This window comes from Lissotriton vulgaris, chromosome 10 (assembly GCF_964263255.1).
Source record: "Lissotriton vulgaris chromosome 10, aLisVul1.2, whole genome shotgun sequence".
Classification (NCBI taxonomy): Eukaryota; Metazoa; Chordata; class Amphibia; order Caudata; family Salamandridae; genus Lissotriton; species Lissotriton vulgaris.
The window spans coordinates 915,242,089-915,314,177 of record NC_141698.1 but is presented as its reverse complement, the minus strand read 5'-3'; the positions used below and the strand labels follow the sequence as shown (position 1 = coordinate 915,314,177).

General features: G+C 46.4%; 1 protein-coding gene across 1 annotated transcript; it reads right to left on the bottom strand.

The window, feature by feature from the left end:
* Nucleotides 1-32,256: 32,256 nt before the first annotated feature.
* LOC147689009 (uncharacterized) lies at nt 32,257-64,720 on the bottom strand. Its single transcript, XM_086939854.1, has 2 exons — nt 64,582-64,720; nt 32,257-32,870 (listed from the first exon to the last, which is right to left on the bottom strand). The coding sequence occupies exons 1-2, from the start codon at nt 64,718-64,720 to the stop codon at nt 32,257-32,259; spliced, it is 753 nt and encodes a 250-aa protein (XP_086795980.1).
* Nucleotides 64,721-72,089: the final 7,369 nt, after the last annotated feature.

Sequence of the window (72,089 nt, the reverse complement as noted above, 5' to 3'; positions counted from 1 at the left end):
AATGGTGGACCTCATGGCCCAGCAAGTGGCGTTGCTGAGGGACAGGCCTGCGTCACAACCAACCCCTCTGCCCCCTTCTGTTGTGCTGCAGTATGACAGTGAACCATCCTCCCCTGAGCCAACAGAGAGGGGTGAGTCCTCAGACGCCGCTGGCCATTCAGCAGGCCTCCCACAACCAAAAAGATTAAGGGGGCGTCCAAAGAAGAGCCTGGGAGTCTCCGGAGGCAAAGCACCATCCACACACCAGTCACGGAGCCAGCCCTGATGGCAACCCTCTTCCCCACTGCATTGACTGTTTGGACTGTCCTTCCCCACACTGCCTTGGCAATGGCACTCGTCTGTTGGACTGGGTCACCAAATCCATGTGGTGTCTACTCTTGCATCTCATCTACCATGACTGTCAACTCACTGCTCCTTCACCCACCTTCATGTAAATATTCCCGCACCCCTCACATGTCCACTTTGCAAATAAAATACCTGCTACACCAGATTTTGTGCTATATCGTTTTTAGTGCAATATTTACAGTTTAGAAAATATCCATGATGTGTCCAAATGATGTACAGTATGTAGGGATGGATTATCCTGAAGCACCTAGGGAGACAGAACAGTCACTGGTGTCATTGTGGCATCACAGACATAACACTACACAAAACATACACATGCGTCTACAGGCATACAAGACTATGTGCAGCAGGTGTCAACAAATAGAGTCCAGCATACATCCACATATGGAACGTCAATGCCACCTTTCCTACACACAGGTGACTCAACATGTGCCTGTCTGTACCATCCGCCCATAGCCCTTCACAACAACAACAATCAAACCAGACAATTTACAAGTCGTACCTCTTCACCCACCTTCAGGTGAAGTAGCTGGTGATGAGCTGTTGACGCATGTCAACTCCTTCCTACTCTCCACTGACCTCATCACTGGACTCAGGTCCTTGGGCAGGAACGGGCCTTGATTCCTCTCCGTCATCCAGGAGCAGGGGAATACCCTTGTGAATGGCCATATTGTGCAGCATACAGCATGCCACACTGATCTTGCAGACCTTCCCAGGCGAGTATGCCAGTGCACCTCCAGTCCTGTCAAGGCAGCGGAATCTTGACTTGAGAAGGCCAAAAGTCCGCTCAATGACACGTCGGGTTCTGCCATGGGCCTCATTGTACATGACGTCAGCCGGGGTCCTGGGATTTCTCAGTGGACTCAGCAGCCATGGACGACTGGGATATGCAGAGTCTCCTAGGAATGACAAATACACATTGCAATGTTGCACAGGCCGAGGGTAGCAGGTCACAAACACCCAGCATGCCATATCACTGGGCATACTCACCCACAATCCATGCATTATCGGGATGCAGGTTAGCCAACATCCGGGGCACCATGCTGTTCCTCATGACGTATGAATCATGGGCAGAGCCGGGGAATCTTGCACACACATGTGAAATTGTCATGTCCGCAAAGCACACCATCTGCACATTTATTGAATGGTAATGTTTGCGATTCCTAAAAATATGCTCAGTGGCCTGTGGTGCCACCAGACCGACATGGATGCAATCGATGGCACCAGCAACATGGGGGATGTGCCCAGGTGCATAGAAGTCACCCTTCACTCCTGGCAATTCTGCTCCCCTGGAGAAATGTATGTAACGATCCTTATATCTCATCATGGCTGCAAGAACATCCCTCAGCACCATGCTGAACATAGGTTGCACAAGCTCTGCAGCGCCGGCCACGGTCTCCTGGAAGGGACCAGTTGCAAAAAAGTGGAGGGCTGCCATCGCTTTGTATGTGGGTGTGAAGGCTGTTAGGTAGTGGCAACGAGGCTGAAGGTGGGGCTCCAACAGATCACAAAGGGTCTTCATGGTCGTCTGTCGAGGCGGAAATTTCTTATGATCGCCATATCCTCCATGTCCCCCAGCACTGTCAGGTGACGTATGAGATTTGGCCTCCTCCTAGTTGAGATGTACATGGACACATGTCAATGACAACCATCATGAGGTGGACTCAGCACATACCGTTAAGCATTTCACGGAAAAACCTTAAAATGCCATGAAAGACGTGTGGCACACTAGGTTACATGTGTTTAAATTTGAGACACACAGAGGACACGCCAATCCATTTTCAATACACATGTGCCGCAAACATAACCGAATGTCAATGCAAAAGCACTAACATCTGAACACAACATTCCACATATGCACGCCTCATACCCTACCATCCACAAAAGTGTGTAAGATGACCATTAATGACTCACACACATCTGCTGTACCTGTCACACCTCAATGCATCATGTGAAGCTGGCGCACATCAAGAGCACAATGATCACAGTAGATGGTCAACTTGTGTGCATGAGCTGATATGGTAGCACACGTATGAAACAACACCATACAGTGAGACAAGCCTTGCCAAGGTCAGCACTGACCCACAACACATTGATTAATTACACATTATTGACACCAGCTTAACACTGTCAGGCATCATCAGCCATCAAATGCAACAGTGATATTGCAGGGACCACAGACCAATGTGTGTCACACATATTGTGCGACCACCTGTGCTTGAAACCAATAAATGGCATTGTGTGCACAATGATGTGCCATTAAACATGTTGCTGCTGTGTACTGATGCAGAGTTCACAATGGAATTTGCCATTGCATGTGACCAAATTCACGGTAGCTACCGCCTGTCTACGGCGGTGTGACATCAGCACCACCCCTATACAAGTGCGGTAGACATTGGCATGGAGACATGGGTTGCTGGCGGTGGGCATGCTGCACCACACATATGGCAGTTGCTACCGCCTGGCCACGGCGGTGCATCACCGCCATTGGGCATTGCCTACAGCCAATGGGAGCGATGATTGCAGTATCATGATGCAGGTTTGAAAATCGCGGAAGGCGTGCTCCGCCAAAGCGGAGCCGGTCATTGGATGCTTTTCAATGATGCACCATTGCGGTAGCGCACCCCGGGCCCCTAAAGTGCATCACCACCATGGAGCATTGCCTAAAGCCAATGGGAGCGATGATTGCGGTGGCATGATGCAGGTTTGAAAATCGCGGAAGGAGTGCTCCGCCACCGCGAAACAGGTCATTGGATGCTTTTGAATGAGGCAGTCCTGCACAACCAATAATTGCAGCTTTGCACCTCAAAAATGAGCCCAGTGGGCTATAAATCTGTGGGAGTGATCACCACATTTCCACTGCTCACAGAGCCTGCTGCCTGGGACCCTGTCCTGCTGCTGCCACAAGTGCCTGCTGCCTGGGACCCTCTCCTGCTGCTGCCAGAAGTGCCTGCTGCCTGGGACCCTCTCCTGCTGCTGCCTGGGACTCTCTCCTGCTGTTGCCAGAAGTGCCTCCTGCCTGGGACCCTAGTGCCTGCTGCCTGGGACCCTCTCCTGCTGCTGCCAGAAGTGCCTGCTGCCTGGGACCCTCCCCTGCTGCTACCTGTGACCCTCTCCTGCTGCTGCCACAAGGGCCTGCTGTCTGGGACTCCTCACCAGTCACTTCAACCACAGGGATGGCAAGAACTGAGAAGATCCATGCCAGTCCATTCACAACCAATTAGCTGGAGGTGCTAGTGGACAAGGTGCCGGCACAGTACCCGAGGCTGTATGGTGGCCCCAATGTAGTGGTAAGTTATCATTGAGGGTGCTGTTGGGCAGGGGGGGGCAGACATGCATGGGGCTGGAGATGTGTGCGACCCACTGAGGGGTTTCAGCTCAGTCATCCTGCATGTGTGTGTGATTGTCATGTAGCCTCTACGCCCTCATGTATGCATGCTATGATGGGGAACATCCTTGACCACGAATCTTTTACAACGTGGTACCATTACCACGCAGGTTATACAACGAAAGTCGTAACAACAACTTGCGCTAGAGGGCGCTGTAGGATAGGGAATAGTTTAATTTACTATCCAACACCTTCCCGACTATCCACGGGGACTGGAGTTGGAATAGTAATTTAAAACATTCCACTATCCAGCGCCCCAACGCAAGTCGTTGTAACTACTTGCGTTGTAAAACCTGCGTTGTAGCGGTACGCGTGGTAATACCACGCATTGTAACAACATACATCCGCTATGATATCTGTTTTGGCCATGCAGAGTGCCCTTGTGAGGTTTCCCCCAGTTTGGGAATTAGGGGGATTACAATTGCTCCTGAGTCTGCGTATTGCTACTGTTGTGATAGATGTTGGTACATGACACTGTGTAACTAGTCATTTATCCTACTTTTCTCCCATACCTGCAGCTCAAGGTACACCAGCGTAAGGCCGTGTGGAGGGCCATTGCTGCAAATGTACAAGGCCTGGGGGTATCCAACAGATGACGCTCCCACTGCCACAAGGGATGGGACGACATCAGCCGGCTAGCAAAACACATGGCCAAGATGACCTTGGGGCTGTAACCACACACTGGGCGTCTCGCATGGCGCAACTTAACACCACTGACGTTCCGCATATTAGCAGTGACTAATCCGGAGTTGGATGCACGTCTGAAGGAGCATCGCCACCAAGGCAGAGGTGAGTATTTGGGGAGGGTGACTTTGCCTGGGAGCGGATGCATGTGTACAGAGCCAGTGGCAGCGGTGAGCCATGTTATGTTTGTGGGGTGGTGCTGTGGTGTGTCATGTGAGTGGCTGCAGGGATGTGTGCTAGTGTCAGGCATTGTGCCAAACAGCCCTTACAAGGCTGATCATCCCTGCTGTGCTTTATCATAGCCAGGTGTGTTCGATCCACATGGTCATTCTGCATTGTGATGATGTGGGAAATGTATTAGGGGGTTAACATAAGGGTCCACTATCTGAGTGTGAGTTCATGTATTCCGACTTTGCATGCACCATGATTGTTGAGGGTCACAGGTATGACAACACGGTGCCCCAGAGTGCCACATGGTGCTTGGGATGGCCTACTTGGCATTGTGGACGGTCATGTCCTAATAGGTGTGTGTGTTCTCCCTTCAGGTTCCCTGAAGGCCTGTCAGTGGCAATGAGTGTTGGGTCAGGATAGGTGTGGGCATGGCAAGTTGTGTGTGGTACACTTCATCCACGGGCAAGGTGTTGTGCTGTGTGGCCTAAACATGGCTCAGTCATGGCAGGTAGTCAGTGTTGCAGGCACTGTTGTGGTGTATGTAGTGTGTTGCTGCAATGTTTATGCAGGGTGTGGTGGTCCGCATGTTGATGTGGGCATCCCCTGTATAAATTGTTTAATGTGCTTGGTCCTGATGATAGGTTGAGTGCGCTACTGGGGTGTAGGCGCATCCCTGTGATTGGGCACACTTGTGTGGTTCTCTGTGTTAAACATCACAATAGATTCCATTGAAGTTCAAATAAAGTTCCAAATAAGTATAGTTGTAGGATTTATTGAAAGTTGTAGTTGTCACTTTTTTTTACAAATCATCAAAGTTCTTGATGAACATCATCAAACGACATTAGATTAATACTCCAATGCATTTCGGACTAAAAAGTCCTTTCTCAAGGAGCGCTGCAACAAAGAACAAAAAATAACCCAAATCAGTTTTTAGTACTATGAAATGTATAAACAAAGCAATGTTACATAACTTGTGTGGGTGGATCAACCACATGCATCCAAAATGAGATAAAACACCTAACTAAGTGAAACTGCATGGGTGGTTTGGACGGTGTCAGGACTGAGGGTGAACGTGCTGGGAGGTGGAACGGATCATGCAAGGAAGGCAGAGGGTAGCGGGCCTTTTAAAAAAAGCGAGGTGAGGTCAAGGGGTGTGGGGGATATGAACAAAGTGAAGAAAAAGGAAACAAACTGCTCGGAGTTGTCGAGTCTTACGTAATCATCTTCAAGATTGTGGGAGAATGCTCTGAAAGACATGAGGAGTGGAAACATAGTTGAGAACAGATGTCAGAAGGAAAGCGGGTAACACGCGTGAAAAGGTCGCGCTGTGACTTACTGAGGTGGCGTCGGAGACGTGTCTGGGATGATCGGGTTCAAAGTGCGGTAACTTCGCGAAGTGGACGCGGAGTTCCGGGAAAAAAATAGGCAGGGTGGTAGAAACGGGTGAGGGACTACTCAAATGATGGGATTAAAGGGGAAGACATGTTGGAGTGGGGAAGAATAACGTGGGAAGGGATTGTGGATGCAAGTAACATTGTAAAAGAACAATCAACAGAATGCGGATACAATGTATCAAAAAGTGCCAATAGGCTTTACAGGTAGCAACTTAAGTTCAGTCCGGTCATTAAGACCAAAAGGCTTTTGAGATTGGAGCCTGTATATCCAAGCTGTCTCTCTTTGCAAGAGAGTTTTGTTATTGTCTCTTCCTTCGATCTTTGGGACGACTTCAAGAACCATGTATTTCAATTGGGCCACGTTGTGGTTAGATTCATTAAAGTGAATGGCCACGTTGGATTTAATGTTTTTTGTCCGTATGTTTGACTTGTGTTCGTTGACGCGAACCTTAATTTTCCTGCTGGTTTTACCCACGTAAATTTTCCCGCAGGGGCATTTGAGGAGGTAAATCAAGTTGGAAGAGTCGCATGTTGCATCGACACATAGTTTGATGTTAAAACCTCTCATCGGATGACTGATTTGATTGCCTTTTATGATGTTATTGCAATTGTTGCAGTGGTGACATGGACGTGTGCCAGTGTGTTCCACTTGGGTGATGCTGGGTTTTGTGAGAATTTCTTTAATGTTCATGGAACGGGTGTATGCAAAGATTGGAGAATCCTTAAAGAGATCCCCAAAGTCTGGTTCAGATGAGAGAATGCGCCAATGTTTCAGAATAATATTCTTGTAGGATTTGCTGACAGTGGAATATCTTGAGACTAGAACCATCCTTTGGTTGTCTGGTTTCATGCTGCTCCGGAGAGCTTCAGAACGGGAGATTGCAGAAGTTCTGTTGATGGCCTCATTCAATATTTCATCAGGATATCCTCTGTTTTGGAATCGTGTAGCCATAGATTTGATTTGTGCATTTCTGTTGGTCGGGTCTGAAACGAGGCGGGTTACTCTTAACATCTGGCTGTATGGTAGGTGTCTTTTCAGGGAGTTTTGGTGAAAACTGCTGAATAGTAAGGCATTATTACGGTCCGTGGGTTTACGGTAGAGGTCTGTCTGAATGCCCTGAGAGGTAATTTTGATGAGAACATCTAGGAAAGCTATCTCCTGGTGGTTGATGTTCCACGTAAATTTGATTCGGTCGTCTTTGGTATTCAAATCTGTTAGTGCGAGTTCAAGGTTCTCTTGAGAGTCCTTCCACATGAAGAACAAGTCGTCAATGTACTGTACATAGAGTTTTATGTTCTCCGTCCAGTTCTTGTTGGAATAAATGTGATTGTATTCAAAGTTGCCCATGTACAGGTTAGCGTAGGTAGGAGCCGCACAATTGCCCATAGCCATTCCGGACATTTGTAAGTACCATTTCTGGTCGAGTGTGAAATAACTATGATACAAGGTAAATATCATGAGTTCAGGATGAATGATTTTAAGTGATCGCTAATGTTGGATTGGAGTAGAGCTTGTTCTGCAGCATAAATCCCTCCTTCGTGGGGGATGGAGGTATACAAGCTTTTCACGTCAGCTGTGCATAAAATCAATTTTTCATTTTCATTAATTTGTAAACATGCAAGTTTGTTCAAAAACTCGGTGGTATCTTTGATGTAGCTATCTAGTTTAGAAACCATGGGTTGTAAATATCTGTCAATGAGTTTGCCAGTTCTTTCATGTATAGAGCCTCTACTGGAGACGATCGGGCGGAAAGGAGGGTCCTTGAGATTCTTGTGGATTTTCGGCAGCATGGTGATAGAAGGGCTCATGGGATGTTCTGTTAACAAATATTTTTTGGTTCTTTCGTCAATGGTGCCATCCACTGTTGCTTTCTCAACAATTAGAGATAGTTCTGTTTTGTATTCACTGGTGGGGTTCCCATCTAGTGGCAGGTACGGCTTTCACACATTTGATTGAATTGTTGTTGGCAATGTTCTTTAACGTATCTAGGTCCTTGTTGGTTAGATTTTTTCGAACCTTTTTTCTATAATTGATTTTAGAGATATCCTGTCTAACCAGGGTCTCGAAGGTGTCGATGCTTTTGTGTGTGCTAGGTGGCATGAAGGTACTGGGAGGTCGTAAACCCATGAGTAAATCTGGTTTGGTGTCCTTGGGGGTTTCTAAAACTTTCTCAAAGAAATGTTTCAAACGTAATTTCCTTGTGAGTTTAAAGGTGCTGACTTCAAGCTTGAGAAGGTTGGTGTTGCTAGTGGGGACGAATGACATGCCCTTTTGTAGAATCTTGGTTTCATGGTTTGTAAGGTTGGTGTCCGAGATGTTGATTACTAGCGATGTTTCCTGGTTTTTTGTTTGTTCTTCAGTGGTTGTTGAGTTTTTTCGTTTGCTTTTTCCTGCCCTTTTGACCCGTCTGGGTCGTCGGTTCTGTCTGGGCCTACCTCTAAAAAAGGCTCGCTGGTAGATGGATCTGTATTATGTGTTGGAGGTGTTCCACTGGATGAGGTAGTGGGGGTAGGTACTCCTGTTTGAGGTTTTCTTGGTGGGCGATTAGAGGTGTCGCAACCGGAGGACGATGTGTCAGTGTTGGGATTGAACGGTTTGTTCCTTCGACGTTGGGCGTACACGTCCGCCCAAGTGTAAACTTCCCCTAATTTGTAGTCCAGGGTGTCCCGGCGAAATTTGCGTATTTTGCGCTCATTAATTTCTTTCGTATGTCTGTCTAGTTGTTTGTTGATGTCATTAAGGGTTTCAGTGAGTTCTTCCGGGGTGATTGATTTTTTTAGTTCAGTTTCGATGGTGTTTATCTCATGTGTTAGTTCAATTAGAATACCAGATAATTCCTCAATAATTAGTAGTATTAGGTCCAGACTGCACTTGTTTAGGATCGCGTTCCATCTTTCTACGAACGCTTTGGAATTTTTGCATAACGACGGTTTCAGGGCAATCCATAGGCCTCGGGGATGGCGGAGTACCTTGTGGTATTTAACTAGTGTGTTGGCGTGGAGTTTTTGGTTGATGCGCCGTTTTGATAAATATAAGAGTTGTTTGATACATTGTTCTTTGGTTCTGTTGGTTGTGGTTTGGGTCAAATCCTCATGGATGAGTCCATAAATTCTCTCTGTTGCTTCTGTGTGGAATGCTAGAGTTTCCGCTCGAGCTTCTGTCGACTTTGAAATTTCTTCATATTCCATTTTGAATTGAAGGGTAGCGGCGTGCTGCCTACCTGGAGAACAGTGAAGGTAATGCAAACAAAGTGGTGTAGGTATGGCGCACAGCAATGTTGTTTGAAAAATTCGTAATAACGAAGTTGAGGTGGGGGTAGTTAAGTTTAAGGTGCTCCTACAGGTGACGTAACTGTTCAGGTGCGTCCTGAAGTTGATAGGTTGAGTGCGCTACTGGGGTGTAGGCGCATCCCTGTGATTGGGCACACTTGTGTTTCCACTCCTCATGTCTTTCAGAGCATTCTCCCGCAATCTTGAAGATGATTACGTAAGACTCGACAACTCCGAGCAGTTTGTTTCCTTTTTCTTCACTTTGTTCATATCCCCCACACCCCTTGACCTCACCTCGCTTTTTTTAAAAGGCCCGCTACCCTCTGCCTTCCTTGCATGATCCGTTCCACCTCCCAGCACGTTCACCCTCAGTCCTGACACCGTCCAAACCACCCATGCAGTTTCACTTAGTTAGGTGTTTTATCTCATTTTGGATGCATGTAGTTGATCCACCCACACAAGTTATGTAACATTGCTTTGTTTATACATTTCATAGTACTAAAAACTGATTTGGGTTATTTTTTGTTCTTTGTTGCAGCGCTCCTTGAGAAAGGACTTTTTAGTCCGAAATGCATTGGAGTATTAATCTAATGTCGTTTGATGATGTTCATCAAGAACTTTGATGATTTGTAAAAAAATGTGACAACTACAACTTTCAATAAATCCTACAACTATACTTATTTGGAGCTTTATTTGAACTTCAATGGAATCTATTGTGTTGTTTAACACAGAGAACCACACAAGTGTGCCCAATCACAGGGATGCGCCTACACCCCAGTAGCGCACTCAACCTATCAACTTCAGGACGCACCTGAACAGTTACGTCACCTGTATGAGCACCTTAAACTTAACTACCCCCACCTCAACTTCGTTATTACGAATTTTTCAACCAACATTGCTGTGCGCCATACCTACACCACTTTGTTTGTCTTGGTCCTGATGATGTCATTTATACAACCCTGCATCTCTCTCTCATGCAGAATCACCAGTGGGCACGGAGGAACAGGAGCCATAAACCAGTGGTGGCGAGAGTAGCACTACAGCTGCACTGGAGGCCAGTGACACAGAGCTCACCAGCGCGTCTGAAGGGGACAGGAGTATGCAGGAGGAATCTGTGGCTGAGACACAGAGTACTATATCATCTGATGCGAGTGGTGATGCATCCATGTTGTCAGGCACACGGGATGGGGAGTCTGCTAATTCAACTACCACTCAACGGCCAGTGACAAGCCTCCCATCCACTTCCTCTGGTGCAGCCCATGTCCGTAAGAGGGGACGAGTTTCAATCATACCAGGCACCGCTGAGCCGGCACCTGTCCCCCCTGCTGCCCTCAGTGCTGAGTCTGTAGAGCTCCTGTGCCAGGTTTATGTGGGCCAGAACGCCCTGCTCAATGCCTTCAGCGACCATGACAAGAGATTAGGGCAGGTGGTTGCCTACATGGAGGACATACACTCTGATATGGGTAGGCTCCACCCTACTGTCCAGGCTTTGTCATCTGCAGTAATGTCTGCCCTTCAACAAGCACATGCTCCCATTCCTGCTCAGATGCCTTTGTCCACCCACAAGTCAGTGGCCACATCAGAGGACAGCGACAACTGTTCGCATGCATCACAAACACAATACAGCACAAAGAGCACAAAGCAGACACAACCCAAGCGGTCCCGCCCACAGACACCATCCCCCCTGCAGAGCAGAGCCAGCCCCGAATGCAAAGACAAGAGCCTGTCAGGGAATAGCAAGGCCGAAAAAGCAATGAGGCTGACATCAGCATCACAAACCTCTGAGGCATCACCAGCAAAGGACTCCCCTGTCCCTAAAACTTAACACAGAGCTAGGCATGCAGTGTCTGTGCCCACTGAGGAGGTGTTGTATAGCAAGGGTACACCTAGGAAGGGCACAGGCCCATATCCTACCACCACATCAACTTCAATTGCAAGCCCAGTGAAACAGGTGAAGTAGGACACTGTAGGGGCCACCCCAGGCAAAGCGGCAAAGGAGGGCACTGTAAGTGGGACACCTGGCAAAGAGGCAAAGGAGGGCACTGTGAGTGGGACACCTGGCGAAGAGGCAAAGGAGGGCACTGTAAGTGAGACACCTGACAAGCAGGGTAAGGTGGTCCAGAGGCGTAGGCAGACAAAGTGTTCCGCAGGATCCAGCACATCACCAGAGGGAGTGCCAGTGTCTGAACCAGATGCGGGATAGTTGGTGTGTGTACCTGTTGTGTCATCACCAGTTCCCATTAACCCCAAGACAGGGAAGCCATTTTGTATTCCCAAAAACTGGAAAGGCACCCCTCTAACCTCTCCCCCCCACACTTTGTCCTAGGTCTGCATGACTCCACCTCCACGTGCCACTATACCACCTGGTCCAAACAGCCCTCCAGCTTGCCAAACGACTGATAGCCCTACATCATCTGCTTCTCTGTCTCCCCAGTCAAGTCTTCCTGCTGACCCCGACAGACAGCCAGCTCCAAGTCCACCTGACAGCCAGATGTGAGTGGCAGTCCCCCTCATACACCTCTCTCTCATAGAGGTGTGCTAGTCCTGACCATTGTTTGCCACCTGGCTGTGTTGCTGGCCATGGAAGGGTACAGTCAAACACACTCACTGTGCAGCTTCTCATGTCCCGACTCTGCACTTCTCCCTGGCCACTGGCCTTGTCATTCACTGCTGTTCTGGCCTTGCCTGTGCAGCTTCTCATGTCCTGACTCTGCACTTCTCCCTGGCCACTGGCCTTGCCATTCACTGCTGCTCTCCCCTTGCCTGTGCAGCCTCTCATGTACTTGCTGTGCCACCTGCCCTAGACACTGGCCCTGTTTCTCTGCTGTATTGTACTCTCACCTGTGCAGCCTCTTATGTACTTGCTGTGCCACCTGCCCTGGACACTGGCCCTGTTGCTCCGCTGTGTTGTACTCTCACCTGTTCAGCCTCTCATGTACTTGCTGTGCCACCTGCCCTGGACACTGGCCCTGCTGCTCTGCTGTGTGGAGTCTCCCCTGTGCCCTGGACACTGGCCCTGTGCTCTTCTGTGTTTAAGTCTCCCCTGTGCCATGGACACTGGCCCTGTTGCTCTGCTGTGTTGTACTCCCACCTATGCAGCCTCTCATGTACTTGCTGTGTCACCTGCCCTGAACACTGGCCCTGTTTCTCTGCTGTGTTGTACTCTCACCTGTGCCCCGGACACTGGCCCTGTTGCTCTGCTTTGTTGGAGTCTCCCCTGTGCAACGGACACTGGCCTTGTTGCTCTGCTGTGTTGAACTCTCACCTGTGCAGCCGCTCATGTACTTGCTGTGCCACCTGCCCTGGACACTGGCCCTGTTGCTCTGCTTTGTTGGAGTCTCCCCTGTGCCATGCCCACTGGCCTTCCTGTTTACAGTTTGCTTGTGCAGGATATCTTGCATTTGATCTGCATTTTGTACCTTGATCTTGTGTACAGTTGTTCTACTATCACATCTGTCCAATATGTGAATAAAGACAGTTACTCCTGTTGTCTGTTTTGTCAGCGTACTTGCTTTTTAAAGATCTTTTTGTGTGTTCATTTGATTGGCTGTGCCCCATGCTCTACGTGTCACTTCAACATTGCCAAACTCTATGGCTGCATCACATTTTTAAACAGGGGTAACAGGGTCTTCAGTCCATTCAGACACTGATACTTGTGTTATCTGTGTTGGCTCTTTTAGCTGTCATGCAGTTCTCTTTTGAGTGGTTTTGTGTTGTTGGCTACGTTGTTGCCATGTCAGGTTGGGGTACACTGCCAGCACAGGGTGTGATGCTGTGCACAGGTTTGCATGCAGGCTGGGCACTGTCATAATGTATGTGTGTTATTCCTGTATATGTGCCCAGCTGTGTATGTGCACGGTCATCCTGTGTTGGCCCTTAGTCCTGGTCCCCTGGCATACATGAGATGTGTGCTCCTGGGTGGTGAGGAGGAGTGCAGTGTGAAGGGTGTGACTTTGTAGTGAGTGTGGATGTGTGTGTGTGCCCCTGGATTGTAATAGCCACACATGTGTTAGCCAGGAGTTGTGTGCCTGTTGTTTGGATGTCCTGACCTGTGTAAATGATTGTATGCACTTGTGTGAGTTGTCTGTTGTGCACTGTGCAGTATGTTGATGTGTCCATGCAGTTCTGTGTGACTCCTCCTTGTTGTTTTGGTCACTTATGAGTGTGCAAAGTGTGTGACTTGCACATCAGTGTTGTGTTTGTTTGATCATCAATGTGTGTTGTGTGTGTTTGTGTGGACTGTGTGGCCCTGCTGCTCCTCACTGGCATTGTGTGTGACTTTCTCTTGCACTGCAGGCACATGGTGCCTTTTCTCCTCCTGTATGGCATGGTGTGTAGTGTGATGTCATCCCCTATGTGTGACACTTGTGCCAATCCATTGTTGGTCTGCATTTCCTCTATTTGTGTATGGTACACACCTCACATGTCTAATGCTGACATGCAAGTCAGTTGATTTGGATGTCAGCTGTCCCCTTTGTTTACATGTGTATGTGCCTCCCCATCCCTTCATTTGTGAGACTGCGCAGTTTTTGGGCCAAGAGTGCTGATCCACTCTGGACATGGCCACATTGGTTTATGTGTGATGTTCTTGTGCTATTCATCAGTGTGGATTGCCCTTGTGCACTTGAGCTGTGTGTGCTGTCCAGTGCTCTGGGGTAGCTGGTTGTGTTCTTGTATCCCAGAGTGGTGCATCCTGTTGTGGTTGTGTTGGGTGTCTGTGTGTTGGCTGTGGTGTAGCTTCACTTCTGGGGTGTGCTGTTGGTTTTGTGCTGTGCTGATTTGTGGTGTGTGTGTTGAGGTTGTGTCAGTCATGTCTGTGTGTAGCTGTTGTGCTTGTTGTGCGTACAGTGTTGTGGGTATATGGGCTTAGCATCGCCTGATGTGCATCCCATGATGTCCTGTGGTGTTTGTTTATTTGTGCTTTCATGTGCATGTGCGGTTTGTTTGATGTGGCAGTGTAGTTTTGTACAAGTGCAATTCTTGTGTGATTTGTGGTATGTTGTGTGTGTTTTGTTGGTGAGTGATGATGTTGTGCAGTGATGTTGTGTTTGTACTCCCATTACCTTTCCACAGTTTGGCTGGCAGGGTATGTCTGCTTCTGTTGGGGTTGTGTGTGTGTTCCTGTGGTGTTTTTGTGTCGTTGTGGGCAGGCATCTGTTCAAGCTACCCTGTGTGTTTGTCCTGTTTGTGGATACACCCATGGTGTGTGTTTGTTTTTGTGTGAATGTGCTGGAAAGTATTGTCAGCCTTCAGTGTGTGAGGCACAGGTGTTGTATGTTCCTTGTCAGCCACTCCTGCAGTGGCTGTCTCCCTGGTTGTCTGTAGTGTGGTGCAGGGTGTTTATTGTGCTTGCTTGTTCCTGTGCTTGTTGCTGTGCATGGAGGAGCCCAGGATGGGCACCTGGCCTGTGACTTGATGAGTGTGTTGATGTGTGGTTGGGGGTGGTGTGTCCCTGTGGTGTCTGTGCCCTGCACATGTCTTGTTGTGGCATTGCCTTGTGCATTGTGTGCATGTGTTGACTGCTGCGGTGACGTGACCGGGAGAGTGGCGTTGCTGCTAGTTCGTGTTTGATGTGTGTCCCGGATGAAGAGGGGTGACTTGTTGGCAGGTGGGTGATATAGGGGTGCCCTTGTGGATGTGTTGTGTCCCCCAGCAGGGTGTCTGTGGTGGACTTGGACCCTGTGTCAGCCCGTGTGTTGTGTGTTGTATTTGTGTGTTAGCCTACCTGCGGCGTCATCCGCGGCGGCCCAGTTGATGGTAGTGCAGTAGCAGGTACATGACCGGATGCATATGTGGGCTGGGTCCATGGCGTTCATGACCGGGTGGTGACGACAGGCTCTGTGCTATGGCGCTCCGCTATTGAGTTCCCGCCGTGTTTGGTTGGGCGGTGTCTCCGCTGCAGTGTGTCTGCCTGTTTGGGCCATCCTAATTTGTGGAGGGGTGCGGACGTCATTCCGCACGGCAGTGAGTCTCCATTGGCTACCACCGCCGCAGTGGCGGGCGCACTTTGATGGCGGTGCACGTCACTCCATGGTGGACGGAACGTGACCTATGTTTTGCTATACTAATATGGCAGACGCGAGTTCTGATGCTCGCGGGCGGAAAAAGGCGTTTTTCTGCCCCACCAGCACCGCAGTGGTGCCACCACCCGACATCCTAATAGACCCCCATGTTGGGATTTACCAAGCAATGCAAATCAATATCCCAAAAGCAACATAGTGCAGCACATAGCTCTGCCTTGCATTACCTTGCATTGTGAAGGAGTTACATGGGTGGGGCATGAGCATTTGCATGCAGCCACCCAAGTAATTTGATGCAAAGCCACATTTACTAAAGTCAGTGAATGTGGATTTGTTCCAAAATGGTGCGTCTACTCAAGGCCAGCGTAAGGGGGGGAAATATTTCTATTCTTCTTGTTATTTCCTCTTTGCATTTGTGCTGCAGCACACATGGAGGAATCAGCCTCTAAGAATAGTTTTTGTGCCGGAAGGTTTCACTTTCTGCACAAAACATATTCTGACCACAACGCAAGCACCCTTGTGTCATCGTGCAAGGGTGCCTGGGCAGGCAGCCAGAATTGCGTTAAGAACTACAAGAGAGCATAACTGCACCATATTTTAGCAATTTCCCTTGTTGCAAAGTTTAGTAAATCTCGGCCCAAGCTACAACCAGACGCCCATGGGCTGCATCAAGAGTCTGTTCTTCTCTGTTGCTGCGTCCAGCCACTACACTCGTCCAGCTGAAATTGGCTCGGGGCCTCAGTTGCCACCATTGAAAGCTGCTCTCAAGGAGCACCGTACCTTAGAAGAATCACCATAACCAACCAGATTTCAAAACTAATCTACCACTGAAAGTATGCACGTATGAATATGTGATAACGGTATGTCATTTATTATAACGTTTGGAACTCAGGATCAATCGGTTGGCTTCTTGTTTCTTGCAACTAACTAATAATATCTCAACACAATTGTACACTTTTGGTATTTTACACAACCCTCTGTTTCACCCATATGACCCCACCGTCACTGAAAACAGACCCATCACTCATGCACCTACTGCTTCGCTTTGCAGAGTGGGCTGAGCTGCCTTTGTCCAAGGCTCTTTAAAGGCTGGTGTCCTAAGGTTCACAGGAAACCACCAACGTGACTGTTGGGTTGTGTAATCCGTGCATACACTTTCTTCTGTCTGACTGCGTGAAGAATACGCGTGCTCTCCTCGTCTTTCTCCCAGGTCACGGAGGAGTGAGGAACCTCCATCGCACTGTCTGTACACGCATGCCAGCAAATAGGCTGTGTCTACATAAATACCTACGAGCCTGCCGCTCTACCTACCAAGCAGCAGCTATGGCGCTGCGGACGCTCCTTTGTAAACACTTCCAAGTGGGAGGAACTTTTGTTGACATTTCACAGTTTGTGCTCAGTAAAGTAGGCGAAGTGTGTCGACCTGGATGCAAACTTTGCAAACTCTCCTTATACAACATCGCCTGAAGAACAGGGTTCATAGGCCAGTGAATCTCATGAGCCTTTTTACCAGCGGCTGAGGTGCATGACCTGTGATCCAGACTGCAGTGGGGGCGGTGTCAGTGTGGGTGGGGCCGGAAACGTGACTAAAATGAACGAAATATTCCGAAACAATTTCGTTAGTCTTTTACATTTAGGTAACTATATATGACATGTAACTCACGCCTTAAATGGAAAGAAATGTAATGACAAGCATTCCATGAAGGATGTTTATGTGTATAACCAGACAGCTGTAAACATGAGTCGTGGTTAGCACAGTAGGGTATCCTGATGTGCATGTATAGTGCTACGAGGTCAGAGACTAGTCTGTAAGCACTATGACTCTCAAGTTGTTTTTTAAACTTGTACTACACAAAGTATAAAGCAGGCTGCCAAATAATATTCAGAGATCTAGGGCCTGGTTTGGAGTCTGGTGGAGGGATGCTCCTTTACAAAGGTGACAGAAATCCGATTCCCCTTATTACAAGTGGTTGGGATACAATGCACTTGCAATAAGGCGAGCAGGATCCCCATCATGCTTTAAAGTATATATTTTTAGTAATGCCCATTAGGACTGTACCTTGTGCAAACTTTGGTGTAAGTTTCCATCACAAGGCCATTTATCAGAGTTCAGGATGCAATACCCCTTTCTATTGTACTTGTCTTATAGGTCAAAGTGTAAAACCCCTTTATATGGTGTTTTTCATGATGTTCATAATGTAAAACTCCTTCCTAGTGTATTTGACAGAGGGTTCACAACTATTATATTTGTTAGGTACTTCATAATGCCAAACGCCTTCCTATAGCATTTGTCAGAGCAGTCACAATGTAAAGCCCCTTCCGTGTTGTATTTGTCAGAGGGTTCATAATGTCGAGTCACTTCTTTTAGTTTTTTGCAATTTAACGCCTGTTTTTATGATATGTGTCACAATTAATGTAAAACCCCCTCCTACTGTTCTGGTCATGGTTAGACCATGTAAAGCTCCTTTGGTCTGTATTGGACCTAGAATTCAACAATTTCTTTGGTGAACTAACACAACTCTTTTTCAATCAAATGCTTTCCAAGGAGAAGATAAATATGATGACATGATGGAAGAGCCACGGGTCCCCTCTTTGTACTCTTTTTTTACAGCTCTTTTTCTTATTATCACATACGCCCTGAGAGCTCCAGTGTGAAGCCAGGCCTAACAAACAATGACATTTGAACAAAAAAACGACTTTATCCGATAGTCTAACTAAAACTTTAGCCTAATAAGTAATCTATAGTAAAACTTGTTACGAAAATACTTGCCAATGGGCTTTAATACAGTGTAATAACAATATGTCCATAAAGGGCAATCAATGCAATACAAGGACTAGTGTTCAGTGAAAGAACACAATGCTAGGACAAATCAAATCCAGCAGGGAGGTAGGTCAACATTTGGGCATTGCCAAAGCCCTTTTTTGTTAGTGCTTCTTATAGATCTTAGGGGTCGATTTAGACTTTTGTGGACGGAGTGTATACATTTGCAATGGCAGAGTTCTTTACTCCCTACTATGGTGTGGATACTACGCTTGCCCAATTTAGAGATATACACCACTCCAGCAGAACCCTCTTGCATTTCTAGGAACCTCCGTCACTACAGTTCCTCAAAATGCATTGAAAGTTTGATGGACGGCTCCTTCAACAAGACACAGCAGGATTGTGTTTTTAAAAATAAAATAAAAACAATCATGGGAGTTTTTTCCATGCTTTGGGGGTCTTTTCCACTGCCTCTTACCACTAGGTTTTTTGTGGCAGTGACGAACAGTAAAACTTGTTATTTGTTTGCCCACACCAAATAGTGCGGGCGAACAAATGTCCAAGCCTCAGACTACCTTTACTTTGTTGGGCAGTCGGAGGTGTGTGTCAGCGGGGGAGACGGAGTAGTCCCTGATGTTGACGTACTGAAAGTCCTGTCGACTCTAAATGAGGTGGAGGACCTTCAAGTCTGGTGGAGAGGATTGTCTGTCACCTTTTAAAAGGAGTACCCTCTCTGCCACACTCTAAATCGGGCCATTTGTCTGTTGATCACATAAGGCCTGGTAACAGCTGCACCATCAAGGCAGACCTAAAAAGGGGGAGCGTTACTTGTTTTGAATCTAATCACTAAATCTACTTCTTTCACTGTGGCACGTGACATTTACACTTAACAAAAATCACATCAGTACTACTAAAGTGGATGATAAGAAAGCAGCAGTGGTAGAAATGGGAGGGCTATGTTGGGTAAATGACATTCCCAGGCTTTTTTAATCTTACAAAACAGTTCTCCTATTGTTATAAAACATCTGTTCCTGAACCATTGATGAGGATTTTAAGGAACCTGTGTCTGGGAGGGAGGGGTCCCCTGTATTGTGAAGCTAAGGGAGTGGCAGGCAGAAAGGAAGAACCAAACCTTCTCACCAGGGACCAGGGTACCCTCTACCTCACAAAAAAGTGTACTTGTGGGGAATTGATTAATCAGAAGATAAAAAAGGCTGCTTCATAGCCAGAATGTTGCATTAATTGAGGGATTCAGTTGCGGTTTAATGGTGGCAAATACAGCGGCGTTCTTGCCAGGTAAGCGGAGGAGTGGAGCATGGTGGCAGGGGGCAACAGAATAGGTCAAATTAAATACATAAATAAAATCTATTCTGTTGACACCCCAGACCCAGCCCCCCCCGACCCCCACTCCACCATCCCCAAGTGCTTACCTGCACCGGCCGCGACTGGGCAAATATCATTCTTTTGAGAAGTACTATGTAAGGGTGTTACCAACTTAGTTCCGGGGCATGGCAGCATATAGTCAACAATTTTGCATATAAAAATAATCACAAAACATTAACATTGTATACACATATATTCACAATTATTATTATTGTGAATATATGTGTATACAATGTTAATGTATTGTGATTATTTTTATATGCAAAATTGTTGACTATATGCTGCTTTTTGACTAAGCTTTTAATAAATTTGATTTTAATGAATAATTATGTTTTTTGGATATAATTGTGGAACATGTCAAGATATGCACTATTGAGATCAGAAATGTTTTAGGTGTCTTATTCATAAAAGCTTTGGCGCTTTAACTTAGGAACCACAGAAAGGAACCCTTTTGAGTGTTTGTTTAGATCCTCCCAGTAAACAAACTGTCACATTGTACCTCACAAATATCGGGAACAGACTACATACTTTTTAGCATATGGTTCCCCCTGTGATATTTCTTTAGGATATGTGATTGACACTCTGGTATTATTTGGCATTTTGATTATTGCATTTAGTTGAGTGTGCATTAAAGAATATTTCAATTTTAAGAGAAAAGCTCAGCTCGGGCATGCATGTATTGAGTTTCAAAGAGTTGCTGAGTTCTAAGGGGCATATTTACAAGGAGCCAGAGCCGCCGAAATGTCTGTTTTTTTTACTCGGTGGCGATGCAATCAGAGCTCCACATTGATTCATATTCTGATGCATTGGACCCAGTGGGTCAGTTTGTAGAGGCCTGCATCACATTATAGCTGCACCAGTTATAATGTATGCAGGGTAGATGTTCCCACATTAAAAGCCAAGTAGAACTGACGCAGTGAACTTTAAAACTTTTCACTGTGATACTCTATGACTTGACTCCATCAAAATCCCTATGCCTTCTCAAACCAGGCTTAAGGATTGATGCAGGACTTTTAACATGGGACTCGCCTATATGTTCTGACACATTGCTGGAGTTGCGTCAGTCTTACGACCAACTCCAGCAATGCGTCAATTTAGTGCCAAAAGATGCATCTGAATTACTGACAGGTCCGCATTTGGCGATGAAGCGCGCGTAACGAAATTCGTTTTGTTTATTTGTAAATCAAATCAAAATCAAAACAGACTTTATTCGGTAATATTTCAACCATAAAAGTACAATAAAAACATACAGTACATACATCAAATTACATTGTAAATTCAGAGGATAAAAAGAACTGTGATCGTTACATACAGTGATTCAGTCATTGATCCAGGCCAAGTCGCAGTTTAAGAGTCAGTTTTAAAAATTCAAGAACTTGAAGGACACTGTTGCTGTATAACAATTGTAAGTATAAAAAGGCTGGTCGTATCTGTTTAAAATTCATTTCTTTTAAAAGAGCAATTAAAAAGCGTTTCCGGGGGAATTCATAGTATTTACATAAGAACATAAAGTGCATCATGTCCTGTGGAGACTTACCGTCGCAGCCACAGGACAGAGGATGTTTACAGAAGCTCTCCTTTTTGGGTCTGATAAGCAGATGTTGAAACTGATTAAATCTAAATCTTGTAAGCAGGAATTTATCGTGGGTGCTGAAAGTGCCGAGTAGATAAGGCTCCGTTGACAAACATGTTTTTACCATAATGAATTTCCTCACACTAACTTTTTGTAGCTCAACACCCTCCCTCTCAGCCTTCTTACGCTGGAAGAACAACAGCTTAACTGAGTCAATATCCGCCTTCACAATTCCTTCTGGGTGTTCAAATAGTTCCGGGCGACCCATCTCGGTAAAACATGATTTTAAGTACTTCAACCAGGGAGTGCGTGAAGCATGCTCAAGAGCCAGGAAATCCTTGACAATTAGGTGTGTTAGGGGGATTTCCTCACATAACCACATTTTCAGCCAGCATAGCAGAGGTCGTAGGGTCAGGATATCGCTCAGGTACCCTACTCCTAGTTCCTCATGTACTATGAAGTTTGAGGTAGAGGCCGGAACACACAAAAGCCGTTTATAAAACAGATTTTCTGTGGTCTGAAGTTGTTCCCCCACCATATAGCCCCAAAGCTCACTCCCATATGCTGCGGTAGCTACAGATTTTGCTTCATACAATTTGATCATAGCAGCCGTTGGTTTTTTGCCAAGCTTTGACGCAAAGTTAAAAATGGAGGCATTAACCTTTGAAACATCACATTTTTTCTTTGCGAGTTGGGGTGCCCAGGATAGTTTAGAGTCAAAAAGTACTCCCAGATAGGAGAATGTGCTTGAGAGTGGTATAACTGTCTCATCTAATTTAAAAGTATATTGTTTCTTTGGCTGTTTCCCTACCTGCATGATGAACGATTTGGAGTTGTTCACTAACAAATCCCTATCTTCCATAAATTTTTTAAATGCATTCAGTAACAATTGAAGGCCATTTTCGGTTCTTGCTAACAGAACCGCATCGTCTGCGTATAACAAGACTGGAATGCTTCTAGTCCCCACACTTGGGCTGTCTGATTTTACCTCCCGTAGAACACCGTCCAGCTCATTTATATAAAAATTAAAAAGGAAGGGGGCCAATATGCATCCTTGCCTTACCCCCTTCCCGGTTCTAAAATCCTCAGTTACAGATAAGTCTTGGGAATACCTTACATTTGCACTGGTGTTATTATGGAGGTCAGCCAGAAAGTTTATAATATCATTGTCCACTCCCTTATCCTTCATGGACCCCCACAGCTTCCCCCTGTTAACACAGTCGAAAGCTGAGGATAGGTCCATGAAGGCCAAGTAGACTGTGCCTTTTTTAACGATGGTATATTTACTTAGTAATAAGAAGAGATTCAGGCATTGTGTTGTAGTCGAGCGACCATTACAGAAGCCGTATTGGGCGATGGACATGATGTTTTTGTCCCGTGTCCACTCAATTAATCGCCGCAAAACTATTCTCCCCACCAGTTTGGCCACAGAATTGATCAGGGAGATAGGCCTGTAACAAAGGGGACTGTCCCTGTCCCCCTTTTTAAATATGGGCACAATTGTGGAGAGACCCCATGACATCGGGCACCCTGCCCTTGAGGCTGCATTAATAACTGCCGCGACAATCGGTGCCCAAAAATTAGGATCAGATTTGAAGAGATCCGGAGGTATTCCATCCGGGCCAGGTGATTTGCCCGCTGTAAGCCCCTCGATACCCATCACGACCTCTCCTATACTAACATTCATACAAGGACCTCCAACAGTGCATTCATATGGTACCACATTAATATCTCCCCCCCCATACAATTGTTTAAAATGAGCAACCCATTCCTCTTTTGAGATGACACATTCTAACCCATCCCCTGGATCTTTCACCAGGAAGGGTTTCTTTAGCACCGCCCAGAATTTAGCACTGTTTTTCAGTGTTTGTGGTTCCAGGATCTCGGCCCAGGCCTCATTCCTTAATGCCTCCTTTCTTGATACAATGGCTATTTTATATTCTTTACGTGATCTCTGGACTAATTCCTTGTTGCGAGGTCTTAGCAGTAAGGCTGCTTTGAGATCACGGGCTGCTTTGGAGCAATCCTTATTGAACCACCTTGGGCCCTCCTTACCTCTATATTTTTGGGGTTCTGTCATTGAAATAGCTATGTTATCAGTTAAGGTTTTGAAATCCGAAAGAACCTGGGCTGGGTCTAAATCAACTTGGATGCATCTGGTAATGATTTCACTGCAGTTAGTTTGAATATTCTGATATATGAGGGCCGGGGTACACATAGACCATTTTAAACGACGTCTACCGTCCGTAGCTGTAACCCTACCCCGACTTAAATTACGTCCTTCTCTTTCCACCCAGGGGCCCCCTAGATGTATAGTCAGGGGATTATGATCACTGAGTGGATTGCTATCTATAGAGAATGAACGCACAAACACTTGCATGGGGGCAGTTAGCAACATGTAATCAATAAATGTCCCCTTCCCGTGCCCTTTAAAGGTAGGGGTGCAAAAGCGCTTTGAGGGATCACATAAACTCATTGCAATCGTGAGACCGTGTTCGTTTAGTAGATTATTAAAGAGTGTCCCTTCCACGGTATGTTCTAAGTGTAGACCGTTAATTCTGGGACAATACAGTTCCAGGAGGCTTTTGTCTAGGGGATCACTACATAAATGAGTGTTGAAATCACCCATTATCAACAAGTTGTGTGAACAATCCCTCATTGAAGTGCCTATATACTCACTTAGAGAATGGGCATAACTAGTATCATTATTAGTAGAGTTATAAAAGTTGATCAGACCAACCTTGCAGTTACCCGCCGATAAAACTAGACCTTGTATGCCATGATTATTTGAAGGCCTACTTACAGTTGTGCATTTCAATGCTACCGATATGAACATTACCATACCCCCCTTTGATCTACCCCGGGTTACTGGTATAGCAGGTACAAAATATGCCTTGTAGCCATCCATTTGAATATCACATTTCACTGACCAAGTCTCTTGTAAACAAATGATTTGGAAGCCTCTAATATAGGCTAACCAACTATCATCCTGCATTTTGTTCTCTAAGCCTGCCACATTCCAACATATAACATTATTTTTTGGTGTAATTGATGGAATCACCTCTAACATTTGTGCTACAGGCGACTGGTCGTTTTCCTGACCCTCCAAGGCCCCCAGTCAGTCGCAGGCATCCAGCCCTGAAAGCATATCAAATCGATTGTGTGTAGGAATATTGTACCCTCTGTTGTTCAGATTCTCGGCATTAAAATTTGCAGGTGGTATCCGCCAGCCATTAGCGTTTCCTGCTGGCGTTTGCCACCCAGGTAGCCCACTAGTGTCATTGTTATACATATATGGTGTTGCCGAATTTGGTGTCTGAATTTGTGATGTAGGTCTATACCCACGGAAAGTATTAGGGGGGTTTTTAGGTGAGTTTTGGTCAGGCGCATAGAAATATCCCAGGGGTCGCACACAGACACTGTTTGTGTTGTAAACCAATGAGGATGCGCGTAGCAAGACTGTGGCAACGTGTTGTGGGTGCTGAAAATTAACGATTACACAGTCCCCCGTGGTTGATTTCCTTGAAGGTCCAACCCAATTTACTCTTACAGTGGATATAATTTGATCATAGTAGTGAGATGGGAAGCCACAGTTTTTATTTAGCCATGCCACCGTTTTGTTTTTTAATGAGTCGTGTGATTCTCCATGAGGTTGTGCTGCAATTTCCTCATAACGCGGGACATTAGTCAGCACAACCACAAATGGGACGCAATCAGGGGGGAGATTTACATTCCTAAGTCTAGCCCTCTGAGGGACCGGTGGGCAATTGCCCAGGGGGGCCGGGGCAGGGGCCTGATGGATCGGCTGAGTCACAGGAGCCTTGGGAACCGCGGCTACAGTAACAGCCACGGTTTCTTGGTTGGACTGCCTCTTCTGCTGTGTACTCTGTCCCCTGAGCAAGTGCTCCTTCACACTCCCGCCAGGAGTAGTTGTAGGTGATATCACGGCTGGTGCTGGGACTGGTGCTGGGGCCATATATCCCGCCACCAAACTACCCAGTCTTTCCACCTCTGAGGCTATTATGTCCAGTTTGGTCATTATTGGAGTAATTAAATGTACAATCTTAGCCTCCAGTTTACCTACTATCGTAGTTATTAATCCTTCTATCATGGTGTCAGACAAGGACACACTTCCTTCGGTACTACAGCCCTCTTTATTGGATTCTTCCACCACCTGAATGCTTGCACTATTAACATTAGTGTCCCTAGAGTTATTAGGTTGGTTGACGTGAGTTTTAGATTTTACAGACTTTCCCCCACGCCTCCCCTGAGTCTTTCTGCATTTCCTCACTGGTCTTTGTGTAGAAGAGACCTCCGGTGGTTCTTCTGCTACTGAGTCCTCCTCTGAGGTGACGAGCAGTTCCACTGGATTCACTGGGTTCTCAGAGTGCACCTGTGCCTGTGCAACTACACTGGGGACCTCAATACTGTATGCAGCCTGTGCTAAGTTGCATTCTGGCACTTCTGTGGACTCATTAGATGTAATATCCATACAGGGTGGAAGACTTTTACTACCCAATGAGGCCCTGCGTTCATTGTTAATTTGTGTGACTTTTTTAAGCACAAAATTGTCCAGGGTACGTAGGCCCGACGTAGATGGGTCCATGGTAATGGTGGGCATATTAGCGGGTAGCAGGGCAACTAGCTTAACACAGTCTCGAGCAACAGTTACTCTTCAGCAGTGCAGTATATAGCAATGAGGGAAACAGAGTCTTACTTGTACATCATAGTCCATGGAGCCAGAATCCGTGGCCCGACCCGACCTCTTCCGGCCTATGAGGGCCAAAGAGGGCCCGCCCTTTGCCCGGGCTTAGCCCGGCGCGGCCCCGCGCGCTCCCGCGAGGCTGGGGGGACAGCTGGGCTTTAGGCGCCTCCTGGCGCGGAAGTCCGGTGAAGGCGAGAAGGCGATGCCCCAGAGACTGCTGGGATGTGTAGTTCCCGCTCAGGCTGCCGCGCTGGTCTGCGGCGACGGGGAACCACACAGACAGGCTGCCGGTCGGCTCAGGTGACAATACTCCCCAAGATGCGTTCAACCCCCGCTCTGCCGGGGGGACAGCTGGGCTTTAGGCGCCTCCTGGCGCGGAAGTCCGGTGAAGGCGAGAAGGCGATGCCCCAGAGACTGCTGGGATGTGTAGTTCCCGCTCAGGCTGCCGCGCTGGTCTGCGGCGACGGGGAACCACACAGACAGGCTGCCGGTCGGCTCAGGTGACAATACTCCCCAAGATGCGTTCAACCCCCGCTCTGCCGGGGGGACAGCTGGGCTTTAGGCGCCTCCTGGCGCGGAAGTCCGGTGAAGGCGAGAAGGCGATGCCCCAGAGACTGCTGGGATGTGTAGTTCCCGCTCAGGCTGCCGCGCTGGTCTGCGGCGACGGGGAACCACACAGACAGGCTGCCGGTCGGCTCAGGTGACAATACTCCCCAAGATGCGTTCAACCCCATCGATCTCGGAAGGACGGTCGAGGTGCCCTGGCAGATTTCACCTCGCAGACTCCAGAACACCGCATTTGTCAGCTGTATACTTACCTCCGTTAGGCCATAATCCAGAGTTTACAACCCCCCACCCTCCCCCTCACCCACCCTGCGTCACCGCCCGGCAGCACTCCCTCCAGGAGCTGCTACTGGGCAGTAGATGGCTTGTGAAAGCTAATTGGACTGCTGCAGCAACAGGCAGGCATAGCCTAATTTTCTGATATTTACTTTTCCTGTATACTTACCAAAAATTCAACTTTACCATGTATTTATTTACTTATGACGTTTTATATAGCGCTAACTAGATCCCGAAGGATATCAGAGCGCTTTACAAGAGAGGCCAAGAGTGTAATGACAACAACAAATTAGTAAAAGACGTGGATGATAAAGTAAACAGGAGTAAGGGGGACAAAACTAAGCATAATAAACAACAGGGATCATATAATAAACAGAACTAAGTGGGCCATAGGGGTGGGGCAGTAATATGCATAGTAGCAGATCCGTATCTAATGAAGTTTGAATTGGATTCTAAATAGTTACTAAACACAGTGATTCAATCATGTCTATAGCTTATCCCAAAACAAAGTTAGCAAAAATAGTATTTTATTTGAGGATTGGCCATAGCCCATTACTGTGAAAATAGCTACAGCAGTTAGGTTACAGATGTAGGACTGAAGCCATGTTTTTCTTGTTGGTCTGGTGCATGTGGCAGGGTAATAGGTGATGCAGTCAATAGGTGAGATTTAACTTTCCATTCTATTGGTGTATGATGTGTTTCCCAGTGCCAGGACTGGGGGAGGGACGGGTGCATTAAAGAGTGGAAGCACTGCGAAGGGCGGCAACGGGAGAGGTGGCAGGTATGCGATTGATGGTCCCTTAGAGCCCAATCCTGCCATTTCGCATGCCTGCCTTTTGGTATGCAGAAAGAGGTGGGACACTTTACTCCAGGGAAGGGGCACAAACATGACCTTTGGTTTGACAAAGGAAGGGGGAGGGTACATGAGGAGGGTTTGGCGTTAGCAGTGCCACCAGTTGCTGATGTGTATGTAGTCCCCTTTTCAAGACAGGGCAGTTCTGGGTTGTTTTCCCTACAGAAATAATACATAGGTGGTTGGTGTATTCATCCTAGGTGATTTCAATCTACATCTAGAGAAAAAATCAGACCCCAAGATAGCGGCATTTATTGATGCAATGGCAAGCTTCGATTTGAAACAGAAAGTCAATTTAGAAACTCATAACGCTGGACATACACTAGACGGTATTTTCACATCTTGCCAGAACCTAAATAAAATAGACACCCTCCCAATCCCATGGACAGACCACAAACTAGTAAGATTTACGCTGGAAGTTAAAAAGGACACTGGAAGACCAGTGGAAAATATTAAGCAAGTAACCTATTGTGACTGGTCTAAAATGAACAACCAGGCATTCATAGAAAAACTCCAAACATCCCATCCCACTTTTAACGACAATAGTAACATAGCCTGTAAACAATTTAATGAGTGGTTAGACAAGGCAGTCAATTCGACTGTCCCTCAAAAAAAGGCAACCTTGAAAAGAAAAACCCCATCACAACCATGGTTCTCAGAAGCTCAACACAAAAACAAACGTGTAGAAGAGCAGAGAAAAAATGGAGAACTAACTACGACGCCCACCTCAGACAAGAATATAAAGACACCTTAAACAGTTATAAAAAACTAATAATAGAAGAAAAAAGTAAATTCACTAATAAGATTAACAAGTCAAAAAAATTGAAGAAAAAAGTAAATTCACTAATAAGATTAACAAGTCAAAAAACTCCAGCAAAACTCTTTTTGACACTGCCAAAAAACTTTCAAAGTTCGAAAACAATAACCCAGAAGCATTGTCATCAAACTTCTGCAATATATTAGGGGACTTCTTCGTTAATAAAGTCTCATCAGTATATGACTCCTTCAAAAATCAGAATACCGAAACAATGGAAAAGGACATATCACACTCAATAAATCCAGTAACTCAACAAGACCAAACATCAGCTTTTAGATTTACACCCCCTACAGCTGAGCAGATCCAGAAAGAAATCCACACCACCAACTCAGGTAGCCCAACGGACCCCTGTCCACCCAGAATCATGCAGGTCTGTTCCATAGAACTAAGCCTACTTCTGGAAAAATTATTCTCCAAAATTATTAATACCAATATCTTCCCAGATGACTGGAAAATGATATCCATCAGGCCACTGTTAAAGAAACCCAATCTAGACTGCGAAAATCCCAACAACTACAGACCCATAGCCAGGATCCCTTTTGCCGCAAAAATCCTGGAGAAGCTGTTAAATAAACAGCTATCTCAACATCTGATGGACGGAGATTGGCTGGAAAATTCTCAGTTCGGTTTCCGGGTAGAACATGGGACGGAGACAGCCCTGATCACAGCAGTGGAGGAACTCAGGAAAATAATGGACAACGGATCGAAGGCCGCGCTGATACTACTCGACCTATCAGCGGCCTTCGATACGGTCAGCCACAAAATCCTTATAACGCGGTTAAAAACAGCAAACATACATGATTCAGCCTGCGCTCTTACAGCCTCCTACCTAGAGAACAGAACCTTCTCAGTTGAATCAGGAGAAGCGAAATCCAATCTGTTCAGCCTATCATGCGGAGTCCCGCAGGGCTCATCAATGAGCCCCACTCTTTTTAATTTATATGTAGCTCCACTTGCACAAATAATAAGGAACAACGGCTTCACCCCTATATCTTACGCCGACGACACCCGAATTGTAGTGTCAATAAGTAAGGAGGTACAAGACACAGCAGAAAAATTCCAATGCTGCATGACAAAAATCAGCCAATGGATGAAAATGAACGGCTTAAAATTGAACGGCAACATGAGTGAAGTCATGATACTAGGAGGAGACACAAACATATGGTCCCCTCTATGGTGGCCTACAGATATGGGAAGATGCCCAGAGTCATTAGAAAAGGTGAAAAACCTAGGGATCATGTTAGACACTAACCTTTCTTTTGACGCTCAAGCAAGCAAACTAGCTTCATCACTCTGGTACATCTTAAAAATGATTAAAAAGATTTTACCTTACATACCGTATGACTCACGCAAGACAGTGGTGACAGCACTGGCCTTGTCCAGACTGGACTACGGAAACGGCCTATATGCCGGAGCAAGGAAGAAAATCCTTCTTAAGTTACAACGCCTGCAGAACGCAGCAGCTAGGCTGATACTGGAAATACCAAAGTTTGAAAAAGTAAGCCATAAACTAAAAAGTTTGCATTGGCTCCCAATCGCAAGCAGGATACAATTTAAATCACTATGCTTGGCATACAAAGCAATAAACGGAACTGGATCAAAATTCCTAAGAACACATCTGCAACTATATGAGCCAAACAGACTTCTCAGATCCAGTCAAATGAAACTCATAAAGGTACCCAGATTCAGAAGAACCAATTGGGGTGGTAGAAGTTTTCTGGTACAGACAGCAAGAACATGGAACCAACTACCGCTAGACATAAAAACCAGTCCATCCCTGAAATCCTTCAGAAAGGAAGTTAAAACATGGCTTTTCGCTAAACAGCTCTAATCATACATCTTTAATGAGCTAGTGGGATTTCTCAGCGCCAAGACGCCCTCGGGCAATCGCGCGCTATACAAATAGAAAAATCAAATCAAATCAAATCAAATCCTACCATGAATCTTCCCAGAGTTTTGAGGACAGCAGCAAATCCCAGGTAAAATTGCAGAAAAAAAACAGGATATCAAAATAGACAAACGTCGATTAACTGTTGACTGCCCACCCCAAGTTTATGCCATCTATAAAACTAAAGCTGAAATACCATGAATAATAAACCAATCAGAAGTTGCCTGAGGCTGGGCAGCGGCGAAGGCATTATGAGGAAGTTTTTAAACCAGTACTGTGTAAAGCTGGACAGATCACTGGTAATGCCCATGTCTTTGTGGGGAGTTTCACTTAGGATGCAGGGGCTAATGCCTCCGGACATCAGGGGGGACCAGCAGCTTTGCAATGAAAACAAATCTCACTATGTTGGTTCGGCGCTGCTCGCTTTCAAGACATGGCTCAATTAACAGTGTGTAACAACTCAGGTAGGCGCATTCCTCTGCAGACATATGGAAGTAGGCTCTTTACGGCACTACAACGGACTTACGCTGCAGTGACACATATTCCAAATTGAAAATGGAAGTGTGTTAGCATAGAAGGCTTGGTGAACGGTTGGAATTATCCCCAGGACTTTTAAAAGTGCTCTATGGAAGAGTTTCCCAGATGAACCTGACTTGCTGCATCCGTGGTAAATAAGTGCTTCCAGAGCAGCGATCAGAGATCGGGAAAGAGGGTGGGCAACCTGCATGGGAGAAATGTGAATGCAAGAATCTATTGGTGATACTAGTTTGTTTCTGCAAATTGCTGACTATATTTTGGCGGTGTTACCAAGGAACATGAAGCAGTCAAGCTCTGCAGGGAGGTCCTCGGTAACACCAAAGTGGTTAAAGCCAGTCGAGCCGCAGAGAAGGCATCTGGCGGTAAATTAATTTTGTAAAATAATGCCTGTGACACATGGTGGGATGCTGCGGCTGCCCCCATCCGAGCTGCAGTCCATACTCTGCCCGGAGATTTGTTCGAAAACTACTTGAGGGGCGCACTTGTGAAGAACAAGCCGCTTGGAGATGCAAATATTCTGTAAGCTACTTTCTGTGCTCTCTTGGCAATAGTCAGGCGGGTGATTTAGCGGGTGAGGAGGAGGGAGTGGAACCCGCCGTGCTGCTCTTTGTCTTGTTTAGTTTTGCTGCTTGTGCTGTCTCTGCCTTCCGCCCCAAATCGCGCAATAAACAGACCACGCAGTGTCAGCGTAAAAGGCCATTTTATTAGACCAGAACTGCGTAATCTGTACATAACAGTAACATAAACATAATAATAACAACAAACCCCCACTCACACTCCCCTCTCATTCGTTTCACTTGTTCCGTTTCATCACAAAGCCATAGAAGCTCCAACCATGCTTTATTCCTGCCCCTCAATCACTTGTCATCCAGCCCACTCCTTGCGTCCTGCCAGTCATGCTTCTCTCCACCCTACGAACTCCCCCCCAAGGGATGGGTGTGCCCGCTCTTGACCCCACTGTCCCTTCAAGTCCCGCCTAAAGCAGCTCTGGCCTAAACTGGCAACACTATAGACCGACCCAAAATACACCTCCAGCTGCCGGGTGGGTGGGTGGCCTTTTCTGCTCCCTCCCGATGTTGCCAGGCGCAGGAAGAGGAAGTTCCCTTCCTCCCCTGCGCCTAAATATCCACCCCCTAACTCCTCCCCTTCCCCTACCTGGCCTATCAATGCGCGAATGACCCCGGGGGAAGACTAGTCTGCGACTGTGCTTCCCCCGGGGCCCGGCATTGCGCAATAAACAGACCACGCAGTGTCAGCGTAAAAGACCATTTTATTAGACCAGAACTGCGTAATCTGTACATACCAGTAACTTAAACATAATAATAACAACAAACCCCCACTCACACTCCCCTCTCATTCGTTTCACTCGTTCCGTTTCATCACAAAGCCATAGAAGCTCCAACCATGCTTTATTCCTGCCCCTCAATCACTTGTCATCCAGCCCACTCCTTGCGTCCTGCCAGTCATGCTTCTCTCCGCCCTACGAACTCCCCCCCCAAGGGATGGGTGTGCCCGCTCTTGACCCCCCTGTCCCTTCAAGTCCCGCCAACCAGTGAACCCTCTGTAGGGCGGTTCACTGCCCCACCTCCCTTCCAGGTCCGCCAGTCGGCCACACTCACGCCTGCATTCACTCCCTGCGACACCAGATAGCCTCATTCCACAACTTGCTCACCACATTTCTCATCTCCATTATGTAATACGCATTGCCCAGCTGGGACAAGTGCACCCCGTCGTCCCTGAAAACTAAAGACTCCTCCAGTCGTATCCCTCCATGTGCAATAACCTTAATGTCCTTGTCACCACAGTAAAGTCTCATCTCCCTATTGAGCTTCCTTCGTGCCTTTTCGATAGCCCCATGCTTCATAGCCCCTCTCCACACTTTCCTGGGGACCAACTCAGTCCAGGCAATGCAGGTCCCTGCCAGCCTTGCTTTCAACACATCCAGGTCCTGTTGCATGAGTTGTAAAAGTGCCAATCCGGACAGCTGCACTAGGTCATTTTCCCCCAGATGAATGATCAACAAATCAGGACATCCCCTCTGTGGGATCATCTTCGCGAGCCAGGGCAGTAGTGCCCCCCATCGCATGCCACTTTTGCCCCACCATTGTACCTCGTGCAAGTGTCCTTTCAGTCCCAGGTTACGGCCGTAAACCTGCTGCTCCGCATATTTGGATGCCCAATGCACGAAGGAGTGCCCAACAATCCATGTCACCGTCTTACCGCCCGGTCCACCCACGCAACCTACGAAGAAAAAGATGTTAGAATAAGAACAACAACATGAATCAACCAACATCCTGCCTGGGACCACCCTACTTCCTCACATACCTCTCGCAACAGCGCGACTTCCATCGCCCAAGTCTCCTAATCCTATCCCAGGACCAACCCAACCTGGCCGCCGCTGTCGCAGCCCCGATCCGGAAAGAGTGGGTCCCGAAACCAGCCTCATCCATGCCCAACCATCGCAAAGCCTTGCGCAACACCGCCAACAACTGGCTCGCCGTCACTCTCGCGCCAGGCGCATGACAAAAAATCTCCCCACACGTCACACTCACCGTCCCCAGGAAAGTACGCCATTCCAACACTGGGCAAACCGCCCCGCCTGTCTCATTCAGCCATACCCACTTGCCCCTGCCCAACTGATCAGTCTTGGAGCACCGCAGCCAAATACCCAAGTGCCCCCCATCCACTCGAATCTCCTCAAACAACCTGCCAGCCCCTCTTCTCGTACCCAGCAGCTCAGACACCCTAAATGCCCCGAAAAACATCCACACCATACACAAGCGAAAAATGCCAACTTCAACCAGGTCGTAACAACACTCCGGCAACACCCCAACCAGCCGGGCCAACAACTCAAACGTTACCGCTTCCCTCAGCCTGCCCCCCCCACTCCCTCGCTCCCTGCCCCAGCCCCTCAACATCCTGCTCAGTATCACATCCTTGGTTGGATCAAAACCCAGAAACAAAACAAAGAAGAACGATATCCCTGCCAATTTGCCAGAAATTGCAGCCGCAGTCCAACCTCGATCGATACAATCCAACACATAACCTCTCAGCCCTTGTTCCACTGCCGACTCCACACCCACGACGCCATTCAACGTCCAGCCCATGAAAGCACTAAATTCAGACCATGCCAAACGATATGTCCTCCTTGTGGTCTCTGCCAGCGAACCTTCCACCAGTCCAATCATCCTCACTCCCCCAAGGCCCAGATGCCGGCCGGCAGCTCGGTCTTGCATGTATCTGCTCCTGGTGCCAGGTGTCGAAACCACTGCCACTGTGAACGAGACAAAGCATCCGCAATGTCATTATTTGCTCCAGGGACATGCTTAGCCCGAAACACCACATTCAACCGCAGACAAGCCAACATGAACCTCCGCAACAGCCGTAACACTCTCAGGTCCCTTGCCCTCTGATGATTCACCAGCTCCACAACCGTCATGTTGTCCACATGGAAGAGCACCGACCTGTTTCGAAATTCCTCCCCCCACACCTCCAGTGCCACCAGCAACGGGAAGAATTCCAAGAAAGCAATGCTCCTCCCCTGTTTGACCCAGGAGGCCGGCCAGCTCTCCGCACACCACCTGCCGTCCCAGAAAACACCAAACCTCACTGACCCAGCCGCGTCCGAGTAAATTTGGCATTGCCAGACCGCCCTCTCCTCGTCAAAGTCCAGAGACACACCGTTGAAGTCCTGCAAGAAAGTAATCCATGTCCTCAAGTCCGTCCTCACTCCCATAGAAATTCTGACTCTGTGATGTGGAAGCACCGCCTCCGACATGGCCATGCCGAGCCGCCTGCAGAACGTCCGCCCTGCCTGCACTATCCTACACGCAAAGTTAAGGAAACCCAGAAGTTTCTGCACTGCCCGCAAAGGGATCCGCTTCTCCCCCACCGCCCAGTCCAGACATGCCAGGATCTCTGCCACTTTGGCCGCAGGGAGGCGCGCCAGCCACTGCACCGAGTCTAGTTTGATCCCCAGGAAGGTGAGGCAACAGCTGGGACCAGCCGTCTTCTCAGGTGCCAGAGGCACCCCAAACTGAAAGTCCATCTCCTGGAACTGCGACAGGGCCCTGCCGCAATCCCCGGTATCCGACCTCCCCAGGAAGAGGAAATCATCCAAGAAGTGAGTGACCTCACGGCACCCACTAACTCGCACCATGACCCACTGCAGAAATGTGCTGAACAGCTCGAAAAGGGCGCAGGAGATGGCGCACCCCATGGGCAAAACCTTGTCCACGTAGATGGCCCCCCCAAACTGCATGCCTAAGAGCGGAAAATCCGCCGGGTGAATAGGCAGTAAACGGAAAGCAGACTTGATGTCACACTTCGCCAACTCCGCTCCCGGCCCACACACCCTCACCAGACGGATCGCATTGTCCACCGACTCATAGAGCACTCTAGAATCTTCCTCCGTAATAAAGTCATTCACTGACTGGCCCTCCGGCCATGACAGATGGTGTATCAGCCTGAACTCCCCCTCCTCTTTCTTCGGCACCACCCCCAAAGGGAAGATGATCAGCTCCTGCAAAGGCCAGTCAGTAAACGGGCCAGCCACCCTGCCTTCCTCCACCTCCTTCTTCAACTTAGCAGACACTACACCCAGCAGCTCTTTGGCAGATCTCAAATTGTCGGCCCAACGGTGCTCCCTGGGACCTTGGTAGCCCACTCTAAAACCCTCAGTGAAACCCCAGAAAAGCTGCGCCGCCGCTTCCTGATCCGGGTAGCACGAGAGCCACGGGGCCATCGCCTCCACCCTAATCGGTGTAGGCGCCCTTAGGTCCAGGGTGGCCCCGCCCTCTGGCGTTCCTCCATTGCTCCGAGGGTGTGGTGAGCGTGAGGCACTGAGTAAGGGCATGTTTCCCGCCGCACTTCGAGCATTCGTGTTTGAATTTACAGGGATACCGGGAACAATACCCCTTATTGTAGCTCCAACAGGCCCCCGTGGAATAACCCCCGGGCTTGGACTGCCGCCCTGAGACAATGGTGCTGGGCACCGTTCCACCCCCCGCCCCGCCTTGGGTGGGACGCGGTGGAAAAGACCGATATACAACCGGCAGGCCACTGGTCGTGTGTGTTGACGCAGTGGAGTGCGAAGACGCCATCTACTGAACCCGGAGCTCCTGATCCACTTCCCCCCAACTCTTCTCGGGATTCGGACTAACCCTGGCTCTAAATTCCTCATCATAGCTCAGCCAGGCAAAACCCCCGAACTGCATCTGGGCCTTGCGAATGATGTCCATGTATTTGAAAAGCGCAATCGCCCTGTCTAAATACTTCTGGCAGTAAACACTGGCATAAATCAAGAACGCTGACATCCAGTTCTCCATAGTCACCGGCACCCTAGGGCGCCTCGTCAGCTCCCACGCTTCCTCCTTAGACCCCTATTTAGCCTGTACCTCCCTGTGTAGCAACTTAAAGACATCCACAAACTCATGCTTCCAGATCCGATCCTTGAGCTTCTCCAAGAGATGCGAACCCAATGGCATAGCCAGCCCCATATACGGCAGCTTCTTAGGCACCTTCACTCCCTTCTCCTCTTTACCGTCCCCTTTGTCCGTCTGCACCCCCAAAGTCACCGACTTACCATCCACTTTCTTACCCTCCTCGGGTGGACCGCCCGATGGCTTCTCCGCCTCCCGCACCGAACCATCACCCACACCTACCGACCTACAAGTCCTCTTCCGCCCCTCCCCCCGTGGAACATCCTCCCAGGCCGACCACCAGGCACCCTCACCTGTGAGTGCTGAGCTCAGCTCCCGGGGCTGTCCTCTTGACGCCGTCACCTGGACCGCCGCCGTCCATGCCTTTGTCTTCATCGCCGCCGTACCCTGGAAAAAACACAGAGGTCGCCGTTGTCCGCAGCGCCCCCTACGCCTTCCAAGTCATCCCGCACCTCCCCGTCTTCCATCTCATCACTCTCCGCACCATAATCCAATTCAAGCACCGGTTCCAGATCCACACGCAAATTGTCGACTTCCTTCACAGCTCTCTTCACACCTTTCTGTACACCTCCCCGCACACGCACGCCAGTTCCCACACGTGCCGCAGGAGCCTGAGCCCTCGGTGGAGGGACAGCCGCCGCGGACTGCCCTACTGCTTCTGTCCTGCGTCTTGGAGCCGTCTTGCGCCCCGCCAGGCACCCCGGGCTCTGCCGATAGCCGCCTGCTTGGATCCCCTCCCACCCCTCAGGTCGCTCCAACCTGAGCGGGCCCCAGCACCATCGGGCCTCAAAGCTGTCCTGCACTGACTTCCTGGCCCTGACTCTTCTTAGCTCTTCCTCCAACTCCGCTTCCCTTTTCTCCTCAGAGGTCGGGGCATGAGGGCCCTCAACCTCATGACCCCACACAGCACCCACCCTGTCCCTGGTCTGTTCGGCCCACCTGACCTCCTGAATCTGAGCTAAGATCCTCTCACCCCTGGCCCTGTCCTCCCAGGATGTGGCGCCCCAAATCTGGGGGGGCGGGGCGGGCAGTAGCCATAGAATTCGGCCCCCGGGGGAAAGAAACCCACCTGAGACAACCCAGGGACCCAGCCAGGCCCCCCTCCCACGGGAACCAGGGCGGAAGGCCCACCCCGGTCCCCCAGGTCCCCCACCGCCTCCTGCCTCGCGGGGGCAGGGGTGCCTGCCCTGGAGCTAGTGGACAGGTCGATGGGGACCTCCTCATTCTGCCCCTCATCCACCCTCACCGTGTCCCCAGACAAGCCCGAGCCAAGGGCGGTGGGGGAAGGCTGCCCGACCAACTCACTATCCCCAGTCCCACCTGAGGCCCCCTCCAAGGACACCGAGGGCCCAGCGAGGCTGTCCCCCTGCCCCTCCCCCTGCACGGCACTGGCGGGCACCTGCACGGGCCCCAGGAGCTGAGGCGTGGGAGGCGGGGCCCTCACAGCAGCCCCCGTGGCCCCAGGCAGAAACGCGATCGGAGGGAAGGCCCGCGGGGGCAGGCTCTTGCGTTTCCGGCCCCTCGCCGGGTCTCTGGGCGCTCCGCCCCCTCCTCCGACCACTGCCAAGTCCCTGCGCGTCGGCCTCATCGTCTAGACAGGCCACAACCGCAGCTTTCACCCCCACAGAAGCAGCGCGCGTGCCCCTGGTGGCCCCCACCCACGCCTGCCGTAACACTCCCGGCTGGATGAGATCCTCCCGCCCAGCCCGCGCAAGCAGCAACAAGGCCTCCCGGACCTCCTCCGCAGACACGCCCGACATCATGCCAAATGTTACGCTTTCGGCGTTAGCAAGGAAACGGCTGTCGTGCAAAAACAGCCCCCGCCGCTAATTGAAAGAACTAGGAACCCACAGGCTACACTAAAACCTAGGAACTAATCGCTAAACTAACCTCCCTTTTCTGCTCCCTCCCGATGGTGCCAGGCGCAGGAAGAGGAAGTTCCCTTCCTCCCCTGCACCTAAATACCCACCCCCTAACTCCTCCCCTTCCCCTACCTGGCCTATCAATGCGCGAATGACCCCGGGGGAAGACTAGTCTGCGACTGTGCTTCCCCCGGGGCCCGGCATTGGCCCATGGTGCAAACATTAACCTCTTAAGTGCTGCGCCTATACCAGCGGCCGACAGCACCACTACCTCGGGAGTGCTGCCGTCGGCCGTTGGACGTTCCAGCTGCACCTGCGCAATGGAACGTTCAGCACTGGAGCTGGACGTTCCAAAGCAGCTAAGGTGTTAAAGTAACTTCTTCTGGATGAAAAACTTTGTATGTGCATGTGTTATGGACATGTCAGGCAAAATAGAGTGCGAACTCCCCCAGCTAATCTCAGCACCAAACAAGCATTTATAAATGCAATAGGACTTGTCTTTATTTGAGACCTATTGCATTGTAAATAAAAGTGCATGCGTGTAAGAAGGTACAAACGGGAGTGTAGGGTGGTGGTGGTCAGAGAAGTCTCGGACTGCAAGAGGGAACGGGGGAGGCAGGGGAACAAAATAGGTTTTAAAGTAAAGGGGCTGATAGCTATGGAAGGAGAAAAATGACACCATGGCCGTCAGGAGGCGGGATTAAGTTACCGAAAACCAATCAGATTGCAGCATTTAGGATTTCTGCCAATCAAAAAGATAGGCTTAAAGTGGGCGGAGCTTCCCCCGCTCTACTGTATTCAGCATCTCTCGGCGAGACAGCGCATGCGCTGCCTAGGCGAGATCTAAAAATGAGGGTTTTTTCAATACCAAATTGAGTGACCAGCTCTAGGAAGGGTACAAAACCATATTTATCCAGCAACTGGCCTAGTTTACAAATCTTTTTTCTTTCTATTTGTGTCTCCCTGCCTATGTTTATTTACAATCAAATGATTCTTCAATTATGGAATACAGTCAGGCTCCCCTCTATTTCTGAATTCTGGAACACAGTATAAAAATACTTGACAGACAGAGGACAAACTTTTTAACTTTTTAGTCTGACCTTGAATTTTGGGGTCAGACCATATGGTCCCTGATCTTCAATCATTTGATTTAGAATTTCTGAGAAAAAAGGGCTCTTCTTTAGTGGGGATAGCCACTCTTCTTGAAAAAGGGAGCTGACACCGCCATGTAATTCCATTTACAATCTGGTACAGCTTAGTGCCTGTGCTGCAAGGAGGCAAAAGCGTATTTTCTAACTACTGCAGGAGTCATACTTTTTTTTTTTTACTTGTTTTTATTGGCATTTCGTTATTAAACATTACAAATCATGTAATCAGACATACAATCAATACAATGTACCGTATTCACAAAAATCCAGCAGTGGTATGTGGAGCGGATCTGTAAGCTATATGCAACAGTATTATTTAAAACTGGGGTGTAAACTAGGGAGAGGGGCATGTAAGTGCAGAGTGTGGGTATAGGAGGTATAATTCGGGTCTGGGTGACATACAATTCGCTGAGTGTCATGTGAGAGGGGGCTACGTTGGGCCATTGACGGGGGTCAATAGTTTTATATGACATGATGTGAGGTACAACTGTCAGCAGCATACATGAGCCATCAGGGGGGGTTCAAGGTCTGCGGTCGTGCCTGCGTTGGTGGGTGGGGGGTGGTGGGGTTAGATGGGCTAGCATCTGGTGCCTCCCTGCGTGTTGCTTGTTTAAAACGGTGCAATAGCACAGCCCACTCCATGGAAATAGGGTGTTTTCGGGTACCTTTGACCTCTACTTCGCGTAGCGTGTCCTCCTCCGCCACCGCCCACTTGCATACCGCTCCCATCCATGCTGCTAGAGAGGGGCCCGTGGGGGATCACCAGTGCATGGCTATACTCTGTTTTGTTAACAATAACGCTAGTGTGATGAAGCGCTTGTGTGCTTTAAGGTGCTTCTGTACCTTGAATATGCTGAGCGCGCTAGCTTCCCACGTGTCCAGGGTTGTGAGTCCCGTGAGGTCTCTCAGAGTGTCATGGACAGTTTGCCATAAGGGACGAAGAGCGAAGCAACTCCAGAACATGTGGTGAAAGTCAGCCTCTGGGGAGTGGCATCTGCTTTCCGGCCCGGGGGTTGTGGTGGGGCCGGTAACTTTCGAGGAGTTGGTGATATCGTAGAAACTGACCCGGGGGGAGACCGTATTTGTCCACAAGGCATTGGAATGGCTTGATCAGCCAGTCCTCGAAGAGGGATTCCATGTCAGTGATCCCACATGCTGTCCATGCCGTTAGCATGTCGGCCGTGTAGTATGTTTCGAGCCTCGGCCAGCCAACCAGTGGGAGTAATGGGGAGTATGGGAGAGTTCCAGGCGACATGCGGTGAACCCGTAGCATGCATTGGCGCGCCACAGTTACCTGTAAGGGGTATGTACGACACGGTTTGGTGCCGGGGAGGAGGAGACGGGTGAGTTCTGGAGCGGGAATTCTACCCCTCGGGGTGTGTGTCTCATTCGCATGTCGACCCGCAGTCCAGTAAGATAGCCATTGAAGTTGTGCTGCTAGAAAGTAAGACTCAAAGGATGGGGCTCCTAGGCCTCCCTGAGTGGTAGGTAATTTTAGTGTCTTCAGTGCTATTCTGTGTCTGCCCGATCCCCAAAGGAGCGCGCCAAGAAGGGAGTTGAGGTCGCGAAAGAAGGTTTTGGGTGGGATTACCGGTAGATTCGTAAAGTGATATAAGAGCCGGGGGAGCATTATCATTTTAGCTAAAACCACTCGGCCAATTGGGGCTAGCGGGAGTCTGTTCCAAAATTCTACCGCCGACAGGAGGCTCGCTAGTGCTCTGCAGTGGTTGCCTTAAAAAATGTCAGCAGAGGAATGGTAGAGACAGATCACGAGGTACCGGGGGCCTCCGTGCTCCAGGACACTCTCTGAGTCCCCATCCATACGTCGCGATGGGGAGGTCCGGATGGAATGGATATATCGTGGATTTGTCCCAATTTACTTTGAGTCCGGAGGCGTCCGGGAATTCCGCGAGCGGCATCCATATGGGAGTTAGGTCATCCGCGATGTCCCGCACATAAATTAGAAGGCCGTCAGCGTACATGGAGACGCTATGAGTAATGTCCGTGAGTGGAATGCCCCATTGCATGCCATCCTGACGTAATCTTATGGCCAGTGGTTCGACCGCGAGGGCGAAGAGGAGGGGTGAAAGGGGGCAGCCTTGCCCTGTGCCCTTCCGGACCTCGAAGGCCGCGGAAATGCGTCTACCTATCCGTACCCGTGTGGTAAGGCCTTTATATAATAGTCGCGTGTACGCTAGAAGAACGGGGCCGATGTCAAGTCGGTGTAGGACCAAAAATAGATATTGCCAGGTGACTGCAGGAGTCATACTTGACCAGATAAAACATGAAGAATATAATAGGCAACCCGGTATTCCTGGGACCCCAGTTAAAAAAAATTAAAGTGAAACTGGGTTTTTCTAGTATAGATTGTTATATTAAAGTTCCAAATGAATGAATATTTGACAATTAAATTTACTCAATAATCAGTATTTTAATTTCTATGCAGGCAATAATGGAAGTGCATAAACTGCTAGGTAAACCATACAACGTTGCAGCGCTTAGTATCAAATGTGAAAAGAAGGTGAGCTATGGTGAGATAGATGTCCAATTTACTGTAATACAAATGATTTATCAAAACACAAACTCTCCTCAGAGTTGAAGTTTCAAAATTGCGCATTTGTTTGCACAGCCAACACTCAGATATATTAATGTATTTACCCCGAGAAGGTTCTGTGTTGCTGGGGTATTCAGCAGGACCCAAATAAGGTAGCAGCTGTGATAACAGATAGAAAATAGTGATTTTGAGCAAGAAAGCTAACAACAGCCTTTGCTAACATGATTTGGATATAGAAGAATTTGTGAAACTTCTGTAATTAGTTGCATATTACTTAGAGGATGTTACCTTATCCGTGTCATGGTGAAGATCCCACCCACAAATAATGTTCCTGGAGTCGAAACGTTGACTGTGCAAGCAAAAGTGCAAATCTGTAACCTGAAGTTTGAGTGGAGTCTGTGTTATGTTATGTTATAACAATTTATCTAGCGCACTAAAACCCGTGGGTGTCTAGGCACTTGCGGTCTTCCAATACTGTGTCAGGGCAAACTAGTTTCTGAAAAGCCATGTCTTGAGTAGCTTCCTAAAGTCGAGCAAGGAGGAGGTCCTCCTTAGATTAAGCAAAAGGGAGTTCCATTCCGTGATGGTCTTGTAGCTGAACCTCTTTTCCTGTGTTATGATAAACCTATTGTGTTATAGTCTACTTGACATTTATCTCACCAATGTGCACCTTTTTCACATTCAGCACTAAGAAATGCACCATTTTATGGAACACCTAATGTTGTTGCAGTTCTGTTAGTGCCTTAAAAAAGCTTAAATACTTATTGTTCAGTATAAGTTATTGTCAAATATCCTTTTATTTGAAATTTAATATAAATTAACCTATCAGAGTGAACCCCTTTTTCACTTTACAGTTAAAGCATAAGACAATGTCATGCTTTTAGAAAATATTTGTTCTTTTGGGATAAAAGCCTTCTCTAAATTACAGGGCAGGCTCAGAAACAGAAATAAACATCTTCACAAGGTTGATCCTGACCAGTAAACAGATAAAGAGAGATGCCTCCACTTCTTAAGGTCATGTCCTGTCCTATATTGCTAAGCAGAACTTTGTGGGGTTACAGAGCAAGCAGTGCCCACTGGACCAAAACTGTGGTGGTTAAGTTGTTTGCCCATGGTGTCCTCGGTTATGTCCTACTGTTAGTCTGCCAACAGGGCCAATTTATAGGGATCAAGGGATGCAGAATGCAGCACACATAGAAAGAGGAAGTATTGAGGTGAAACAAAGATATTTCTCCTCATTACGCATCCCCTTAGAGTGTATATCTTTTAGATGTGTTCCCAGGTTTATCACTTTGGTAAATGGGGGAATGCATCAAAATCCGTGGGAGTTGCATGGGAATGCCCACATAATGGCATTGGAACGCCTTCCCTCGGCAGAGTAAGGCAACCCATCAATTTGAGCTGCGATGCGGTACTCCAGATTTAAGAAGCCACTCGGGGCCACAACAGTTGGCCATGCATGGCTTCATAAATGGAATATTTTTACTTGTGTTGTGCTGGGAACACATTGCGAGGTGCAAGAGTAACGCAACTCCACTGATAAATATGCCCCCCAGTCCTGAGGTTTTACAAGGCACGCTCTAGGGGTGACATTATTGTTTGAAAATACATTTTTCTACATAGGAAATGCACTTTTTTCATTGCTCACTGCAATGCTTCTTAATTGTAGACAAACCAGAGCTCAGTTGTGCTCCTGGCAGATGTCTTTTAGTAATATATGTGTTTGGTGTAAATGTATGCCTCAGCCCACGCATGACATTTAACTCCCATTCCATTAGTGTTATTTTTGCACCAACTGCCATTGACATACAGGAAAGCTCAATAAGTCAATTGGGTGAAACTAATTTTAACAGTACCACAGTGTCACAGGCTCATAACCCCCACAAAAGTTGAGCTCAGAAAATGGCAAAAAATCAGATTTCCTACAAATCCTAATTTACATAGATGAGTCTCATCCAAAAAGATTGAAAATAACTCTGAACCTGCCAACTGATCCTCAGTGGAGTTTTGATGTAATTAAAACTAAGCATAAAAGTGAATATGTTGACTGGGCTAGAGGCTAATCATTTATCTCGCATAAGGCACACCATTTATAAACATATGCGGAACCACTTTAATAATTTCATCTTCATATTCAATATTTTTTCATTTGGATAATCTTTCTTTCAAGAATTTGACACACTATTATGTCATGCAGTTAATAGTGGATGCATTCCAAAAAGAACTCTCTCTGGCATGTGTGCCCCTCTGAGAACATGCACACATGCATTCTGCTCTAAAGGCAGTTTTCTCAAAGTAATTTCATCTTGCCATCTTTCTCTGACAGTTTTGTGGTTTAGGGCATTATAACTAATGCAAAAACCTATAAAGAACATTTTTATTTTGCTCAATTTTACAGCTCAGCCTGAGACACCCTTGTTGAGAGTATAGAATACCACAATCTTTTAAATTAGATAAATCCTATATATGTGGATTTCTTTGAGTGATTTGCACAAAATTAATTTAAAAGAAGAATAAAAAACAGAGACATTTCAAACCTTAATACTGCTAAGGAAGATCGGAAATCACAATAATATAGCTCTGAAAGTTAGGCACTGAAACCAGAATTGATGACTTAGAGAAATAGGCAATTGAGCCCATGTGGAGCCATGTAATATGTATATATACACATCTGACTACAGTCCTGCCTTCACTATGCAAACAAAATTTAAACAGACAACAAAAGGAAAGATCAATGAAGTCAATTTTTGTCAAAGCTACCTCAATAACATTTCGGTTGCTTTCACTGTGCCGTTATATGAATTAATTGGTGTTTATTTATCGATGGCAAGATGACTATCACTCACCAGCCCATCTGTTAATCTTAGAAGACATTTCAGGCCAGATGTACAACCATTTTTGGTTGCGCAAACAGGTCTGAGAACCAGTTTGCGCATGCAAAAACAGCATGGGGAATGTACAAACCCTATTTTGCAAGTCGTAATTTTTTGCGACTCGCAAAATAGGTTTTAGCTACTCGCAATTGGAAGGGGCATTCCCTTCCTAATAGCGTGCACAACCCTATGTAAGAATGTTTTGCGTCCTGAATTGCGGGCGCAAAACACGCGCAAATTACCACCCTCTTTAAAAGAGTGGTATTGCACTCGAAAAAGGGAAGGGGTCCCCAGGGGACCCCTTCTCCTTTGCAAATGCAGGGGAAAATATTTTTTAAGGGCAGGCAGTAGTCCCAGGGACCACCACCTGACCTTAAAAAATGGAGCGAAAAAATTTCATTTTCTTTTTTTTTTTCAAAAGCATCCCGTTTTCCTTTCCGAACTGCCAAGCCATGTCTTCCCTGGACCGGAATCAAGCATCCTAGGACTGGTTTCTGGCTATCAGCCGTCTTCAGCCAGTCCTGTGCTCACTATGCCACTGGAGTCAAGCTATCCTGGCTGAAGACAGCTGATAGCCACAAACCGGTCCTAGGATACTTGATTCCGGTCCAGAGAAGACATACTTGGCATTTCGGTCTGGACTGTTCCCATGAGGCATAGGGTCAAGACTGATTTGCATATGGCCATGTCTGAACTGGGGTGGCTTGGTGAGCAAAATAACGATGGATTAAACCCAGATCTGTGACTGGGGGTGAATGTTTTGCCATTGTGCAACATTCCGTCCATCATCTTGTGGGTTTTGCTGTTCACCCTATGTGGGAAGGGTATGCCAGACGTGGGTCCCATGCTCACTACGCCACTGGAGTCAAGCTATCCTGGCTGAAGACGGCTGATAGCCAGAACCGGTCCTAGAATGCTTGATTCCATTCCAGGGAAGACATGGCTTGGCAGTTCTGTCTGGACTGTTCCCATGAGGCACAGAGTCAAGACTGATTTGCATATGGCCATGTCTGAACTGGGGTGGCTTGGTGAGCAAAATATTGATGGATTAAACCCAGATCTGTGATTGGGGGTGAATGTTTTGTCATTGTGCAACATTCCGTCCATCATCTTGTGTGTTTTGCTGTTCACCCTATGTGGGAAGGATATGCCCAGATGTGGGTCCGGTGCTCACTACACCACTGGAGTCAAGCTATCCTAGTTGAAGACAGCTGATAGCAAGAAACCGGTCCTAGGATGCTTGATTCCGGTCCAGGGAAGACATGGCTTGGCAGTTCGGTCTGGACTGTTCCCATGAGGCACAGGGTCAAGACTGATTGGCATATGGCCATATCTGAACTAGGGTGGGTTGGGGAGCAAAAAAACAATGGATTAAACCCAGATCTGTGACTGGGGGTGAATGTTTTGCCATTGTGCAACATTCCGTCCATCATCTTGTGTGTTTTGCTGTTCACATCCATCCATAGCTGAAACATAATGCTGTCTTCTTCTTGAGGTGGCAAGCCTACATGGCCTTAGAAAATCTTATTCATGCACTAGTACTTTCAATTTTCTTACTTTACCAAATTGCTCAGAACCTTAGCCATCTTGCGTCTTTCAGAAAATGTGGTGCCTTTACTTTTTTTTAGATCAGGTCTCATAACTAGTACCCAGTTACCCTCTTTCCACATGGATAATTTAGCCCCTTGCAACTGATCATAACACTCCTTGTACCTCTTCTTGTACTTACCAACCTTTCTCATGATATCCTCTCTATACACATGAACATGTTTATAACCTTGCATCCAAGAAGGAGAAATTTTGGCTTCTGGTTCCCTTCTCCTGGGGGAGGCAAAAGGTGACATTCTAGTCACAGAGTATGTGGTGGTACGATAAATCCACAGCATATTTACCAATACCATCTAGCCCTTCACTCTTTCTGTCTGGAGGCATCCTTTCAGCTTATGGTTCACTCTCTCTGACATACCATTACCTCTGGGAAAAATAAGGCATTTTTTTGGTGTGTGATCCCCATCTCTTTTATAAAGGTTTGATTTCTTCCGAGGTAACTGAACACCATTGTTGGTCAACAATGTAGTAGGAATTCCTTCCTCAGAAATTCTATAAGCAGTTTGGTGGAGGTGTGGTTGACAGCTTTTAGAACTATCCATTGTGACCGATAAGCCACTAAAACCTGGATGAACTTGCCACCCAACACCTTGGCACAATAGGGCCTATAAACGTGGAACCTCCACTGCACATAAAGGAGCTGTACATAGCATCTAGACCTTGTCACTGTTAGCTTAGCTTATGCAGTCTCTTACTTTGAGTTCAATCATGTGATCTAATCTGGGCCACCAATATAAGGACCCCGTCCTATTCTCTGTCAAGCTTCTCCCAAGATGGCGCTCATGTTCCAAGTCCATTATCCTGTTTCTCAATGATTTGGGCAATACCAGTTGCTCAACATTATGCTTATACAGTTTGTCATTCAACAAATTCAACTCTTCCTGCACATCATAGTGCGCTCTCTAACACTCCTCTGGGTCTTGTTTCTTAGGCCACCCTTCTACCACCTGTTTCTTCACTTTCCCTATTTGTCGTCTTCTGGTACACACTTTTCCCATTCTTCCTTATCAATTCCTTCCATGGTTCCATTCAAAACAATCTGCGCTTCAGTAAACTCTTCTTTGCTTCCTTCAATTGGAATGGGCAACTGGGACAAGCAATCGGATACTATATTTCTCAACCACAGTAGATATTACATTGCAAAAGTATAACCCTCCAAACCCAGCATGCATTTAGAAGTTCTTGATGTGGGATGTGTATATCTGGTGATAATGCATGAAAGAGGAGTTTTTGATCAGTGTGTAATGTGAATTTCATACCCTGTATGTAAAACTTAAAGAGCTTCATTTCCCAGTAACAGCCCAAGGCTTTTCCTCGCACTACCAAATAACTGTATTCCGCCCCTTTGAGTGTCCTGAAGGCAAATGCCGCAATATATTCCTTACCATCAACAATCTGGGTAAGGTTGGCCCCAACCCCTTGGTGCTCGCATCAGTGGTAAGAATGGCTTTGTTTGTGTGCCAAAGCATGCAATTGTACGGACATTGACTATTTCATTTTTAGTGTTGAATGCTTCTTGACATTCTTCATTACAATAAAAATGTGATCTTTTTTTAATATTATTGTAAGTGGGTCTCCAATTTTAGAAATATATTTCTCAAATTTGAAGCCGTATTCTGTCAAAACAAGGAATGATTTAAATTGGTCATTATCCTGGGCTAAATCCAGTTTTGGTTTGCTTCCATCTTGGGAGATGGTATGTCCTAAATAATTGACTAATTCCAACCCAATCTGACATTTATCTTTCTTAATGAAAAGAACCGTAGATTTCAGTCATGTTAATATCTTCATGTTGTGTTCCCTTTAATTTTCGCCATCTACAAGTATATCATTGTGAAAAAAAGACTTTAAGGAGATCTCTTAGGATGTGCTACATGATTCTCTGGAAGGCTGCTGCAGCTGATGCCAACCCTAAAGGCATACAGCAATGAATGCTCCCAGCGGTGTAACAAATTATCAAATTATATGAGATGCCTAGATTTTTGTGTGAAGGTCCACTTGGTGGTAAGCCAAAAGTCAAGCACTCTGAAAGAGCTAACATTCCCCACAATATTAAGTAAATCTTTTTTCTGGGTAAAAAGTTTTAGTCAATCAAGATCTTGGCGTTAAGGCTGTACATTCTACACAAAGTATTATTCATCCACCTCCCGAATGCTCGGTCAGCACTATAAGTCAAGCCAATCCAAAGCTTCAATGGGTTTATTACAAAATTTCAAAACTCTTTTTGAAGTGGGTTTCCCACAAGAAGAGGAGTGGGGCAGATTTCGTGCATCACTAGGGTTGTATTAGTTTTCATAATACTAATATGTTGAAAGTTTGTTGGGGGCCTACTGAAGGACTGGGCTATTCTAAGGCCCAGCGGTGCCAGGGGACAACACCTGAAACCTTTGTGGGTTACCTGTTCCGGCGTACAAATGACAGAGACACGGGACACTTCCTTCGGCATCAAAGATCAAGGTTTATTTACTGCAGGGAACACAGAAGTCACAAGAAGTACAACACGTGTAGGTTCTGGGAGACTGCTTCAAATTGCAACTGTGGATCGCTCCTTTTATACAGTTTTTAGTCATTGCACAACATGGTGAACAAAAGGTTACAATTCAGTTCCCACAGTAAAACTTCGAAGGGTCACTTTCATGTATTCAGGAGCCCGGAACATAATTACAGTAACATCGCCGGTTCCCAACTATAAAAGTACGTTATCCCACCATTAGTACATTCCATTCCGGCTGTAAACGAATTAAGGAAGTGTCAGAAACAGGTGCAAGGGAAGACAAAGATAGACAACAGATTGAAAAGAGTGTAGGGGGGTGATATCGGAAACACGATTGCAGGATCAAAGGAGACATGCCTAATGAATGCAAGGCTGAAACAATAGACCGGCACGGCAAGATGAGCCTCGAGCGGGGCCATCTGCCTTTGCAGTGTCATCCCCCTCGTCATAAAGACACCCTCAAAGGAACACGTGTCTTCCGCAAGAGTTTGGGAATCCCAGGGTCACGAAGCGGACAGTGTCCGTTCGCTGGCTACTTGAGGGCAAGAGACAAAATGGATGCCGTATCTAAAATGGAACCCGTGGGTTCAGATGAGGAAACCCACGAAACGGACGAACGGTTTAGGTCAGCATAGCGAAAACGCGTACACCCACTAAACTCGTCATTTGCGGTTCATAGATACCAAACTCGTCCATATTCGAACGAGTCAAAAACACCACTTATAATTGTCACGGAACCTCAGACGCTCCTTTTGCCCTCATGTAGGCAAGCCCTAGTCGATATCAGAATCGATCTCGATATTCATCAGATCATTCAGATGTTGCTGCAACATCATTCTATCCATCAATGTTTCCTTGATAACAGATGGCCGTCTTATACACGTCGTAGCACAGAGGCCACATAAGGCAGGACCACACTGTACACAAAGACAACACGTGAACAGAAATGCTACAACAACCCCAATGATCATCAGAATCTTCCAACCCCACGTCGACATCAGGCCCCAAAACCATCCTAGGAGCGTCCAATCACCTACGTCCACGTGTATGGACTCGGAGATCTTATGCAACTTCGAGATGGCTTGATAGACAGTTGGAGCGTTATCAGGGATGAAAATGCAGCAACTCGAATGGATCACCTTAAATACACCACCTCTTTCTGCAAGAACAACGTCTAAAACCATACGGTTTTGTAACGTCATAAGCCTGTCCGCCTGAAGCTCTGCTGTCAGATTACCAAGGGCACTTGCAGTGATATTAGCAGTCGATTCCACCACTCGAGTCAACTGTCTCAGGTTCCTACTATTGATCATAGGTCCCCAAAACGGCAAGAAACCCTTAAAGAAGTCTCCTGCTTCTTGACCGGCAGTGTCTTCTTAGCTAATCACGCCTCTCACAACTCTGGTCTTGTGATAATCCGACCCAACTTTAAAGGTCGGTGGCAACAGATTCGCAATATAACAGGTTCCTGAAAAGTCACGAGGCAACCATGTATATGCGCGGTCGTAACATACAAAGTATGTACCCTTGGCAGTCAAAAGAACAGGGGAAGAGGCCGTTGGTAAAACATACGTTTCAGTACAGGCACTCCTCCCAAGCTGAGCTCGCGGACTTCGGCCAAGACCTTTCAAACAGAAGTTACCAAGATGGGGTACGATCCAGATCGGAGACGAGCTTTTAAGCTGCCGATCACCCACTGACGTGCTATACTCAGCCTCACTCAGATCTCCGTATGCTCGCACCTCTTCCTCTGGGATAAGCGATGCATCAAAAATATCTCTATCTAAATCGGCAATCGCTCTTGCCAAAGGCTTGTGGTACGGGCCAGGACCATGATCTGCAGTGCGTGGCTCTCGATGGGGGTAGGAAACTAGTGCGCCACGAAATATAGTTTGGAATGCTCGAGCTGACCCCTGGGAACTATAAGGAAGAACCAAGTACGGAATTCCCCTATCCATGGTATGTGGCATTAAACCACACACCCAGCAGTTGGTAGTATTCATCACCAACTGATGTTGATGAAGAAGCTGAACGAAGGAGTTATTCATGAATTCCGCACGTCTAACCTGTTTGTGTTGGGGTAGAGGGTGAAAGGAATGGGGAGAAACAGTGGGAACAGATTTTGGTTCAGAAGAAGAAGTAGGTGAAGTAGAAGGCAATAACGATTGTATTCCATAATATACTCCACACATAGAATGGAAACAGTCAAGAACAGCAGGAACACCTGAAACAGAAAGCATTTAGTTCGTACAACCCTGTGTAGTGATGATCTTTGCACTAGAGTCTTCTCCACTTCCGACAACTTTGAGAATCCCATCCTCTAAAAACCGTCCGCAACGTTCTTGACGCACTTCATTCTGAGTAGCGATTATCAATTCCCAGGAGTTCCTAGGAATCAACAAAAGTACCGACCTAGTGTCAGGAACCTGCTAAACAGAAGGAAGTACCCGCATGGCCCCACGGTCAACCCGGATGCGAGGTTCTTTAATCAAACATTCAAGTGTAATACAAAATCTCCTAGCTGTGGAAAAAAACACACGTGGAAAAGAACTCAAAATCAATAGAAGCTGCAATTGTTCATAATGTTCAAAATGACAATAAGGGGTAACGTGAATTTCAAAAAAGGGGAAAAAACCAAAAGGTATTTTATTAGTCTTTGTTATGAGAACGAAGGAAATATCTGCTTCTTCCAGGACGAGTCTGCTCCACGAATAATTGTTCAGGTTGCGGAACAGAGTCCTGTTGAGCAGATGATAGTTCAAGTCTTGAGTTTCCCAAAGGCACAGAATCAACAGATGTGTCTGACTGCAATGAAGTATCTCCTACAAGTTGAGCGTCACTGAACGGCACAAATTTAGTCGGGGTCTCAGTCTCCGTTGCTGCAAATCCAGTCCTCACCCACGAATCTGCCGGTAAAGGTATAGGCACCTTTTTGGTGTGGGTGGCATGCACCCAGTTTTTCCGACCTTCCAGACGAACTGCAGTTCTCGTGGCGAGGAGGACCTGAAAAGGGCCCACAAATCTCGGCTCCAAGTTACGCTTCCTTTCAAAATTACGGGTGACAACCCAGTCACCCGGTTGAAGCCGATGTCCAGGACCCTATGTCTGTGCCGGCAGTGCTTCAAAGACCTGTTGATGAATTACCCTCAGTTTAGCAGTCAGATCATGAAGATAATCAATTAACATTGGGTACTCAAGACTATCGAAGGACCTAGGCCTAGGGACCCCCCAAACATTCGCAGGACGGCCGAACACAATCTCATATGGGCTAAGCCCTACTCGAGAGTGTACAGTCGCCCTGGTCGACAAGAGAGCCAGCGGCAAGGCATCAGGCCATGACAGACCTGTCGTAGCTTGGATCTTAGCAAGTTTCAATTTTAGAGTACCATTGTACCCTTCAACCAAACCTGCTGACTGGGGATGATTGGCACTGTGGAATTTTTGTGTAATTCCAAGGCCCTTACACACACTCTTCATCACACTTCCCACAAACTCACTTCCGTTATCAGACCATACAATCCGTGGCATTCCATACCGAGGAAAGTCTTCCTTCAGTAGGACTTTCGCTGTGGACAGGGCAGTATTATCTTTGAGAGGATAGGCTTCGATCCATCTGGAGAATGCGCAAACCACAACTAAAACGTACTTCAGATTATTACATCTCTCCATATGGATGAAGTCCAGTTGGATAACCTCAAAGGGACATGTAGGAGGAGCAAAATGGCCAGGTGGGGTAGGTGTGCCCTTGCCAGGATTGTACATCATACATACCATACAATTCTTAACCATTCTCTCAGCACACTTAGCGATACCATCATTCTTCCATACAGGGGACAGCAACTTGCATATACCTTTCGCCCTAATATGCGACAAGCCGTGAGCCATAGTCACAACGGCTAGCACATATGCATCCGGCAACATCCATCTCTGATTTTCCGACATACGCATCTAACTTTCCTGTGCTTTCTTTCCACTTAGTCTTTTCAGTTTCGGTGGCCTCATTCTGAATCGCTTTCACACTCTCAACAGTGTCCTCACACATACCAGTCTCTGCAGGCCACCTCACTGAACTCGTAACATACATTCGGGTTGCGAGATTTCTAGCTGTCTCTTTAGCAATCTCATCCGCAAACGCGTTACCACGACCAACATCATCCGTCACTTTTCGGTGCGCGCTGCATTTAATAATCGCCACCTGCTTAGGCAATGTAAGTGCGTCTAAAAGATCGTTCACGAGCTGTCCGTGTTGGATCTTTGTGCCATGCGATGTCATAAAGCCTCTCTCTCGCCACAATCGACCAAAGCTATGTGCAACGCCAAAAGCATATTGGCTATCGGTAAACACATTCACTCGTTTTCCCTTCGACAAAACACACGCTCTCGTCAACGCAATCAACTCTGCCGCCTGCGCGGAATTCTGATTCAATCTCGCAGTTTCCACAACCGTACTCAATGTTACCACAGCATACGCAGTCATCACATCACCATTCGGCAACTTAAAACACGAACTATCAACATACAAGGTACCATCGGGATCTGCCAATGGAGTGTTTTTTAGGTCAACACGACCCTTCGTTTCTTCCTCAGTTCGCAAATAACAATCATGTGGTGGTACATCATCTGACTCCATATTAGTCGGCAACAACGTCGCCAGATTTAAGACATTGCAGCGCTTTATTTGTATGTGACTTGCCAAAAGCGTCAACTCGTAACCGGACAATCTTGCACTCGTCAAGTGTTGAGTCTTTGTACGATTTAAAAGAGTGTCAACTGCATGCGGAACCATCACCGTAAGCATATTATCCATGACCAATCCTGCAGTTTGTCGAATGGACACCGCAGCCGCCGCTGTCGCTCTTAGACAACTCGGCAATGCTCTAGCTACTGGGTCCAAGGTCGAGGAAAAATATGCACATGGACGCTGCTTACCACCAAATTGCTGCGTCAAAACACTCAACGCACAACCCTCTCTCTCATGAACGTATAGTGTAAACGGCTTACTGTAGTCAGGAGTACCTAACACAGGAGCCGAACACAACGCATCACGCAATTCAGAAAAACTTTTCTGGCACTCTTTAGTCCATTGCAAAGGAGTTGGAACATCCTTGCACGTGAGGGCTACCAATGGTTTCGCTAGCAATGAAAAATTTGGAATCCATTGCCTGCAGTATGAGGTGATACCTAGAAAGGCACGCACATCTCTCTGAGTTGTTGGCATAGTCATTCGAGCGATCGCCGCAATTCTCTCTGGGGTCAACCTTCTTCCCTCCTTTGACAATAAGTGACCGAGATAGGTTACTTCTTGACAACAATATTGCAGTTTAGAAGGTGACACCTTGTGATGTAAGTCACAGAGATGCTGTAACAGCGATACCGTAGCAGTTTTGCAGATCTCTTTTGTGTCAGCAGCCACCAGCAAGTCATCAACATACTGGATCAAGGCCGCACCAGCCGGTAACACAAACACATCAAGTTGACTCTTCAGGGCTTGACTGTATATCGATGGACTCTCACAGTAGCCCTGAGGAGCGTGTTTAAACCTAAAGCTGCAACCTCCTAATGAGAAGCCGAATAGATCTCTGCTTTCCTCAGCAATCGGAATGCTAAAGAAAGCATTCTTCATATCGATCACTGAGAGCCAAGAAGCGGAGGCTGGAATCAGAGTCAGTAAAGCCGTAATGTCAGGCACCACAGGAAATTGAGGAATCACAATTTTGTTCACCTCCCGTAAATCAATAACGAAACGGTAAACAGGAGGCTTAGATGGATCAGTGCGTTTCAAGATAGGTAACACAGGACTATTACACACGTTTCCCCGAGTTTCCTTGATAACATCTTTCTCGATAAAATCATAGATGATCGCTAACAACGCTCGTTCTCCATCAAGGGAGATACGATATTGGGGAATACGTGGCAATCGCACATTCGATTTCAGCTGAACAACATAAGGAGAGATGTCAAGCAGGCCCACGTCATTGGGACCCGTTGCCCACAAAGATGCAGGAAGAGAACTCAATTCCGGTGGGAGCTTATCAGATGACAAATACATAGGAGAGATCACTCTCTGACCCAAAGTAAGCTCCACTCCCGCAGGAGAACAGTACAAAGTCGCATATAACCGTTTCAGCAAATCCAGGCCCAAAAGATTTTCACCACAACCAGTAGTCAAAATCAAGGGAGCTTTCAGCTCACGAGGCCCAATTGTAATGGGCAAAGGGCTAGAGACCGGATTGCTAACGGGGGCGCCAGAGAATCCAACGGAAACATTCGTTAAGCCAGACAAAGGTGCGCCAGGGAGTTTCGAATGCATGATGGAACTTTTCGCTGCACCAGTGTCCAACAGAAAAGGCTCAACTACGCCGGATGTGGCAACTGCGACGTAAGGCCCTCTCTGATCAACCGGAACTGATACTACTCCCTCTCTCTGTCTGTGGCTGTCCTAGTAATTACCGTCATCAATATCATGCTCGATGTAATAATCATCCACATGATACTGTGCAGATCTACCTGACGAAGAACCACGCTGATCAAAGCAATTATTGGAATCAGACGAATTATTAGAACGCTCATTTTGATTTTGAGTAACACCACGACCTCTACCTCGCGAAGCCTGCTGAGGACCACTACGACCTCCTCTAGCTGAACCACCACTATTTCGGTCGCGCAAAACCGGACAATCAAACTTCAAATGACCCTCACCTCTACAGTACGCACATTGATTATACCCGAGCATAGATCCCTGCGTGGAAGTCATTTCGCGACTGTGACCTAGCAGATTGTGACTGCGATCTATTCCGCTGCTGAGAATCATTTTGATTTGAGCGCGGTGGATACGCTTGCTGTAACAGAACTTTCGTTTTGAGATCCTTTGTTTTCTTATCCGCACGATCATTTTCCTCCTTCTCCCTATTTTCATAATATTGAGCCGTGGCCAATATCTGGGCAGAGGTAGAAACAGCCCACGAACTCTCTGAATTTTTCAATTTGTTGCTGAGGTCAGGCAACAAATTCGATACAAATTTATCTACGAACAACCTCTGACCTCCCTCGATGCTCATATCCTGACCACTGTGATCGATGAATGCCTCCTCAAATCTCGTAAAGAAATCGGAGACACTCTCGTCCTTCTTTTGCTTACACGCAGACAGTTTATCCCAATTGACTTTCATTGCTGGCATAAGTGTCTTCATTAGTGTAATAATTCTTTGAGGCAAAGCCGTAATTAACTGCTCAGGCTTAGCCCCACCAACCTGCAATGCATCAGCCGCTGTAAGTGCAGCCCAATCACCACCTAACTCAGCTGCGTGATCTTCTTGGCGAATTTTCGCCCAAACCGGTTGAGGTACTACGTTGCCGAACAACATGTCGATGTCGGCAAGATTCATGATAGTAGCATCTACTAATTGGGACAACTCTTTAGAGTATCCTGCAGGATTTTTACGGGGGTCAGGCAAAGATTGTTTTACCTGCAAGACTTCCGATCTCTTCCATGGAAGGTGTATCCAAACTCTCTGGAAGTGCAGCGGAATAATAGGATTAGCATTCGCATCACCTGGCATCCACACTGGGGGAACTTCTCGCATGGGATACTGACCAGGTGTTGCCATCCATTCCTCAGTATCATCTTTAAACAATGCTCGAGGTATTACAGTGGGACGAAAGGATAGAAGATGTTCTACAGCACGTCGAACATTACTACCCACAATCATACCACTCGAAAACTGAAGCTGAAGTTCAGTTACGTCGAGCGGTACATCGTTTACCTCATCATTTGTTATCGCTTCACGTAAACATTTGCACATTTCCTCAAACACAAATCTCTGTGTGGGCTCATTGAATTGAGAGAAAGTCTCAAAAATTATGCGCGGGGTGTTTTTAAGGGGATACCTAATCCAATTACGCGCCATCCTAATTAACGTGTCACGTTCCCTACCACCAGGAAGCTGACTTCGTCGTTGGGGAACATCAGAAACATCAGACCCGAGAAGTGGTCCAAAAGGAGAGTAAAGATTAGCAACAGCATTAGGAATGCGTCTTCGAACAGACTGAGAAGAGGAGAAAAGTACAGGGGCAACAACATGAGGACTAAACACAGGAGCAGCAGGAGCAGTAGGAGTAGCCACAAGGGCAGGAGTAGCGGGAACAGCAGGTTGAGAAGGTATAGGCAGTGGAGCAGGTAGAGGAATAGGGACAAGAGGATTCGCAAGAACAGGACCAGCGACAGGCTGACCAGCAGCTGCCGGAACAACAGGTTGGCGAACAGGGGCAACCACAGGCGCTGTAGTATCCTGCGCATATGGAGGTGGTGACTTCAGTAGGTAGGACAACAAAGGGTCCTCTACTGCTTCCTCTCCCTTCTTATCAGTACTCGATGGTAGAACGGGATAACACTTATCCACCGCCATACGTTGTAGTCTATCAAAAACTTCCTTTTCCTTCTCTTCTTTGTCTCGCTGAAACTGCTCTGCATTTCTCATCGTCGTAACAATACCTTCCCTCTTATTTCGTTTAAGCTGTTTGATCTCTTTCTGTTTGGCTTCCTTACGCCATAGCCGAAAGGAATCGAACATGGCCGGCCTTGCTTTCCTTTTAAACAATTTTGCTTCTAGATTATCCAAAATTGCTGTTTCGAAACTACCATGAGGTGGCCAACTAAGGACACCGTCATCTTTTGTGTAGCAGACCCAGCAATCATTATATGCAATAGGACCCACTCCATGTCGACTATATAACTCATAGACCGGAGTTCCAACTGGAGGTATCGGACATGAGTCCTCCAATCGGGAATCCGCACCACAACCTTTAAAGCAGCTAAACAAAGCACTACGGCCAGGCATCGTGCACACTAACCGAGTTTCACAAACGTCAAAGGTTATCGATTTGCGATATCCTTGCAAAAATGCAAGACCCTTGGTCTTTGGCAATTGCAATCGTCAAATAAAACAACTAAGAACCAAGTACTAAGAACCACAAATGCAATGGAACTATGCAACAACCAAGCACCAACAACAACTAAGGACTCTGGGAGCGACCCACAAATACTAAACTGAAAGAACAATGGCGTCACCAGGAAGGCCCGTCAATCGTCTCGCTGTACCAAGGACTACGCCAGGCGCCAAAACAGGTCGACAGTCAGGGCATCAGTCTGTCGCAGCCGTCAGGAGGCGGGGATCTTCGCGGGAAAAGTCTTCGGGCCACTTGTTTCGACAACAGGATCGATGAAGCGGGGTGCACCTTCCCTCGGAGATTTCACACGAAGTTCCTCACGATCGTCGGGCTTTGGACCGGTACCGCTGATGTCGCCCCACATTGGGCGCCAACTGAAGGACTGGGCTATTCTAAGGCCCAGCGGTGCCAGGTGACAACACCTGAAACCTTCGTGGGTTACCTGTTCCGGCGTACAAATGACAGAGACACGGGACACTTCCTTCGGCGTCAAAGATCGAGGTTTATTTACTGCAGGGAACACAGAAGTCACAAGAAGTACAACACGTGTAGGTTCTGGGAGACTGCTTCAAATTGCAACTGTGGATCGCTCCTTTTATACAGTTTTTAGTCATTGCACAACATGGTGAACAAAAGGTTACAATTCAGTTCCCACAGTAAAACTTCGAAGGGTCGCTTTCATGTATTCAGGAGCCCGGAACATAATTACAGTAACATCGCCGGTTCCCAACTATAAAAGTATGTTATCCCACCATTAGTACATTCCATTCCGGCTGTAAACAAATTAAGGAAGAGTCAGAAACAGGTGCAAGGGAAGATAAAGATAGACAACAGATTGAAAAGAGTGTAGGGGGGTGATATCGGAAACACGATTGCAGGATCAAAGGAGACATGCCTAATGAATGCACGGCTGAAACAATAGACCGGCACGTCAAGATGAGCCTCGAGCGGGGCCATCTGCCTTTGCAGTGTCATCCCCCTCGTCATAAAGACACCCTCAAAGGAACACGTGTCTTCCGCAAGAGTTTGGGAATCCCAGGGTCACGAAGCGGACAGTGTCCGTTCGCTGGCTACTTGAGGGCAAGAGACAAAATGGATGCTGTATCTAAAATGGAACCCGTGGGTTCAGATGAAGAAACCCACGAAACGGACGAACGGTTTAGGTCAGCATAGCGAAAACGCGTACACCCACTAAACTCGTCATTTGCAGTTCATAGATACCAAACTCGTCCATATTCGAACGAGTCAAAAACACCACTTATAATTGTCACGGAACCTCACTACCGAATCTGAAAACACTTTAGAATACACTTGACAAACATTATTTTGGCATAATGATCTGTCAACTAATAAAACAGGGATCTGGGGCATTACGGGTGAGTTTAATTTTTAAGTATTCTCTGCTGTTTCCATCCAAACAAACTGTTCTTTTAAACCATCTTTATTAATATTTTCAGAGTTATCATACAACGGATTGCAAATGATCGCTAGCCGGATGGATGATAGAGTATAGATATAATATGTCTGTTCGTGAACTGCTATTTTATAAAGACATGTTTGCACATACAGGAGTTAAATGTGGTCACAAGATGGTAAATAACAAAAAACAGTAAAATAGCAAAAGGGAATAATTAACCAAGCAGCCAAGCCCCCTGCTCAGGGCTCCCCTCATTATTGGGTGTAGACTAGTTGACACAAAATAATGAAACCCCTTGCCCTTACTTTTTATTACTTTGATGATATATCACACACTGCTGAATGTATAGGCACATGCACATAATAATAATAACAATAATAATAATAATAATAATAATAATAATAATAATAAAGGAGCTTATAGAGCGCCTGGTAACTCCTTCCCGGCGTGTCCCCGCGCTGTGGAGGAAAAACCTACCAGAAGTCAGGGACCCACCCCCAGTTCCTGCTCATCCCCAAATAGTGAATAAATGAGTTTTGAGAAGAATCCTAAACCTGGACTCAGATCTTTCCAGCCTAAGGCATGTTGGGAGTTTATTCCAGCTTTGTGCAGCTAGGAATCTGAAAGAGCGGCCGCCCATCCTGGCTTTCTGAAACCTGGGGATTACTAACTGTCCTGTTCCTACTGATCTCAGCGCTCTACCTGGCACATACCTGATAACCAGATCTCCTAGATGGGAGGGAGCGCTGTGCCAGAGAATGCAATGGCATATGAGGAGGGATTTAAACAGGATCATTTTCTTAATGGGAAGCCAGTGAAGAGCTGCCAAGGTGGGCTTGGATGCCGCTCTTCTAGGTAATCTCATTACCAGCCTAGCTGCCGCATTTTGTAGAACTTGTAGGCGGCCAAGATTCTTTTCAGACACACCCAAGTATAACACGTCCCCGTAGTCCAGACGGGACGTAATGAGTGCTTGGGTCATTGTCTGTCTGGCCCCTAGTGGGAGCAAATCCAGAGTTTAATTTAAGTTTTTTAAGATACCAAAGCATTTCCCTACAAGCCGCCGAATGTGAACTTCATAAGAGAGGGTGGAATCCACCCAGATCCCTAAATTCTTAGCTTCCTTGCAAGGAGTGGGTGTGGTGGCCAGGCATTCAGGCCACCAGTCATCCGACCAGTTGAGTGTATTCCCACCTACCACCAGCACCTCGGTCTTGCCCCCATTTAACTTTACGCAGTTCTTATTCATCCAGGAGGCAAGCGCCTGCATGCATGCCCTAAAGTTGTAGGCCTCGGCTGAGGGAGACTGGGATAGTGATATCAACAACTGAGTGTCGTCAGCATAGGAGACTAACTCCACTCCATAAGCCTGTACCACCTCCGCCAGGGGGGCCATATACAGGTTAAACAGAGTGGGACTCAGGGCAGATCCCTGTGGCACCCCCTGCTCTAGAGCCACCTCTGTGGACTGAAAGGATCCCCGTCGGACCTGAAAGCTCCGGCCCGTCAGGAAGGATTTCAGCCATCCCAGAGCGAGGCCTGACACACCTCCCTTGTTCAGACACTGCAGCAAAGTGAAATGTGCCACAGTGTCGAATGCTGCACTGAGATCAAGCATAATCAGTGCCATGGTGTGACCGGCGTCCACTCCTTGCCTGATGGTTTCCGTGGCTCTTAACAGGGTCGTTTCCGTGGAGTAGCCCGCCCGAAAACCCGATTGAGAGGGCTGCAGGAGATTAGCTCCCTGCAGATATGCCAGCAGCTGGGAGTTTACCACCTTCTCTGCTACCTTAGCTACATACGGCAGTAGTGAGATGGGTCTAAGGTTTTCTAGAACGTCATGACTGATGTTAGATTTTTTTCTGATTGGTAGGACTACCGCTCTCTTGCCCTTGGCAATGTCTGGGATTCAAACGAAGTCTCCAGAATATGCCTAATATAAGGCTTCAGAATCACCAGGCTACCTTCTAGCACCTTAGGTGGAGCTGGGTCTCGTGGGGACCCAGATTTAATACTGAGGCAGATGTTTCTCAATATTTCTGGAGGGGGGACTGTAAACTTTTCAAGTCTCAATCCCATTTTACTGTCTCCCATCACTTCCTCGAAGACCAGGCCGCTCTCAGGACAGCTCGGAAACGAGGCATAGATGTTCCTAACCTTCTGCGCAAAAAACTCCGCTACTCTGTTGCACTCGGTCACTGAATCGTTGCCAGGCGCATTCGAGCCGGCTACCATAGATATCTCTTTGAAAATTCTGAAGAGTTCCTTAGCGGAGTTTGCAGCGTCCTCTATTCTGTTTTTCTAGTGAGACGCCTTGGCCCCTCTCATGTCCACCCTATGTTGAGTATTCATCCATTTGAGTAGAAACGATTACGCCCGAACACACTTAATGCTTTTTGGTTACTAAAGCCTTCCCCTCCATGGCTTGACCCTTTTAAAAAAAATCATGATTGTCATTCCTACCACAGGAGTAGGATCATTGTTGTAATCTCCTGGTTTGATGTCAGGTGACTTTAAAATATAATATTCTCTATCTGACATTTAACAAGTAAACACTACTGTCAGTAGGGGGTAGAGAACATACGTCTGCCAGGTCTGTGACTATTTTGTTGTCTAGCAAGATTGTGCCCTTAGGAGAAGGTACCATTTCATAATGATTTACTTCAAATACCATTTTACTGGCATTTATCTCCAGTTAATCTAATACAATTACTTGGCTGCTTGTGATTTTCATACAAGCACTAGAAAATTGTTCTTCCTTGACATAGATCCTATAGTGTGAGTTCTTTGCATAACATACAGTGCTAGTAGTAGTAGTAGAAACCCTGACTACCACATCTGTAACATTTCAGTTTGTCATTGTTCACAATTATTTTAGCAGTTCTTTATGTTTTAATGATTCCCATGACATTTTCCCATCCAACACTACACAAATAGGATGTTCTTCCATGCCTTTGGCTAATTGCATTATATGCTTTAGATCTGGCTTGTCACCTAATAGGTTTTCTTTGATCCTGGGTTTTCTTGTGCACCCTACTACTGAACTCAGATCCACAATTCGCATAACTCTCTATAACTGCCCTTATTAGCAAATTCTGTCAAAACAGTAATGTATGATGTAGTGTTTGTCTTGCACATGTATAAAAGTGTAAACAATATTTATTTTGCGCTCAAAACGTTCCTTGAATTTTTAAAAGACATTTGATGAGCGTCTTGTTCACCTGCACCCTCTGCCATTACTGGTTCCAAAAGATTGGGTGTGCACCTGTTACAACGCATTTTTTACAACGCACTACTGTTACAACGCATCCATTACAACGCGGATACTGTTACAACTCATGTTTTTACAACGCATTTTTTTACAACGCAGGTACCTTTACAACGCATACCATTACAACGTAAGTATTGGTAAGTATATAGTTATTTTTTAAATGTAATATGTTTGGGGTAAAGGGGTATTTTTAGGGGTTAGGGTCAGTTTATGGTTTTTGGGTAAAGGGGTATTTTTAGGGTTCAGGGTCAGTTTTCAGTTTTTGGGTAAAGGGGTATTTTTAGGGTTCAGGGTCAGTTTTTAGTTTTTGGGTAAAGGGGTATTTTTAGGGTTCAGGGTCAGTTTTCAGTTTTTGGGTAAAGGGGTATTTTTAGGGTTCAGGGTCAGTTTTCAGTTTTTGGGTAAAGGGGTATTTTTAGGGTTCAGGGTCAGTTTTCAGTTTTTGGGTAAAGGGGTATTTTTAGGGTTCAGGGTCAGTTTTCAGTTTTTGGGTAAAGGGGTATTTTTAGGGTTCAGGGTCAGTTTTCAGTTTTTGGGTAAAGGGGTATTTTTAGGGTTCAGGGTCAGTTTTCAGTTTTTGGGTAAAGGGGTATTTTTAGGGTTCAGGGTCAGTTTTCAGTTTTTGGGTAAAGGGGTATTTTTAGGGTTCAGGGTCAGTTTTTAGTTTTTGGGTAAAGGGGTATTTTTAGGGTTCAGGGTCAGTTTTTAGTTTTTGGGTAAAGGGGTATTTTTAGGGTTCAGGGTCAGTTTTCAGTTTTTGGGTAAAGGGGTATTTTTAGGGTTCAGGGTCAGTTTTCAGTTTTTGGGTAAAGGGGTATTTTTAGGGTTCAGGGTCAGTTTTTAGTTTTTGGGTAAAGGGGTATTTTTAGGGTTCAGGGTCAGTTTTCAGTTTTTGGGGTACAGGGTAAAAATAAATTACATTTAATTTTAAATTAAATTATTTAATATTAAATAAATTAAATTAAATTACAATGCATTTTTTTTGGGGTTGAGGGTCAGTTTTGAGTTTTTGGGGTACAGGGGTACAGGGTAAAAATAATGTTATATTTTTTTTAATTTTCAATAATTAATTTAAATTATATTTCATAAAATTACTTTAATTTATTTTTGGTGTTTAGGGTCAGTTTTCAGTTTCTGGGGTGCAGGGGTACATGGTAAAAATAAAGTAATATTAATTTAAATTTAAAATAATAAACGGAAATTAACTTATTTAAAATTACATTAAATTATATTTTTAAAATTAAGTTACTATTATATTATTAATATTAACATATACTTACCTATACTTACGTTGTAATGGTATGCGTTGTAAAGGTACCTGCGTTGTAAAAAAATGCGTTGTAAATACATGCGTTGTTACAGTATCCGCGTTGTAAAAACCGCGTTGTAACGGTATGCGGAGTAAAAGTCCGCGTTGTAACATCATATATCCAAAGATTGCCATACGCTTTGCAACCTTCAATGTCAAGGTTATGCAGTCGGTTGTGTTACTTAAAGAAGATATTTTCTCTGTCTTCCCCCAAAAGCTAGCAAGTATGGTTCAAATAGCTAAGTGTATGTTTCTACAGCAATGCTGGTTCACCCGTGTCATTTCAGAAGGATGGTGGTTGTCTCAAGCTTGCTGATTCCATGCTGGGATAATTAATGGGTCCATTTATGGATAGGAGAAGAGTTTTGTGTAACAACCTATAACATAGGCCTAAAAAAGTAATTCCCTTTTTTATGGCAGAGAAAAGGATATATCCTTACACATAAATGAATAGAAAATTCTGAAGATCTGTGAGAGTGGAGTACGAATAACAGAGTATGGAGTGCACCACCCACCTAATCGAAGAGGTGCAGTCCCTTTTGTTGAAAGATGAAAGATAGGATTGGCATAAATGTATATTTATTTTCAGTGCTCATATACACTGTCAGCCATGAATAACCTCTCCTTCAATAATGTATGGGCACGAGGGAGTAACATAGCAGCATCAGCATGGCACTGCTTCGATGATGTGCAGGATGGAAAAGATTGTCTGCAATTCACTTCAGCAATGTCCAAATGAATGAGAATAGCCTTTCCTCCAGTGTGTATATTCTGATGGTTAGTCAGCAGTATTCTTGCGTGGGTGAATGGCTTTAAGTCTTGCTATTCAATCCCCTCTCCTACAATATGTATTTACTGGAGATCAGAGTTTGGTGTGATCCGGTGGAGACTGATCAACTGTTCTCTTGCTGAGGTGAATGGCTCGCATCATCTCCAGGCAATTTTGCAGTATTCACTAACATGGTACTTAGCAAAATGGACAGTTTTCAAAGTAGAATGGTAATGTTATTATTGTGTATAACATCTCACCAGCTTTATTTGTGAACTGAAATGAGAAGTCTTCAACAATAATATGAGAAAATTGTAGTACTGGCAGCTGCTCGGTCAGGATACCCACAGGGGTGGTGGTGTTGTTCTGCCTCTGACACAGCTCAATGATGGTTGCCATTCTTATAATTAAGACAACTGAAGAGTAGAATAATCTTGCTTAATTGACCATATCACCACCTCACAACACAGCTGAGTGGCAATTGTCAAATCCTATAAAAGGGGGTATTATGATGTCGGTTGGAGTTGCCACCGACTGACACCGTCTTGGTCTCAGGACTGACCGACCTGCTTACGATGCGACCGAACACAGTTCAGTCGGATTCTCACTTTTCTCTATGGGACATTGTGTTACGGCAGTAAACAGGCCATAATACATGCTCCTATGGAGAAATGGGGGGCGGTGTAAAACCCTGCACCCTGTGGCAGGCCCCCATGGTGCCTGCCAAATAGTGCAGGGATTTACAGGGGGGCACTCTAGGTACCACCCAACCAACAGTCATAGGCTGTAGAGGCAAGGGGGGCTTGCTAGAAGCCCCAAATTCACTTTCTGACAGCCTTACTGTGTCAGAAAGGCCAGCAAAGGTAGACTGTGGGAAACCGACATCGTAATCCTGACAGCGAAAAAGCTGTCCATTGGGGATTACACTGTGGTTCCGACCAACCGGAAGACTCCGAGAGCTGGTTGGACGGTTTACGTTCCCATCAGTGACCTCGATCATAATCGGGCGGTCGGACCTCAAACCGTGGTCGGAATGCTTCTGACTAGCGGTCGGAGGCTTTCCGACCGACATTGTTATTGGACCCTAAATGTTCTGAGGTAGCCAGTACTAGGTTTTTGGGAAAAAGGGGGGGGAAGATACCAATCCCAACAAAAGTTTAGTATGGTATTGAAAAAGACACTAGTGAGGTAGATAAATGACATTTTATGGAAATAAAATATTCTTGAGCTATTGTTATGTATAGAGTTTGCAAGATAGAATGTTTTTCTGTTTAAGTCAGAAATGTATTTGCAAGTTAAAGGTGTAGCAATGGGGTGCAGCTTTGCTCCTCATATAGCACGCACATTTATAAGTATGCTAATTTATAGAATGATCACATTAAGCACTGGTATAGATACATTGATGATGTGATCCCTATCTGGCAGGATCCCAAGAAGCTTTCAATGAGTTTCATATTTATCTTAACCATTGTTCTAATGAGATAACATTCAATATGAACTTTGACAAAAAGAAACTGTTTTTTAGACCTCTGAATTATGAGCAATGATGGACATCTATCAGTCAGTGTGTATACCAACCCCACCAACAAGAATACATTATTGCATTTTTCAAGCATACACATTATCCATGCACATTCAAAGAAACCTACCCTACAAGCAATTCCTGTGTATTTGCACTAATCGTCCTTGTTGGAGGGATTTCTTTGAAAATGCCAACACACAATACAACAGATTGATAGGTAGAGAATACCCAAAGAAACAGGAGAAGTCCTCTCTCAAAACAGCATGGTATATATCAGGAGGGTCTCTTCGCCTTAAAGCAAAAAAAAAAGAAAAAAAGCGACTTTGATGTGTGGCAAATCTTCCAGTTCCTGTGCCAACAACATTAAAAAGATTATACAGAAGAACTGGAAACTGCTACACAATTTCAAATTTACTATATCACTATTTCCCTTTAAAAAGTGTCAGAATATTCTTACATTTCTGGTACAAGGCACCAGATGACCTAATAAAACTAAATCTGATTTAACTTTCCTGCTATCTTTACCACCGATTCAAGGGAACTTCATGTGGCACACTTGCACACCAACTACATCAAGGAAGTGCCCATCAATGGGGTTTCAGTAAAACAATATGTTTCGTCAATGAGCAATGTTTTTAAATTTGTATTCATTGTATTACATGCCCCTGCAATTTTCATTACATAGGCCACAGAAAGTAAAGAAGAGTATTGTTCAGCATCGGTCTCGGTTACAATGTAAAATACAAGGGGTCCCATCAGTGTCACACTTCAGAGAGAACAAACTTAGGGGGTCATTATCTTGGTGGGCGGATCACGACTGCCGGCTCGGCGTTGGGGATCCGTCAGCCATCCCCACTTGTTTTACCCCGCCATATTATTATGGCAGGGGTATCGCGGCACACGGAAAGACCGTTTGCCACTTTTCTGCCGGTCGGCAATCGTTACAATTGCCGGCCGGGCGGACTGGGACCTTAATATGGTGGCGGCGCCTAGCAGGCACCACCATCCATATTAGGATGTGTGTTTGCAAAGGCCTTTCCATGCCGGCAATGCCACCATGGAAAGATTGGCGGGGAATAGCTTTGGGGGCCTGTTGCAGGCCCCCAGGGGGTGGGGAGCTGCACTAGCACATTGGCATGTATAAGGTGCGGTGCCTGCCACATTGTCGATGACAATGCACAACATGCCATTTTGGCATTGCAGCGGTTGCTGCTCACAGTAGCTCGTGCCGCAATATCAAGATCAGTGAATGCGACCGCCAGGGTGGCGGCTGCATCCTAATCATCTGGCAGACAGTCCCAGCACCACTAGGGTGGCGGGAGGAAAAAAGTCGGGCCATCATCCTAATAACCCCCTTAGTGTGGATAATATCGCATTGACAATGCAAGCAGGTGGCTCAATTGAAACTCATTTGGCATTATCTGTGACTGGAGATGAGTGTCTGAAAGGTTTCAGGGCTCTGTCCATCATCTCTTTCTGTTTGCTTTGTTCAGCCTACATTGGCAGGGTGTGCCCAGATGTAGGTCCCTTTCTCACTTTAACACTGAATGCAAGCTAGCCTGACTGATGAGGGATGTTACCCCGAAACCGGTCCCATGATGCTTGTTCCTGGTCCAAGGACCTGGCTTGGCAGATCGGGCTGGACTGTTCCCATGAGGAACAGGGACTAGACCAATTTACATATGGCTAGGTCTGAATTGAGGTGGCGACGTGAGCTAAAGAACAATGATGGATTCAACACAGATCTGTGACTGGGGGTGAGTGTCTTGAAAAGTTTTAGCGTTCCGGCCATCATCTCCTTGTGTTTGCCATGGTGTGAAGATAAACTTATTGAGAAATAATTTGCAATGGCTCATATACGTCTTAATGACTTTGATGGATTATTTGTCCTGATGAGAAGATAAGTGCTTTACCATCCATCAGAAATGTATTTGGACAAAATATTGAGTTGTAAAGGGCAAGAGACAGAAATATGGAAAAAAAATCATATAAAAATATTGTGGTGCAGAAATATCGTAATCAAGAATATCGATTTTTCAAAGTAAATAATATCATTGATAAAAATGTCCTTGTTGTTAATAATATTTTCATTCACATCATTGTAAATAATATTGTGTTTTAATTATCCTAATGTGTTTAGTTCATAAATTAATTGCATGTGTTTTTATGGTTGTCTAATTGTTAATAATAATTTTGAATATAATCTGGAATTTCAAGTGATATATCATTTTTAACTTAATTTCTAACAGTAATTTATAGTGCTTTAGTGGGTAGTTAGGTTTGTAGGGGTACAAGGTGGGAGATTAATTAAGTAATAATCATTTCCCAATTGATTATAAATTATTAATAATTTAATTGATGATTAAATATGTAAATTGTGTAATTATATTTTCGTTTTTTAAGTATGGGTTGCTGTGTATGTAGGGGGATGTGGTGGGAAGTTAGGAATTAATTATTTATTTAATAATAATTATTTAATTGATAATTATGTACATTATGTAATATTTGTTTTAATTATATTTTAGTAGCAGGTTTTTATATTTGTCGTGGTATAGAGTAGGACAGTTATTCAGTAATAATTATTTAACAAATTGTTATTAATAAATTCATTAGCTAAATGATGAGCAATTATGTAAATTGTGTTATGCTTATTTATTTTAGTTAAGTTTTAAGCACGGGCTGCTAGGTTTGTAGGAGTATTGTGTGGGAAGTTTATTAAGTAATAGATACATATAAAAATAAATGATCATTCATTATTACATTGTTTATTAATCATGTCGTTTCATTGTTTTTTAGTTTTTATATATATACAGTTTTGGGGTTAATTATTAATGTGCAGATTAAGAGTTTTATATTTGTTCTTAATTAATATGAGTAATGCAAATATGTGTTCGAAGTGAAGTACCTTACCTACTGTTGCTTAGATTGGAGTAGGAATAGTAAATGTAACCGTTCCGCTGTCCAACTCTGTTCCTACTGTCACAAAGACTGGATTCGTACTAGTAAATGTAAACCCTCCAAAGTCCAATGCTTGCCCTACTGTTTCACAGACTGGAGGGCAATAGTAAATGTAATCCCACTGAAGTCCAAAGCTTCCCTACTGTTGGTTAGACTGGAGTGGGAATAGTAGGTTTAACCCCTCCAAAGTCCAACGCTTTCCCTATTGTTGCTTAGACTGGAGTGAGAATGCTAAATGTAACCCCTCTAAAGTCTAACTCTTTCCTTACTGTTGCACAGATTGGATTGGGAATACTAAATCTTACTCCTACAAATTCCAATGCTTTCCCTACTGCTGCACAGACTGGAGAGAGAAAATCTGCTAAGGCATATGCAAAGGCTGGAGCCTTTGCACCTGACACTTGGGAACCCCCCCCTTTCCTGATGGATGCCATATCTGGAGCTACAACAGGAAATGGCCGCTGTGTATGATAGGCCCAAGCGGTACAGCTACTATCAGCCTCTCAGGTGACAGGCCACTATCATTGAACGGTCAGGAGGTACTGCAGCATTTCGTACGGCATGAGCACACCACAACAAGAGGCACGACACAGGGAGAAGAGAGCAAGACAACATCTGGCCTGCAGTGACAATCAGTAGTCGGGGAGGACAGCAGGACCCCCAAGATACCACAGCACCAGTTAATTCAGAAATAATACAGGTGGGGAGAGGGGGCTGGCCCCAGAGATAGAGGGCTAGAGCACAGCACAGGTGGACAGCAATGATCCACAAACTGAGCAGACAACTAGCAGGCATAAACTGTGGACCATGCCAGACACCACAACCGGAGCTGTAAGAAAATATGGAGGTGGTGAATGCTAGGCCCAAGCGGAACTAATACGATCGTCCCCTAATGGAAAGGGCCACCATCTTTGAAAAATCGGAAGACACTGAAGCTGTTGTAGGGCACAAGCACACCACAACAAGAGGCCATGGCACATGGGGAAGAGAGCAAGAGAACCTCTGGCCTGCAGTGACAGACAGTGCGCCTGTAAGGGGACAGCGAGCCCCACACCTCAAGAGATCACAGCCCAAGGTAATTCAGAAATAATACAGGGAGAGGGAGCGAACCCCAGAGGTAAAGGACTGGGGTAAAGCAGAGGTGGACAGCAGCGATCTGCACATTGAGCAGACAAATTGCAGGCATAAACCGTAGACCCTGCCAACTGGAGCTAGACTTGGGGACTGTAAGCATACACAAGCACTGAGGCATCAATAGGTCCTGGAAAACAAATATCATACACCAAAATGGGTAAACTGAAAGCAGACAACCGAAACTGACTTTCAAACCCCATAAATTGGTCAGACAGCAGAGGCACAAGCGTAACCTAGGAAGGATTGACAGGGCGGAAACTAATCAACCATTGGAAGAGGAAGACATAAAATCGCTGTTGGTAACAATGAAACACAGCCTAACCTCGATAGAGTCCAAAATGGACTCTATGTGTACATGCATGGACTTTATCACACAAAAATTGGAGAAGTAAGATGGAAGGTTGGGGAAGCAGAGCACAGAATCTCAGAACTTGAAGACACCACGTCCCAAAGCAGGGAACAAACAAAAGAAATGGATCGTCTTCTGAAAATAATAGCAGCCTAGAACAAAGACCTGGAGGCCTGGTCCTGAGACACAACATAAGAATCCTGGGAATTCCCAAATCTGCTAATAAAGGGAAGATGAAGGAGTTCGTGGAGCGCTTTCTATTCTCCAGTTTTAGGAGGGCTGCCTTCTCCCTGTTGCATGTAGTGGAACAGGCACAATGCACACTGGAGGCTCGGCCCCATGCAGGGACCCCCAGACCGATAGTGGCTAGACTACTCAACTATGTGGATCGCGACACAGCACTATGCAAAGCTAGGGAGTAACAATCACTGACATTTGAGGGGTACAGCATCACACTATATCCAGACTTCACAATCGCAGTCGGGCAAGCCAGGAAGAAATTTCATTTGGCAAAGAAAAAGTTACAACAGGGCAACATCACATATGCGATGTTATTCCCGGCGCGATTACGGAATATGTATCCAATTAAACAGCATTTCTACATGACTCCACAGCAAGTGATGGAGTTCATCAAACAACTGCCTAAAAGTCCTCACCGAAAGGAAAACTCACCATCCAGAAGCATATCAGTCTCCCCAACATCAGAGCTGGAGTGAAGAGTACGCAAAGCAGAGGATAGACAATCAGAATGCCCAGAGACAGCAGGATAATGCATTAGACATCAAGATAAAGCTGCATTGATGCTACTCGACAACTGCCTTTGCCCCCTAGTAGATACCCCCCACCAGGAATTCTCTCCTCTTAATTAATGAACTGATAAGTGTTTAGATTATTTTGAATTTCTTATCTCTCATTTGCTTTCTTTCCTTTTTCTGGAAGACTGTCACCCTGCACCTCTGCAGGGCATGTTTCTTTACTGTTCTACAACTAAACTCCCCAAACTTGTATGCATTCGGTGTCCTTGGACACTGCTCTAATTTCTCTGATGTTAAACCGGAATGTCTGTTAGCATTGGGTACAGTGGGGATTTCTGGGGGACGTGGGAGGGAGGGAGGGACTGTGTACGGGAAGGTTAGGGAAGCCAATGTCGGAGAGAGTGGAGAATCAGATTGCACAGCACATGTGGAGAAAACAGACAAGCGGATCACTGTGCACAACTAGACAACCAGAGTTGACATTTCGGGCAAAATGTTATCCCATCAGACTCAAACAAACTGGGAGCACATGGCAGATAATAATCAGCAACTGGGGTTAAATCTCTTAACATGGAACATCAGGGGGCGGGGGAATCCGCATAAAAGGTGGAATGTCCTTTCTTATCTAGACAGGCACGATATCCAAAAGGCTATGCTCCATGAAACACACACAGCACCAACTTTAACGCAAAACGTTGTTGGCACGATGGGCATCGTACAGGTACTTCACTTCTTACTCTTCCTACTTGAGAGGAACCTCCATCCTTATAAAAAAAGCACACCTTATATAGCAGTGGGCTCCCTAAGTGATCCAAATGGTAGGTATAAAGTGGCATGGGGGAGACAAGTATCTCACACAGTTATGCTGGTAAGCTGTTATGGCCCCAACACTGAGGACAGAGGGTTTTTCACTACACTATGTGGACTAATCATAAATATTGGGTCCACGCATGTTATCTGAGATGGAGACTTCAATCTTACTGACCAGCTTTGAACCACTCCCACCTTCAGCTGCATCATTATATGAAGGCCCAGTGCCACGTGCAGCAG

Excerpts from the sequence above, each read along its gene's own strand:
- LOC147689009 (XM_086939854.1), bottom strand. The coding sequence starts at position 64,720 with ATGGCAACCATCATTGAGCTGTGTCAGAGGCAGAACAACACCACCACC. Across the intron at positions 32,871-64,581 it reads TCAGTTCACAAATAAAGCTG|GTTGCGTGGGTGGACCGGGC; the intron begins GTGAGATGTTAT and ends TTTTCTTCGTAG.